This window comes from Lactuca saligna, chromosome 7 (genome assembly GCF_052625555.1).
Source record: "Lactuca saligna cultivar CGN05327 chromosome 7, ASM5262555v1, whole genome shotgun sequence".
NCBI classification, from domain to species: Eukaryota; Viridiplantae; Streptophyta; class Magnoliopsida; order Asterales; family Asteraceae; genus Lactuca; species Lactuca saligna.
In genome coordinates this window covers 7142291-7214379 of record NC_136423.1, presented here as the reverse complement: position 1 = coordinate 7214379, position 72089 = coordinate 7142291, and the positions used below count along the sequence as shown (strand labels likewise).

The 72089-nt window shown below is 32.4% G+C and overlaps 6 protein-coding genes across 8 annotated transcripts; 1 reads left to right on the top strand and 5 right to left on the bottom strand.

Annotated features, from left to right (window-relative positions):
• The first annotated feature begins 17979 nt into the window (after nucleotides 1-17979).
• Nucleotides 17980-21774, top strand: MAP1A (methionine aminopeptidase 1A). 3 transcript variants are annotated; one of them, XM_078965062.1, is made up of 17 exons: nucleotides 17980-18113; nucleotides 18204-18280; nucleotides 18653-18703; nucleotides 18908-19093; nucleotides 19177-19252; nucleotides 19391-19438; nucleotides 19528-19572; nucleotides 19665-19764; nucleotides 19882-19933; nucleotides 20018-20059; nucleotides 20361-20422; nucleotides 20498-20596; nucleotides 20709-20782; nucleotides 20866-20935; nucleotides 21171-21236; nucleotides 21327-21415; nucleotides 21498-21774. In XM_078965062.1, the coding sequence occupies exons 2-17, from the start codon at nucleotides 18213-18215 to the stop codon at nucleotides 21573-21575; spliced, it is 1206 nt and encodes a 401-aa protein (XP_078821188.1). In that variant the 5' UTR covers nucleotides 17980-18113; nucleotides 18204-18212; the 3' UTR covers nucleotides 21576-21774. The 3 variants fall into 3 exon arrangements, with proteins under 3 accessions (XP_078821188.1, XP_078821186.1, XP_078821187.1); XM_078965060.1 differs by having other exon boundaries at nucleotides 20361-20596; XM_078965061.1 differs by having other exon boundaries at nucleotides 17985-18113; nucleotides 18199-18280; nucleotides 20361-20596.
• Nucleotides 21775-23004: 1230 nt separating this feature from the next.
• On the bottom strand, nucleotides 23005-30853 carry TTN1 (ARM repeat superfamily protein). Its single transcript, XM_078963790.1, has 17 exons — nucleotides 30518-30853; nucleotides 29522-30069; nucleotides 29267-29369; nucleotides 28489-28665; nucleotides 28181-28363; nucleotides 27967-28083; nucleotides 27781-27885; nucleotides 27352-27522; nucleotides 27024-27239; nucleotides 26231-26429; nucleotides 25844-26049; nucleotides 25522-25746; nucleotides 24545-25048; nucleotides 24015-24284; nucleotides 23869-23913; nucleotides 23546-23731; nucleotides 23005-23404 (listed from the first exon to the last, which is right to left on the bottom strand). Exons 1-17 carry the CDS (start codon nucleotides 30719-30721, stop codon nucleotides 23105-23107), a joined length of 3759 nt encoding a protein of 1252 aa, XP_078819916.1. The 5' UTR covers nucleotides 30722-30853; the 3' UTR covers nucleotides 23005-23104.
• A 7104-nt stretch (nucleotides 30854-37957) lies between these two features.
• LOC145005893 (pectinesterase inhibitor 9-like) lies at nucleotides 37958-38769 on the bottom strand. The gene has a single exon (XM_078965008.1). It carries the CDS (start codon nucleotides 38731-38733, stop codon nucleotides 38113-38115), a length of 621 nt encoding a protein of 206 aa, XP_078821134.1. The 5' UTR covers nucleotides 38734-38769; the 3' UTR covers nucleotides 37958-38112.
• Nucleotides 38770-50483: 11714 nt separating this feature from the next.
• Nucleotides 50484-51247, bottom strand: LOC145006245 (pectinesterase inhibitor 9-like). The gene has a single exon (XM_078965336.1). It carries the CDS (start codon nucleotides 51244-51246, stop codon nucleotides 50623-50625), a length of 624 nt encoding a protein of 207 aa, XP_078821462.1. The 5' UTR covers nucleotide 51247; the 3' UTR covers nucleotides 50484-50622.
• Nucleotides 51248-52990: 1743 nt separating this feature from the next.
• LOC145005912 (pectinesterase inhibitor 9-like) lies at nucleotides 52991-53768 on the bottom strand. Its single transcript, XM_078965023.1, has one exon. The coding sequence runs from the start codon at nucleotides 53760-53762 to the stop codon at nucleotides 53142-53144; it is 621 nt and encodes a 206-aa protein (XP_078821149.1). The 5' UTR covers nucleotides 53763-53768; the 3' UTR covers nucleotides 52991-53141.
• An 8037-nt stretch (nucleotides 53769-61805) lies between these two features.
• On the bottom strand, nucleotides 61806-62606 carry LOC145005815 (pectinesterase inhibitor 9-like). Its single transcript, XM_078964930.1, has one exon. It carries the CDS (start codon nucleotides 62585-62587, stop codon nucleotides 61964-61966), a length of 624 nt encoding a protein of 207 aa, XP_078821056.1. The 5' UTR covers nucleotides 62588-62606; the 3' UTR covers nucleotides 61806-61963.
• Nucleotides 62607-72089: the final 9483 nt, after the last annotated feature.

The following is a 72089-nucleotide window of genomic DNA, read 5'->3' as shown; positions in this document are numbered from 1 at the left end:
CATTATCAATAGAAATGTGTTAAGAATTAGGACACGTGTACTTGAGAAGAAGAAGGAATTGATGGGAGAAAATGACAAAACCCAGAAAATGCAGCATGAAAGTCTCGTGTGGGGCCCAGAAATCGTGAAAAGCATGAGGAAAATGAGAATGCACGTCGACAGGGGGACCAATACACATTTTATATGTATGGTCCTAGTGCGCACGACACACTCGTGTGTGTGGCGTGCATCCCAAGAAATTCAAAAGTTTTTAAACCCTACGCTATTTTACATAACCTCTTTCAACCTAAAGCCCCAAATTTTTTACCTAGAATACCCATTATTTCAATTAAATGAGCTCTAGATTTACCAAAAAGCTATAAACTGGAATAAACAAACAATAAACAGATAGTGAAAGAATGAAATGACATAAGTCCACAAATCTACCCAAGAAAACTATAAGCGGACAGGTTGCTAAGAAATTAGAATAAATCAAAAGCAACCCAGAAGTGAACCACAAATCATTAATCGAAACAAAAAGAAAATGAATTTTGGAGTCAACAAAAGAGGAAAATACCTCTAGCATGGTAGTATCCATCAAAGAAGCATCTACCAGAAGTTCATGAGCAACAAGTCAGGATCCTTCCACAGAGGCAAAGAATCAGCTAGCCTAGGCCATCGGGTAAGAGAAGGAGAAACAATCCTATAAACCCGCAACTATGCTAAGAACAATTGGATTAAACTCGCCACCTATAGTGTACCACTTAACTAAGTAAAAAGCTAATATTAGAACCTCAGGAATAGATAATGCATACTCAATCCCTTAGAAGAATATGAAGAGCATAATGATAGTAAAACTCTACCCTGAGGAATACACTAAGGACTCAACCCAATACTTACTATGATTAACAAAAGCATATCCTCTTATAATAAAACATGCCATTTAGGGCAAGCTACATTATGAACCTTAAAGAAAACTCCCACTTCCCAATTCGTACCTACACCACCATACAAAGGTGTGTAGCATACTAAATTGTTAATGCTATGCTAAGAAAGGCCACATAGCTAGGACTGATGGAAGTTCGACTCTCATAATAGTTGTAGAGAACGCGAGAAACTACCCATAGACCTAGTAAGGAAGTGTATTAGATTATTCATTTCGAAACCATGAAAAATATGAAATTCACAAAAAACCACTAGGTTAAGTAAATCCACAACATTCCTATTTTTTTCAAAAACTTTTCACCATTTTGTCAAAAGTAGAACTCCGAGCAAAACTCTATGAAAGCCAAGAATAGCTAAAATATACCATGTATTCGAAAGTAACATAAACACGAGAACACCTTATATAAATACCTCCACATCTAGTATGAAAGAAACCGCAACTCGAAGTAAACTCATGATCATTCCAAAAATAGGAGCAATGAGATCGCGAAACGAAAAGGGTAGAGGCTCAATGGAACCTTAGCACAATTGACCAATAAGAACTTTAGGTTTCCTCTTAGTGTAAAAAAAAAAGGAAATAAGACTCTAAGAAAATAAACACTGAAAGAATGACAAAATTTTGAAGAATTAGAAGTAGAAGTATACATCCAAATGCCTCATGAAACAACCCTTCTTTAGTCAACAAACACCCAATAGAATTAAAAATCAAAAGAAAAGTTTAATCATTAAACAGTTATGGAAGCAACCACTAGCCTCACAAAAGAACTCAAGGCAGTTCCAAATTTCATTGCAAAAAAAAAACACTTAAGAAGAGAGAGTACTTCTATAAAACTACGCCATATGAATAATTTCAAAATTTTTAAATCCATTAAGATCCTCTCAATAAGGTTCCTACACGGCAGGCACTATAAGTTGAATTTTGGGGATGAAATTTCCTTCAATAGGGGGAGGATGTGACAACCAAAAAAATATGTCATCAACCGCCATTTGTATGTAACAGTAAACCACAAAACTATAATAAGGACGATCTAGTAACTACCTAATATGTGTCAATATATTTGACTAACACCTTAATGACATCAAACCTTAGGCTCAAAAATAAGTGTGCTAAAAGTCGTGTCATTATGCAAGCAGGTTAACATACTTAGATTCTATACGCTACCACGATCCCAAAAATATGAATTTTGTAACAATATGACTCAGTATAAGTGAGATATTACTTTATTTAGTAAATAAATATCTACCGTACCTTAGAAGTTTCCACGACGAAAAACTACAAAGAGAATAGTTGAATTTTAGAAAAAGTCTCCAACTATGCTATCGTAGTACTACATAAGGTAGAAATTATGAAATGAAGAACGCCGAAAACGGAAACCATATGAGGGAGTTATGATTTTTATAAAATCATAACGGTAATAAAAAGTAGTCGAAAACGGAAGTTAAAACGAGCCAAAACGACCAAAAGGAAAGTCGTAGAGAACAACGAGACCTAAAAAGATACATAAGAGTTGTAGAAAACTGAGTTAGTACGTGAGTGTTATGAATTTTCAAAGATAAGAAAACATCCTCGTGCGCACCCGTGCGCAACGCGTGGCACACATTCTAACACTCCGATCCTCCAGGATATGGATAATGCAGCACCATGAGAAGATGACATGTGTCAACACCAGGGTGGTTCAAGCGTGCAATGTGTAGCGTGCCTCTCAAAATCCCCTATAAATATCAGCCTCAAATTGATCCTTTCTCACACCTCAAACACACCTCACTCTCTCTCTCAAAGTTTGTGCAAGTGGCTCCCGAACGCCTCTCGCGTACTAGACCTCTCGTTTTTTCTACCCTACATCTACGGTTTCATAAATTACATGTGAGTTCACGGCCCCATCTTCCAAACCTTTTCGGGATGGAATACATGTAAAAATGCAACTATACATAGTTATTACTATCTGTAGTTAGATAATTATGCTCATAACATTAGGATGATATTATGCCTGGTAGATACTCTGCCTAAACTCTTTAGCTAGTATGATTATGTGTTGTTATATTGAATCACAATGATAGATACTATCATACCTAGTTGTCACGCTGGCGAGTTGCTAGGAAACGCTAATATTCTAATCATTATTATAGCCACCCTTTGGATAAGCTTAATATCTAGTGGTTACTCTGCCCAAATACGCGACTATGCAAAAAAAAAAAAATAGTTTTATATTTATATATATATATATATATATATATATATATATATATATATATATATATATATATATATGTAAAACCATATGAACACAACGAGATAAACAACACGACCGACCATGGGAGGCCCCCACAACAATAGTTAAATGAGACACGATTCATCAACACACTAAAAGATTTTCAGCTAGCTCTTATAAAAGTTAAATATTAAGTGAGTGGGAGAGATATGTATAGATATATATGGGATTGGCACTCCCACCTATGGTTGCGAGCTACAACATGATGACAAGTCGAAGCAGACATAACTTTCTAAACACATTTGCGATGTCTGATGAAGCGTTGTGGTTTTCAAGATCAACGGTCATAGCTCGATTATAGGAACTCATCGTAACGTTGTTAAACTAAAACTAGTTATCCAATACTACTTGTTAAATAAGCAGTGATAGTACACTCGAACTTGAGGAAACGATTTCAAAATGCTCTTATCAAACTTAAAACGTAGTAATTAAGAAAGTATTATACGCAATACGATAAAGGAATACTAACATATTGTTACCCTAGTACCAACAATAAGTTATTTTTGAGATATTAACAAGAATGAAGAAGTAATATAATAAACCTTATTATCCAAAAAAATTAGGATTAGATCTAGTTACTAAACTATCTGAATCCAACTACTAGAATATTAAGAGACACTGTAATACATACTAACATAGAATAAGAACACAACAAGAGCTGACTTAACGGACTCGAAAAAGTATTTTCAAGTATATAAAACATGTGGAATCACTAACTTTATGTTGACCTTTCAAAACTCACATGTATTCCTAGGACACCAATGAAGTCAATCGACCTTTTAGCAAACGGTCACAAACGATTCACAACCTATTGAAGTAAATGGTGGTCAAGATGATATGGCGTTATTTAACAATATATTCTAGGCCACTGTCATAATGTATTTTGATTAAAATGTTATATTTTTATATATAATACTTAATGCGCTTGAAAATGTTCAATTATAGTTAAAATTAGAGCTAGGATGCAAAAGGAGGAGAACGAAGCTGAAAAAGACACAAAAAGGATGTTGCTGGCAGCTTGACCCCTCGTAGGTGTTTTAACCATATCTCATGACTCGTAACTCTGATTGATAAGATTTAAAATGATCTGAAAACTAGACAAATTTTCGGACGACTTCCATCTTTTAATAAAATACTAATTCCTAATGACCATGACGTGGTGATCACCACGACAACGTGGTGAATGGAATCTTTGCGATTCTGGATGCTGACTTGGAGAATACGGGATAAACACGAGGACCACGACGTGGTGGTGTCCAAACACGACATGATGGCAAGAATTTGGAAATTATATATATTTTGAAATCGATTCCAAAAGGTGGAGGCCTTAGGGTTGCGATTATTCACGAGAAAAAACCCTCCAAGGGTCGATTTTGAAGCTAGAGACTCAATTGGAGCAAGGATTTGAAGATTCAAGCGCTATTGTATCAAGATTTCACTTCGGCTTTGCTTAATGATCGCATCTTGCATTCTTTTGGTGATGTTTTTCTTATTTAGTTTACTGAATATGGTGTAAAAACCTTTACTTTCACTAGACATTGATGAACCCTTGTTGATATTGTTTGATTTCGTTAGTAATATTAACTGAATTTGGATTTTACTTGTGTTCGATTGTTTGCTTTACCTTTCATGGTAAATTTATGATTTTTATTGTTTATTTTTTAGTATTAGTAGGATTAGATGATCATTCTATCTTAATGTACTTGAATCACATGAATCTATGATCATTAGGTTTGTATGACTAGGACTTTGATCATAAGCCTAGGGTTAGATAATATTAATCGATGATTTTGAGTGTGTTAGAGAGCATTAGATATCAATGCTATTCTTATATTGATTGTCATGATCATTGACAAGAAATCACTAGATCATATTGTTCATGGTTCGAATATATTTAATTAATTATGTCTTCACTAATTTCATGATCATTTAGTTAGTTGTTCATTAATTATTAGTACTAGGAAATCCGATCAAGATAACTAGTCATATTACAACTCGATAAACAATTTATTAATCCATTGCACTTCTAATAAATCAAACATAAAAACTTGGGGGATTTGTATTCTAGTGGAAGTACATCTTGTCTATTGTTTCTAATTAGTTATTTACTTTTGTTTGTTTTGGTTAAATCAAGTTTAGTTCTTTTGAACAAAAACCCCATCTTTACTTTTCATAGTTATTAATTTAATAAACATTTGAATCATTTGATCTAAACTATCACGTTCCCTGTGTTCTACAACCTTTCTTACCTTAAACTATATTACTTCACAACTAGATACACTGGCTATTTGTGTTTAAGACTAGTTGAGATTAGATAGGACTTTATAAATAAAAAACTAATGCATACAAATAAAACACATCACAAGAAAAAACTCAATATGGAAACCTCATCTACGAGCCAACATCCCAACGTTACACTGCTCGGTGTTCCCGCCACCAGGCTGAGTATCTGTGTAACACCCAAAAATTTCAAGACAAATTTGAACTTTTCAAAACATTTAAAATCAACGGTTATTACAGACCTGTTTTCAAAATAATATATATCTGAGTTTTTCCCAGAAACATAAATAAAACATGAGGAGTTGTATGATCATGCCTTCGCCTTACGGCGATCCCCCGATGTACCTGAAACAATAAACTAAAACTGTAAGCCTGAAAGCTTACTAAGTTCCCCCAAAATGTTGATACACTGCACATAACACATATACATATAACAACATATATTGGGTCCACTGCTTTACAGACTGGGTTACCCCCTGGGCCCACAGTGTGAGTCTGGATTGCCTTACAGGCCCATAACTCACATCTGGATTGCCACCGAGTCCACAGTACAAGTCTCCCTCAACTCATATCTGGAATGTTCCCAGGTTTGTTGGTTACCGCACAGAGCAGTATCACCTTAACCCATCTCACATAATATGTCAACATATAACATAACTAATGCACATACAAATAATCACACAAAATCACAGGTAGTCCTACAGATCTACAAGTCTAGCATACCACTGGCATACATTACTAGCTCAAACTCAACATGTCAATAACTACTAGGATATCAAATCCAATGGGCCAACCTTGGTGCCTTAGACCCCTTAGTATAGTTAGGGTAACTCACCTCGTAAGTAGCTCGAAAGATAGTGTCAAACTCCTCCAAATGTAACTCCAACTCCAACACCTATATTCACTGATATCCTTTACTATAATATCCAATTTTACCAAAAATTACCCTCAAAAGTCAACTGGTTAACCCTTGGTCAAAGTCAAAGTCAAAGTCAACTGCCAAGGTCAACAGTCCATGTTAACTTAACTCGTCGAGTACCCTCAGCTACTCGTCAAGGTCCTTGCATAACTTGCCAACTCGCCGAGTCACTCGTTTGACATGCCGAGCCCAAGGCAATCTTCATCGGACTCGCCGAGTCACTCTACTGACTCGTCGGGTCTACGACAATCTTCTTCGGACTCACCGAGTCGACCATGCCACTTTTCGAGTCCCTTCGGTCCTCCTTCCATACATATGCTTTATAAGCCATGCTAAGGCTCCATACTGCAGATCCAACTTCCCAAGGCATGCTTATCACGTAAAGTTGCAACCTTTACGTGCATGCAAGGCTCTAATGACTCCAAATGCCAAAACCAAACTTGAAATGGGGTCTAACTCAAATGGAAGGTTGCATACATGACAAGGCTAGAAACTTTATGAACCTAGATCCCAAGGAGGGTTCAAATATGAAGTTGCAACTTCAGATCCAACTCATACTCAACAAAAGCTTCATACTCAAGCCAAAAAGCCCTAAACTTCATCCAAATAGATATAGAAAGAAAAGAGGCTAAGATCATGAATTGATACCTCAAATGAAGCTAACATAGATAGATTTTGTAGATCCACATGATTCCCTTGCTGCTATCTACTTGACCTTCAAGTTCCCTTCACAAGTTCTACCTTCCAAAGTTCAAAAACACACTCAAAGGGATGCTAATGATTCCTTAAATAGGGTTTGTTGGACTCTCTAGAGGTTGTAAGGGACTAAGGGAGGCTAATGATTCCTTAAATAGGGTGCAAAACCCCGTAAGTTATGGTTTTATTCTCCAGCTCCAACTCGTCGAGTCACTCTTTCGACTCGGCGAGTTGGTCACTTAAACACGTGGCCCCAAACCCGCTGCTACTCGACGAGTCAGGGCATCCAACTCGTCGAGTAGACCTTGAAACTTGAAAATTAAAGCCAATATTAATACCTGAGAATCAGGGCATTACAGTCTGACACAACAATTGTCATAAAATATTGGTGTCTTTGGTAAGAATCAATATGATACGACCTCCTTATGTCACAATGTATCAAATGAAATGGTTTGCTTGGAAATTTGTTATGTGATACAAAATAATATCATTTTTCTTTGCCAAAGGAAAAATCAAACACACATGTTTATCTATCCCTTTATTTAAAGACAACTCGTTACTAAGCATTTTGAGTTTCTTATTCAAGGGATGTCAAAATCTTTGGTGTCACAGTTTTAATGAAATGGTGTTGATTGAAGCATTTACCATGTCATGATCCAAATGTTGGGTTTTGAGCATTCTAACACTTCTATGGTGTACATGCAACCCTATAAACCTTGGATCTATGTTTTTCTCTAAATACATGAAAATAAGAATTTGAAAGGTTTACATCATAACTAGCATGGCATGGGGAACTTGAATCATAAAATTACTAGTAGAATGACATATCTTTTAGTATTGGTTGATTGCTTGGAGTTTGAGAGCCTAGCACCAATAGTGTGGATGCCTCAAATGGAAATCACAAATCACCAAAAACTTTGGAAAACTCTTGAGAGAATAATACACACTCTTGAAATTGGCCACCACTCTTGCACACACACAACTAGTGCCAAATCAAGTGCCAAAGACTCCTTTATATAATGTGGAGGATTAGGGTTACATCCATGTAAACCATAATACCCATGACTCTTCCTTTCCAAAGATCCATGGGTTAAAAGATCCATGGACTATTTATGGACTCCCATGCATGCCAATCCCATTCCAAATGAGTATTAGCCCACACTTATATAAATTCAAGAGCCCAGATTTAATTAATCACGTTTTTTTATCACCAAATTAATTGTAAATTAATTTATGATCACTATTAATTAAATAATATGATTCCATATTAATATATTATAACTTATAATATATTAACAAATAATAAACATACAATTCTCAAAAGGTTATCCAAATCGTTCGGATGAAGTGCAACACAAATGGACCATGTCGGGTCGAGTCAAGTGCATCTCAAATATTGTTATGGACTTAGACACCTTATCCAATAGTCTCCCACTTGGATAAGTCTAATAACTATATTTGCAAATATGACTTTAGAAACCAACCGGCAATCGTAGCTCTCAAAACTCTGTTGAACTACGAAGCGCCATTTTAGATAAGTGATCATATAATCCTCTGTTCTAGATATCAGCCGGACAAATACATGGAACAATGTCTTACTTATTATCCAGCAATTTGTTTCTCGATTTCAAATTTGTTTGGCATAGAACTTAAGTGAACAAATCAACTTAGTTCTGACCGGGACCGATACATGGATCAACACAAAATCATCGAGGGGCCCAGATATCGCTTCTAATCCAAGAAGGAACAAATAAACTTTGAATCATATGCTTTCTCTGCTACTTGTTAAATCATACACAAATGCACGTTTTATAACATTGAGTTACCAATGAGTTTATGTACAATCAATGTATAAATAACCAACTCATAAGTAACAAGTCATATCTCTAGGTTTGAAGACTTATATGATATTACCGTCTCACGATCACTAGGGATTAATTCTATGAAGTGATACAAGTGAGCATGAGTTTATTCCAATACTCAGAACTTATGAGAACTCATGAATGTTGTAGCAACCATTGCTATGGCTAAACACCTTTAGTCATCTACAAGCCTAATTCATGACAATCTTAATTCATATTTACTTCCGACGTATGACCGACTGTGGAAGTTTGAATAACTTAGTCATTCGGAAAGAATAACCTAGTTATTATGGAAGTCAAACTACCCCTGCCAATCATCTTGGTGTTGCTCATCTGATGGATAATGGCATGATCATAATAAAGACCAACCATGATAATTTTATCCTTATTTAATGAAGTAATTTAACTCGAAATGTGGTACATATAAAACATCTTTTAAAATAAGATTTTCACTAAGTTGAACATTGCACATCAGATGCACTTGAATAACCATTTAATTTGGCAATTTAACTCTGGTATTAAAAATCTTTTGTTTGTCAACAAACAGACTTTGATCATTGCTTATATTCCTTGTTGCCCCTGAATCTATGATCCATATGTTTGATGTATATCATCCAAAACTTGAATTTAGAATATAATGGGTACCTGCTTTGAAACCGTATGAAGTAGTGACTATATTTAAAGAAGCTAATTTTCCTGAAAGCATAGCAATGAACCGTTGACATTGAGCATCAGTTTAGCTTGTGAAACCATCATTCAACTCGGATGCTTTGTTACTTTTTTCATAATTTGTACCAAGGACAGTAAGAAAATTAGCTTTATTATCATTGTTATTTGTGAATTTAAATCCTGGTGGGAAACCATGCAACCTGTAACACTTTTCTTTTGTATGCCCAACTTACTTACAATGGGTACAGACAACTTGATTCTTCTTAAAGCCTTTGTGATTATGATTACTATAAGATCTTGACTTATTGTTATCACTATTTCCATGTCTAACATTGAACGCCATAGTAACTTGTGACATTTGATTATGACTTATACTTCGTTGTCTGTCTTCTTGAATTATTAATAAAAAGACGTGGAGTACTTTTGCTACTTCCACCCCCCCCGCGGTTTGCTCCTAATGACATCCCAACTAGCTTTTGAGCTAACCACGACTTTTTTAATTAGTATGTCAAACATAGCCTTATAGTGTATCCAACTTAACTTCTACATGTTTTTTCGTATTTCCATTTCGGCCCTCCAAGTTTCTAAATTTCGCTTGTAGACCCTCGTCAACCTATCACCAACATTTATATCCTCCATGTTTACATTACCTATCCTGAAATCCATAGTACTTTCTCAATAATCCACACTCGATTTCCATAGAATTGCAATAGTATAGTGTTATGTTTAACAATAGTGCATGACTATATGACTATATAAAATAAGCATATTTTGAAATCCATAAGACCGGAGGGTGTGGAAGGGACGTTTCCCTCACTTTTTGTGGGTCACACCACTTTTTTCCTTACTTTTCTTTCTCTCACCTAAACCCATGGAATGTGTGAGAAGCTTCTCTCACTATTTTTTATATTTTTTTAAAAATATACTTCATACATATATTATATTCATTTTGTAGGAAATTAAAAACCATGGATTTTAATATATATTTAATATTTTTTTTGATAGGTATATAATTTTATAAATATTAAAAAGGATAAAAAAAAATTGTCCAATAGCATGAAGAGAAAGAGAGAGTGTGGCAACACTCCCTCCCCCAGCTCTTTCCCACGGGATGTTTCCCTCACCCAAGGAGTGGTGTTCAAGAGTTTCCTCACCCATTTTCCCTCTCCCACTTCGTGCAACCTAAATGTATATTTAGCTTTAAAAGTGCAAGAATAATTCTATAGAAAATTAGAAATTATGACGTCTTATCCTTTAGAACAATTTTACAATGTAAACTTGCTTATTCATCGATCCATTTATTTGAAAATAATCAATTTTAAACTATTTATTTTTATTTTATTATAATTATTGCAAATGAATTCTCGGAGTCCTTTTACCATAAGACGGATAAAAAAATCACTCGATAGCCGATATATAAGTTGACCTTGTTTACTTATTATATGTTTGAGTTTACGGTGAGCACGTAATGCTAAACGCGTTGGCATAAATGATAAAACTGCTTATTTTTTTCTAGAAAAGAGAAAAAAAATTAATGAATAATGTGAAAAAAACCGATTCAATTGCATGTTGTTCTTTATTTATTCAATATTTTCAAAAGATTGGTAGGTTATTAAAATATGATGCTTAAAACGCCCAATTAAATTCATAACCAACGATAAAGTTTTGTTTTAAAATCTTTTTGGTCATATCAATATTCTATGTATTTTATTTAACAAAACCTATTATCATAAACATTTCCTAGTTATTGACCATTATATAAGTTTGTTTTAAATAACTATTCTATATTTATCCATATAAATTCTTTAAAAAAAACTTTCACCTAATTTATCATTTTAAAACGCACGTTCAAATGTTTAATAAGAAACATTATTTGACAATATTATTCAATGAAATGAATATATTACAATATGGAAAATTTAGAGAATAACCATGTCGGTGTTTTTTTAATATATAAAAAATAATAATATGATGCATTTAGTTATATATATAAAAAACAATAAAAATATGATATAATTGTTATTAATTTAATATTTGATATTAGATATTTAAATGGAATATATTAATTAATCAACTAATAAAAAATTAAAGTTGAAAATATAAAAAAGATGGGAAACAAATTATTACTAAAAGAAGATGTTAATTGTAGGAAACTCGAAATATATAAAGACATCTAATAGAATTTAAATGGTTAATAAAAATTGACTTTAAAAAGCCTATCAACTACAATAATAAAACACGTTTTATGTGAGAAATAAGTATGGTCAAAAGTCAAGGGGTGGTGGCATCATCTAGATCCTTTTCCAACAAAATTTTAAGACCTTCGGGTGAATATTCATAAATTTATTTGGCCTAAAAAATTAGCCATGTACACAAACTAATTTTCTGAGTTTTTATATAGAGGTTTTATGTGTATTCAATTCATTTTGGTTTCAAAATACACACAATATTAACACAAATAAAAGAAAAGTAAAGAAACGAAAAGAAAAGAGATGATCAAGTATCTCATTGATTTTCAGTTTGGGGTGGGAGGAGTATCTGGTGGCGCTGATGTCGTATTACATAGCGTCAACAGAGTGTTGAGTGAGCGTCACGACGACGAGTCTCTTTCAATCTTACCGTGGATTTATCCAATGTCTTTAACCTTCTAGACAAATCTGCATTTTTCATGAGGTCAGATTGAAATGATCTTCTATATCCTTGTTGGTCGAATTTCTATATGGTCAAACAGTAAAGTTTTATCTTAGAGGCACACTTTAACTTTGTGTTTGAAATGAAATAATTAAATAATAAACCATGAACCCCAAGATGTAATTTATATTTTATATTATTTTATAGTAACCCTAAAATTCATTATAATTTAGCAGGGTGTTGGTTTCAGGGAGTTAAATGATATAATTTGGACTTTTAGGGGTTAAAAGTGTAATTCCAAGATTTATTTTGTAAAATTTTATGAAGGCTAAGGGTTGTTTGGTAATTATTGGATTTAAAATGAATGGATTTTTGGAAGCAGGGGCTAAAGAGTAAAATATGGACTTGGATTGAAAAGAATTGAGGGGGGAGGGGCCGGAAGTGTCAAAACGTTAAGAAGTTCAATTGAGATGGGTTAAAACCCATCACCCTACTCATCCATGTTAACCCTAACCCTAGCCACACTTTTTCAGTCGCCACCACCTTCGGATCCTTCTCAGCCGTCGTTGCCACGTCTAGTCCGACTTCCGCCTTACCCTTTGTTACCTTGTCTTCGAACACCACTGTCACATCCCTTGCTGCTACTAGTGACGTCATGAATGGCCGGAGAAACCCCACCAAGAACGAAGACGAAGCTGTGACCGACGAAACACGGGCCGTGTGCGATCGGAAAGCTCTCGGTAAGGCTAACTGTATCTATTCTCTCATCTCCTTCGTTCCTTTTTGGTTTGTATTGTAACGTCCCGAATCTTGCAGCTATATCTTAAAATCCCTTCTTCTTTTTATTAGTTATCATTATTGGTCCCTGGAGTTGGTTGTGATGGGTCACAAGAAGTATAAGGACTAAAGTTGCATCTTTGGGACTGGAAGTAGTACGTTGAGCGTACATAAGGGTACACTAAGCGTACTAGGCGCGCCCTAGTACGTTGGGCGTACACTCATGTACGATGGGCATACTTATGTCCAATGAAAACCCTAATATTTGGGGTTGAGGACTATATAATCACCTTTATGGCTCATTCCTTTGCTCATCCTCAGCTTCCATACCTCAGAAAACGTCCCTAACCCTACAGTGTGTGAAGAAGTGTGAGTTAATGTGCATTTTGGACCTTGGAAGTGAAGACATTACTTTAAGGAGCAAGAAGAGGAGAGCAAGGTTGTAGATCTGAAGTTGTGTCGTGTCATTAAAGCTCCAGAAGGTAAAAAGATTGAAACATTGTGCTTGCTTGTTTATAGATCTAGACATTTAACTTTATGGAGGTCTTATGGTCCCAAGAGTCCCAAGAAGATGCATGTGATGTTTAGGCGATGTAAGTTGTCCTTTCAGACCTTAGGAGAGGTCCTAAGTGATAAAAAATAAGTTCCCAAAGGCTAGATTTGTCCCATGCATGAAGTAAGAAGGTCTTAATGGGTTAAGACCATGAGTTAAGGACTTTCAGGACGTCCAAAGTGATAAAGTCCTGAACATTATGGTTCCAAGGCGTATTTGGTTGATGGATTTGGGATATGGGCTTAAGTGCTTAAGCCATTAAGCACTTATTAAGATTTTAGTAAAATCCCGCGTACGCTTGGCATAAGTTATGTACGCCCAACGTACAGGGTCAACTATCCCGATGGCAGTCAGTGTAGAATGACATTACGCCCAACGTAACCAAGGAGGTACACCCCGCGTACGCTCTTTGATTGGGCTCTTGTCATTTGGGCTTAGGGTTTGTGGGCTAAATAGATTTGGGCCATGTTGGACTTTGCAAAAAGCATATTTTGGGCCAAGTTATGTTAGTGGATCATGAAGATAGGCCCAATGAGGAGGTTGGGCCTAATTTGGTAAATTGGGTCAATAAAGGACTTTAGTGTATGAACCATCAAGATAAGGACTTGGTGTTGGGCCTTGGCCCAACAAAAAGGAATGGACTTTATGAATAATATGGACACTTATTCAAGGGAGTAATGTCGAGTAATAACCTAGTATTTATTATGGTGTGTCAGCTCGGGATTTCCCGTGAGGCAGCAGTTAGAAGTTCAACATTTCGGCACAACTAGTTAGGCGAGTTTACTTCACTATACTCAAGGGTCTAAGGCACCAAGGCGGCCCTTTGAATTGTTATTGGTTATGTTATGCTAGTATGATATGTTAGATCGGTATCTTAGAGTGTAGGATGATAGTATGTGATATGTGGTGTGACCTGTTGGTCAGATATCCTAGAGAGTAGGATAATATTATATGTTATGTGGTATATCAGTTTGTTGTCTATAGACTATTATGTGATTATTTGTTACATGTACACATGTTCGTTTATTGGTTGAGGCTTATCTGCTTTGTGCGAAAGCCAATAGACCTGGGCATTCCAACCTGTTGGTTGAGGGCCTGGAGTATTCCATCCAGAGGATGACTGGACTCATATATAGTATATTAGCATTCCAACCGAGAGGTTGAGGGCCTGGGGTATTCCATCCCGAGGAGGATTGAACCCACAGTATATTGACATTCCAACCGGAAGGTTGAGGGCCTGGGGTATTCCAACTCGATGGTTGATTGGACCCATAGTATGTTGTTTATGGTTATATTTGTGTTGTGTGAGTATGGGTGTTTTGGGGGAACTCACTAAGCTTTCGGGCTTACAGTTTTAGTTTATTGTTTCAGGTACATTAGGGGATCGCAGCAAGGCAAATGTGTGATCGTACAACTCCTCACATTTTGTTTAGAGTTACTGGGAAACTCTGATAAAGAGTATTTTGAAAACAAAATTGTAATAACTCTTGGATTCAAATGTTTTGAAAAGTTTAAAATTTGGTTTAAATTTGATGGGTGTTACATGTATTGGGTTATAATCGCCGTTTGCGCCACCGCCACCTGTTGGTCGCAATTTCTGTTGCATTTCGGCGACGTTCTACCGCCTTGTAGGTGGCTGAGTGCGTTAAGAGACCCTTCACATTTCGGCGACGTTCTGTCGTATTTGTGAAATAACTCCGATGAGAAGAAAAAAGAAGGTGTTAAGAGACCCTCCTGACCCAACCCTAGACACTTTACGATATATTTTTAGGACCTTTTTGCACTATGGTTGCTTTTTTGCCTTTCATTTTTCTAGATTTAGTTATTCGGTTTGTTGGGTTTCGATACACTTTTCTTCTTCGGAAGACTAACCGTGTCTTTGTGGAGAACCTTCTAGTAAGCTCGTGAAAGTATAATTTGATGAATTTACAAAATGTTGATTGTATCACCAAACCCAAAGGTGTTGTGTTTATAAACCTTCATAAATCCTTTAAATAACGTACGACGTTCATGTGAGGTATGTTTTATTGTCGAGCTATAGCTCTCCAATTATAGGTTGAGTGTAGTTTCATTCACACAAGCAACAAGATTTGTTCACCATATAATTAATCCGAAATGTGGAGGGACTATACATTCTTTGCTTTAAGTGTTGGTAGAATGGTTCTTAACCAGTTACAGATGCGAATGCATGACAAAATCTGTGGGGCAGCATACATAATTTTAAATGTAGCACGCTAGATTATGACGGAAAAAATTCTCAAATATTTTTTACATCGTGTCGGAAAATTTGAAAGACACCACTGACTATCTAGAAACCCCAGGTCAGCCTCTGAGGTGCCAAATGTGGACTACGTCACCGCTTTACCTCTTAATATAATAAAATATACATAATGGAATTTTGTATACATTAATATAATTCGTTAGCCAGTATATATAATCTTATTGTTAACCCTTAGACCATCTCCAACCTATCTCCATCCCCCCACCCATAAATGAAGCAAAAAATGGAGTAATTAGTGTTTCATCTCCAACCCTACTCCAATTCTACCCCATTTTTACCCCAAAAAGTATATTCTTAGAATATTCAATTTTTATAACTTATATATATATATATATATATATATATATATATATATATATATATATATATATATATATATATATATATACCCCTCTACTAGTTAAACTTTATATTTATGATTAATTAATATAAATTAGTATATAACATGATATTATAAATATTAAATATTGCCTTTAAATTGTAATTAGTGGATAAAATAAACTAGAAATGTATAAAATAAAAACTAGAGGGACTAAAATTAGCAACCAAACTTCACCTTCATTTTTGGAGATATGAATAGTATTCCCCCGTATATGGAGAAATACTATTCATATCTCTAAAAATTAGAGGTGACAATTTATGACACGACACGACAAAAATACATGACACAAAACGAAATTGGGACGAAACTGAAATTTGAATTCGTGTTCGTGTTAACTGTAAAAAATACGATCGTGTTCGTGTTAAAAATTTGACACGAAATTGACACGGTTTAGTAGTTATTTATCGTGTTTTTCGTGTTTGTCATGTTATATTTGATAAAATATTCATTAAATAAACTAGTTTTTAGTATATGTTATGTTTTTCGTGTCATGTTTGTCGTTTTTTAATTCGTTCGTTTTCGTGTTAGTTAAAAAAAACACGACATCGTGTCGTGTCGTGTTCGTGTTACATAAAATATTGTTGTGTCGTGTCGTGTCAAACATAAACACGAAACGATAGCACGATTTGCCACCCCTACAAAAAATAGATGTGAAAATGGGGTAGAGTTGGAAAAGGACGAGGGAAGAAATGGAGTTTGGGGGTGGGTTGGAGATGCCCTTAACACCCCGTTCCCGAGTTCAACTTAACGAGAGAAAGGAAAGAAAATGGGTGGAAAAGAGAAGAAAATAAAAGAAATTGGTGTTCCCGAGTTTCATTAAAGGAAGGAAGTGGAGGGAAATGGAAGGATCATTTTCCCTCTCATCTTTCCTTCCGATTTGGGAGGATTTCGAAGGAAAGAAGAAATGATTATTTTTTTTTTCCACTTTTTTCCAACTCGGAAATACAAAAGGAAATTTTGTTTTCCTTTTCTTTCTCTTCTTTTCTCTTATGACTTTCTTTTCTATTCTTTTCTTTTCTTTTGATAAACTCGGGAACGGGGTGTAAAAAAACTGCAATTGCAAAGAACATTTAAAAATACAAGCTTATCAAAGCGGATAGAGTTAGGCCTGATAATCGTATCGTGGGTTGACGGGTTGGTGGGTCAAAATATGCCAACCCAAACACGACCCTTTTAAATATATAGGTCACGGGTTGGCGAGTTTAGAACATAAACCCATATATGACCCGCCAACCCATTTATTTATACAGGTTCACAGGTTGGCGGGTTTGTGGGTCAAATTTGGGTTTTGGGTCCGAATTTTAGACATTTAAGTTTTAAACATCCAAATGAAAATTAAAAATATTCATAGAAACATGTTACAGACTTAACCTTATAGGTTGCGACTTACGACCTTAGACCATCCACCACGAGTCAAAATATCAAAATAGTCAAATGATTTTTGAATCAATGGATTATATAATACTTATTAAATATTAATACTTGATACATAAATTCATTTAAAACTAATTTTTTTTTTTTTTATTGAGAATATAAATGGGTTGGCCGGTCAACCCGTTTATTTTTTGAGAAACTAATATATGACCCGTTTAATAAACGGGTTGACGGGTTAGCGGGTTGAAAAACTCAACCTAAATCCATTTATTTCGTGTCGTGTTCCGGGTCATGTTGCAGGTCGTGTCGAAAATTGCCACTAGATAGAGTTTACATAATTACAAAAAGCACCCCAAGCAAAAGTTGAAGCTCAACAAAACCCCTCGGCTGTATTACATCGGGCCGCCGCTAACAAATCACCAACTCTCGGTTATTGTCTGCAAACCCTAGTCTCTCTCTACTCTACTAAATTATCATTCAAATTCGTTTCATAAGGCAAGTTTAATTTTCGATTTGTGAATTCATCTCATAACAATCTGGGTTGTCGTTACTTACACTGGAATTAATTCAATTCTTGAAGCTCAGCTGATAGTCATGGCAGGGACAGATGTTACGGAGAGTGGTTTATCATGTGTTAAATGTGGCAAGCCTGCTCATCTTCAGTACGTATTTATGTATTTGCGTACGATTTTGAAATTTAGTTGCTTCAAGTCACGTGAATTCGTTCGATAGTCTCAGGAAAAAAGATGCACTTCGATTTGGATGTTAATGATATCACTTTTAAACTTCAAGAGTGTTGTTGCTGAAAAAACTGCGAGAATGATTTGATAATTGTATTACAAATTGGTCGAAGCACTACGTATATGAAATCCGTAACTACCAATTTTGCGTTAGGAAGTTGTTAGGGTTTATATAAAAGGATGAAACTGTACCGAATCAATCAAGTAACATAGGAGCTCATGAATTGATTGTTCCAGTTGCTTTTGCTTACATTATTCGTATGCTAACTTCATTCCCCTTTCAACTTATTTCAGGTGTCCAAAATGTGTTGAATTGAAGCTTCCACGTGAAGGCGCTGCTTTCTGGTTTGTTACTCTCGTGCCCTATTTTTATCATTAGTACTGGCCATTTACCTTTACCATTTAAGTACCTCAAGTACACTTTAGTCGTCATCAAACTTTATTATCACTGCAAGTTTATATAATAGAATTCACATGAAACATATTTTTGTGCTATGTAGTTGAAGATATGTCCATGTTAAATATTAACATAATTGTTACTCTTATCAGCACTCAAGACTGTTTCAAGGCATCATGGAGCTCTCATAAATCAGTTCATTTGAAAGCAAAGTTATCATCAGTTGGAGCAAGCAATCCATGGGAACTTAATATAGCCTCACCAAGTGATGGTTGGCTTTATTGTATTAGGAAAGGACAGTCTCGAACAGCACAAATTCCTCATTTTGATTGGACAGGGTATTGTTTTAGACAAAGCTTCATATTCTTTTTATCACGTTTTATCTGAACTATCTTTTTCATATTTCCTAATATTTTTGCAGACCATTAAGGCCTTATCCCATATCAAAAAAACGTGTAATACCTGCAGGAATTGAGCTTCCTGATTGGGCAGTTGATGTAAGTCATTAACATCATGATTCATGACTAAATTTTTGTAATAAGCTTCTACTTTATGTATATTCTTTGATATGTTTGCAGACATTTTATATTCATTAGATGTATTTTTCTGTTGATATCAAATGTGTAACTTTGTAGGGAACTCCAAAAATCGAGCCCATTAGTGATCTGCAACATGTTGTTGAGGTAATCTATTTTTTCTATTCATGTTGGAGAGATTTTTTCTTTATTTATGGTGATGTAATGGTCTTTTCAAATGCTTTTGTTTTCTGAAGATAAAAACTCCAGAGCAAATTGAGAGAATGAGAGAAACTAGCCGAGTAAGTTTATTACAAATCTTGAGCAAGTAGTAAAATCATCAGTTATAGTTGAGAGGGCATAAGTTATTAAAATTTTATTTATTATTTCACAGATTGCAAGAGAAGTTTTAGATGCAGCTGCTCGTGTTGTGCGTCCTGGTGTGACTACTGATGAAATTGATGCTGTTGTCCATGAAGCCACCATTGCTGCTGGTATGTGGATATGTAATTCATCATTCTTTTTTTTTGTTGAAAAAAAAATGAAATGTATTCTTATTATTAACTTATAATTGAAATTACACTGATGAAATTTACAATTGCTCACTGCAGGAGCATATCCATCTCCATTAAATTATCATTTCTTCCCAAAATCTTGCTGCACGTAGGTACTTCTGTGTACTTGATTTTCCAATCCCATGTAACCTACCTTCTTTTCATTAAACATGAATCCTTGTTGTGTCCACAGGTCTGTTAATGAAGTAATCTGCCATGGGATTCCAGATGGAAGGTATATCCCTTCTTTTTTTTTTATAATGTTATTAATTCACATCATCATATTTTAAAGTGCAAAAAATAGCAATGTATTTTCATTGATATGTTTTTGTTATAATATCCTATTGTCATTTTTTCATAATCACATTATTGTACTTAGAAAAATCTTCCTGATTATAGCAATGGCATCCAAATACAGAACAATGTTTATTGCTATAATTAGATAGATTTTTTCAAGATACAATGTTTCAGTAATTTAAATCTTTGATTAATTACTTCTGATCTTCATTCATGAATCATGATATAATGGAATGCAGGAAATTGGAAGACGGAGATATTGTGAATATTGATGTAACTGTTTATTATAAAGGAGTGCATGGTGAGGAACTTTATTTCATTCCATTGTTGAAAGGTTTATATGCAGTTGACAACATTGATTACATTTATGTTTTAGGTGACCTGAATGAAACTTATTTTGTTGGTAATGTTGATGAGGCATCTCTACAGTTGGTGAAATGCACTTATGAGTGCTTGGAAAAAGCAATAGCTATCGGTAAGTATTACTCATCATTGTTTTGGTTGGATTGAATGGAATCAACAGTTCCATTCCTTCATACCAAACACTTGACCTCCTAATATCTCTTATCTATTGCTTGTTATCTTAGTGAAACCTGGAGTACGCTTTCGTGAAATTGGAGAAATTATAAATCGACATGCTACCATGGCAGGCTTATCTGTGGTAATAATTTATACAACTTTATTTATTTATTCCCCTCTTCTGTTTGCATTGATTCAGAAGATGTCTATTCTTCTATATTTCAGGTGAAATCCTATTGTGGGCATGGTATTGGAGAACTCTTCCATTGTGCACCAAACATACCCCATTATGCCAGTATCCTAAAATTAGCATTCTAGTGTTTAGTATAGTGGCATCAAGGAAGGAATGGAATGATTCATTCCATCGGAATGAAAGAATCTATTTGTTAACCATTCTAGAAGGAATGTAATTCCTACATGCCTTAATGCCAGTCAAACATGATCATGGAATGTAATGACTTATTCCATTCCGTTGCCTTGTTTATTCCATTCCTTTGGTTTATTGGTTTTGTGACCTTAACATGAAGTAGGAAATAAAACTGTTGGTGTGATGAAAGCTGGACAAACCTTCACTATCGAGCCTATGATAAATACTGGTAATTTTCTTAAAAAAAATACTTTTACTATTTTTTCAATTTCTATTTACTAAAAATATAATATAATTAATATATATTATTTTTTTATAGGTGTCTGGCGTGACAGAATGTGGCCCGATGGTTGGACAGCTGTCACCGCCGATGGCAAGCGCAGCGCTCAGTTTGAGCATACTCTCTTGGTATATGGCTGCTACACTTATTATAAATCAATATGTTAAATTATTATTATTTTATTTATTTAAAAAATAATTATGTTTTCAGGTAACTGAGACTGGAGTGGAAGTTCTTACAGGGCGATTGCCCACATCTCCCAAGGTTTTCCCATGGCTAAGCTCGTAGTGGGATGGGATGGGCCGGGTCCACCTTGTAATATTAAAGAGATTGATAAGATTAAAATTTAAAAGTGAGGGAGAGAGGTTTTAAATTATTTGTGACGTTACGTTGGTATGAATAATGATAGAATTGATTGAGAATTTTGGCTTCCAATTTGTACACATTTTCACATGGTTTGATATTATTTTCTCACGTTTTAATGATATATTATATAGTTTGGGTTTTTGGACCATATGCTTTTCTTGGTGTGTTTGGTTCTAAAAAGTGTGCCATGGCGCAAGGTTTAGTGTAGCTGTTACAAAAACGTTTAAGATGGGTTTGATAAGTGTGACGTTCAAATAACATGTCAAGATGTGTTTTATAGTTTTTTTCAAGGCGTGTTTTATAGTTTTTTTCAAGGTGAAGTTTAAAATAATTGAGTTTTTGTTAACTATTGTATGTTAATAAAACATTTTTAAAGACTTATATATTTGATAAAATTTAATGATTATATAATTTATCATTTTTAATGTATATAAAATAGTCACGTTTTTTTAAAACGTTATGGTTTGTTAAGATTTGTCATGGTGTAATTTTGACATTGTCGTTGTCGTTATTTAGAATCTTGGTTTATCATATATGATTATAATCGGATATGTGTGATTTCCTTTTATGCTTCTTTTGATGTTTGTAAACTTGTTTATTTATTTATTTTGAAAATGGTGATAAGATGTGGTCAAAATTCAAATGATTAAGGAATAAAACTAAAAAATGGTGATAAGATGCGGTCAAAACTGGATAAAGCCGGCCCAATAAATTACTACAATTCGGTTGGTTTAAGGAATAAAACTAAAAAATAAAAATTGAGATAGTTCATGCTTCATGGTTTGGTTTGTGGTTTGAAGATTCTAACGTTGACCAGATCAGAAGTGTATTTTATACATATTTATATTTGAATACATGAGCATGTATATTCGAAAGTCAGCTGGTTGATATTAATATTCTGGTTTAGGGATAATCACAAACTGACAAAATTTTCAACGGGCATTTATCGTTTTGATCATCTTTTAGATAGAGACAAGATAACCACCTAACAAACAATTTGCTGTTGTATGATTAGTAAAATCGGAAATTTTCATTAATTTAAACTAAAAAGATTAAAAACTACATAATAATAATTAAAACCAACGCATTACATTCGGTTTGCTATGTCTTCCATTAACGCTAAAGCCATTTGAAGGGCGTGTCCATATAGATGATCGGTGTTGGCCATTTTTAATTTTCTTTTTATGCTTGAAAGCTTGTATATATAAACTAGCATAAACTATGGTATTTTAACACTATAAAATAGTTGTTTAAAAAAAAAAAATAGCCGTTTGACAGAAGAACCGAGATTCTTGGCCGGTTTGTTAAATAAAATTAAATGAAAAAAAATATTAAAAGGAGCAAAAGCAAATAAGTAATGATATCACTCATTAAATTCAAATATAATTTCTAAAAAAAAAAAAAAAACTTTTTCAAAAAGGTTTGACATACATTATGAAATTAAAAAGCTTTCAAAATCCAGCAGATCCTACTAACGACGAGTATGATGCATTTTCATCATTAGTTTTAGGCTTCTGCTGAGATGATGATGATGATGTACCTGATGTCCTTGAGGTATGCATAAGAATTTGTCCCATTTCTATATTCGCAATTTCACATAGTTTTAATCTTTGTCGTTTTGCTTCCTCCACGTCACCTTCCCAACAACATTCAGAAACTATTTCCATTGCATTCTCTAAATTTTCCTCACCCACAACCTCCCCATTTTGTATAAGTACAAGATAAACTTGCTCAGCACAAGCCTTTCGAATCTGTCAACAGAAATTACCAAAAGGAATAAAAGATTCCAATTTACTTTTAACTGATTCGGTTATTATTTATAGCATCCATTTCTTCCAATTACACGCATTGTAGAATGTCTCAATAAGAAAAAAAAAAAAAAAAACACATACCTTGGGATATCGATGGGTAAGAAAAGACAGAAGATGAGCAAAAGCCTGGGTATTAGGAGGCTCTGAAATCGAAGCAATGTATCCAAGAATAGCAATCCCAGCATATAACTTGGAGAAGTCCTTTGTTCCTTTCAACTCAGTAGCAAGACACTCCAGAACACCCCCACAAAATACTCCCGTCTGACCCTGCAAATCATTATCCACACCTCACTTTAATACCAACATGTAGGCCCACATCATTTGACTTGTATGAATGGGACAATAATTTCAGTTTTTTGTTCCACCCAAAAAACTGAAAGGAAGTGATACACTAGCAGACTAACCTCCATGTGTAAGAAGATCCTTTTGCTGAAAAGAATCTCTATAGTCTGAAAACAGCACCACATGATTTTAGTAAACATCCTTTTGGGTTTTTGTTGTGTTGATACAATATATAAAGTTAGAAGTTTATGGTGTGAAACAATAATACCTTCAAGGTGGGAATTATGACTCTGTCGCGTCTTTTGTACTTGTGAAGAACCCAGAGAATGTTATTTGACAAACTCGATTCTCTGGTGTTTGTTTCACTCTTGTCTTTAGCTTTAATAGCTTCAAGATAATCTAACAAAGAACCAAGTGAAACCTTTTTCAACGAATCTTCTAATCCACCCATGGAAATTACTAACCCTGACGCAACATATTTACTGTAACAATCAAACTCAAGCAACTTAACGAACCGAGGGAAAGAACAACTTGGTACCTGCAGGAAAGTAGATGATGCTTTTCTTGTTAAAATAAGACACAAATACATCAATAGGGTCCCATGTGTCTCACATTTTGTATTGTGTTTGGTGTGCAATGGAGTAGGACTGAGACTGATGTAAATGGGACAAAAAAATACACTTTTTCTAGTTTTGTCTCATTGACACCACTCTCAGTCTCAGGCATGTCAAATACAGTACAACGTGTTCTATCATGTCATGTTGAAAAATAAAAAAATAAAATAATCCACTAGCTTACCCCCCACTTCAAATCACCATCCTTGGGGACAAGTTTTTCTAGTTTTTCTCTATATGGTATTAGAGGAACAAAAACAACATCATTATATAAAATCCTTTGAAGAACTTTTGCAGCCACTTCTCTTAACCTATCCATCTTTTCTAATGCTTGTTTAACAATTCCTCCAACTAATTTGGTTGCAATATCAGCATCAAAAAGTGGAACTGGGGTCTCATTTCCAACTGATTTATCTCTCTTGCATAAAATATATGTGCATTTCTCAAGCCCATTCATTGCAGCTGTACGAACCCAAGACCCAACATCACCTCTGTTATCAACAGAGTAATCTTCAAGTGCATTCAACAAACTTTGCATCACTTGGGTTTTTATTGTTGTAAAAAGAGAGGTGTACTCATCTTGTTGGAATCCGGAAGATTCTTTAGTATTGGTGAGTGTTTCACATACTAATACAAGTCCTTTAACAGAATTTACCCGTGTTTCAGCATCCCTATCTTCTGGGTTATCCTAGTCATGCAAATAAGATATTCATCAATTGGATTCTAGGCATAACTACAAGAAATAACAACATACTTCTATTTATTTATTTATAATAGCATTATACTTCTTCCTATTACAATATTGTAATTTGTAGAATAAAGTAATCAACCCAATTATAGCAATGACATCCAAATAAAAAGAAACTTTCACTGCTATAATTGGATAGATTTTTTAGAGTACAATGTCTTAATAAGAAAACAAAATTGTTTTCAAAGTACAATGTCTTTATAAGAAGGGCTAAATACATTAAAATAGCAATGTACTTGCATTTATTTCTTTATTATAGAAGTGAAAATGCTTTGTAGTTGGACAAAATTGCTAAAACAGGTTAAAACTTTTCTAAAAACAATGCTACAATAAACAAACAATAGAAGTACCTTGTTTTTCTAGCATCTAACCCTAGTTTCAATTAACAGGGAATTTCATCAAAAAAAAGTTACCTCAATTTCACAAGATCTACAAAGCTTTTGAAGCACAATCTTCCACCTTGTGGCAAGAAACTCAAAGGGTAAAACCCCAATTGCCAAGGCAGATCCCCTTCTCACAGCTACATTTGCATCAGTCAACTGTTCCAGATACCTTAGGGTAATGTCAAATGTCCCTTTATCTTTTGTTTTTGCAAAATACGTTGGAACAAAATGTTTGAAAGCTTCATTGGCAGCATTCTGTACATATTAGAAAGAAAGGAAGGATATTAGGAGTTGAAGACTTGAAATTATAAAAAGCTAGTTGGTAAATAAAAAATTTGGTAGACAGAATTACCTGTATTTGAGCATTAGGATGCCTCAAATTCTCATTAAGAGTATCAAGCAGACTTTTTTTTATTTTTTCTGTTAAAGTTATGTTCACAATAGAAATACACTCGATAAACCTGGAAACTGCAGCTCGCATTATCTCTCCACCTTTTCCCCTATACAATCTTGCTTTCTCAATTGCAGGGACTACACCAGCAACAACTTTCTGCTTATCTGTAATCACAGATTTGAACAGAAAATATCAATGAAAGTGCATTGCTATTATGATTTATGGGTAAAGATAAAGTACATTGTCTATACTGGGAAAAAAAGAGTAAAGCACGTTGCTATTTGCTGCATGTTCTTATTTGATGTTTTTTGGATTCAATTATTCAAATGTGCAAAGGCTACAAACCTAATGGAAGAGCATAACCACAGTTATGTAGAGCTAATACAAGCTCTCCAACAGCCAATGTCGCTCCATGTCGCATGCATAAATCAGATGCCAAAGTGCATGGGATTAACTTCTCAAGTGCAAAATTTGCAGAATATTCTGGATCATACTTCACAAGAACGGATAAAGCATTTGAGGCAAGTTCTCTCAATCCTTTTTCCTGAAATATTACTTGTGAGTTAGTTGAATGCTTAGAAGTACCAACAATAGGAGGAAAACATACAAACATTAAAAAACAAATGAATGAGACTACATGACCATTTAACCCTGTTTCTTTCTTTTCCTATTAGCGGCTAAACGGGTATCGATGTTTGTCGGGATAACATGTTGTATACATAAGATCTGTTTCTTTTCTAGATTGAGACTAAATGGACATTTAACCCTTTCATTCCAAAAATCAAATTTCACAATATTCATCAACTTTATCGTGGGAGAAAAAGAGAAGAAGGGAAAATGAGTAAAGGGTTAGTGTCTTAATACATTAAGCCAAGTTTTTTGGCTAAACCTATTTAACCATTCAGTCTAGATTAAGTTAAAAAGAAACAGTCATCAGCCATGTATAGCTTTCCTGATCAAGACCCATTAAGGTAAAAAAGAAACAGCCCTAAGTGCTATTTGGATAATGTGTTTTATGAATATATTATCTTTAAAATATAACTGAAAAAACGAAGGTAAGAATTTACAGTATGTGCAAAATGGTCTAATTTCTTCACATTCAGCAAGCTACAAAAAGTTAATGGAGAAACGAACATACCCAGTGACAAATCTTGTTAAAAAGAAGTTCCTCCATGAATGGATAAAGGTAGCCATCATATTCAGCTATGATGACAGCAACATGAAGGTAAGAATTGACACGTGAAGAAAGTGCAAAATAATCAGCCGTATTCACAATGTCAATTCCATGAGGATAATTCCCTTGTCTCCCAACATTTTCCTGAAAAGCAGCTGCAGCTGCCCTTCTACAGTTAACCTGCAAAATTCATTACATACAATACAACAATTATTCCATTAAGTGGACTAAACATGCAACAAATAACAACATGATATAAAATTATAAATCATGAAAAAGTGTTAGTTGGCACCTCACGATCATAACATGCAATTATTAAAAGATGTGGTGCAAGTTGATCCAGTATGCCCTTCATGTCAGTGTGACTATATGCACGACCAAATGCCCAGCAAACATAAGCAGCAGCATCACGGATATGTGATCCAATACTATGTGGACCTCTTCTTACATCATAATGCAATGCCTGCAACAAAGATAATCATATATATAGCTTATGGGTTTAATGCAAGAAATAGCAATGTACTTTCATTGATTGTATATTTTAAGATCCTACTTGCATTTCTTCCGATTACAGCATAAAATCTACCCACTTGTAGCAATGCCATCCAAATACAAAGTGATTTTCACTGCTATAATTGGATGGATTTTTAAAGTTAATTTCCTAATAAGATTTTTTTTAAAAAGTATAATGCTATAACTAGGTACTTGACAAGTAGAGAACCTTAATGACAACAGGTACAACTTTAGGAAGGCTAACAGGTAAGAGTAGCCCTCTACGTGCCAGCTCAGCCAATGCTAAGCATCCACCATGCCATGATCCATCACCCTGAAGAATAAATGAAAAAGATAACATGACATGACTTATAAGTACACAGTAATTAAAAAGCAAGAGTGTGTTTTTCCATACCTCACCAGGTGAAAATAGTTCTAATACAGACAAAAGGACTTCCTCTGCTAGGGTATATGTAAGACGTGAAGTTATACGCCCAATACCTTTAGCAGCAGACCAACGAACAACAGTATCCTGAAAGTCAATGATAAGAAATACAAATAATTATTTCATTTAACATAGAGAACGGATTACCATTTTTAACACCTCTAAAAACAATTTATAAACCTACCGTATCTTTTAATCCAGACAATAGCAACTCAATGATCTCTTCAATAATATCAGGAACATCCATCTCTTCATTTTGAGGGTAGGAATTTTGTTCTGAATTGGATGAACCAAAATTGGATGCATGACTGTGATCAGTTAGTGATGTATTTTGTAGTATATTCTTTCCAAGTGTAGTGTGTTTGCCCTACATTGAAAGAAAAGAAAGCAATATCAAAATATAAGTCCCTCTTCTTCCTAAGTCCATTGAGTAGATTATGATGTCATGCATGTTATTAAGATTAATAACTGAAGATAATTCAAATCTCTTACCACATAACGCCAGGTTGATGGACGATGGGGTAGACTAGTAAGCCCCATTCGTTGTGTTAACTTTATTAAATATTTGCGAAGTAAAGGACTACGAGCTGCAGGGGTAGACTTGATCAAGACTGATGTGTCATTCCAAACAACAGGAACAATATCAAGTAATGCTTTCCGGCTTCCACTCTAACATAGAAAGATTATAAGGCAAGCTCAAAAAACCATATAATAAACAAAATGAAACAAGCAGCAGAATAGGGAGTAAGGTATATAAGACATTAGATTTAGCTTGATATATTTCATGATTCATATTACTAGGCTACACTACATTTAATTATTTATATTAGGGCTTAATGCAACAAATCACAACATACTTAGATTTATTTGTGTATTATAGCAACCCACTTTCATTTCTTTCTGTTCCAACATTGTGCATTCGATTTTTTTTCCTTATTTAGGCATTGTACTTTGAAAAATCTACCTAATAATCGCATTGTAATTTCATTTTTTTTTCTTATCAGGATTCAGGACATTATACTTTGAAAACTAGTGAAAATTGCTTAGTATTTGGATGAAATTGATATAAGTGGGTACTTTTTGAAAGTACAATGCTGTAATAAGAATAAACGATAGTAGGATGCTATAACAAACAAATCAATGAAAGTACATTGCTATTTCTTGCATTTAACCCTTTATGTTATGTAGTTTCTTACAGAAACTAATAGCAACATCTTACAAATGAATAGCTATTAAAGGGATTGATGTGCTAATGGATATAAAAACAGACCTTGAAAATAGCAGCAAGGGATTCTACAGCACCAAGTAAACGGAAATGATGGATTACATCTTCTGTCGCAGAAGATAGAACTTCATGAGTCCATTCAATAAAGCTGAAAAGAAACAGAAATTGTATTAAATATAAGCTTAGCACGACAACTGGAAAATCTCTTCATTTCAGTGGCTGCAACTTCTATTCAGAATTGTTTCACAACACACGATAAAGTTAAAACTTAAGTAATATCTGAATCTTGATGAGAAAAACCTGGTATAAGCAGGCAACATATCTGGACGTGTTAGAAGCTTTGAAAGAAGCAATCCAGCTATAGTTTGCATGGGACCCGCATTTGAAAGGTACTCCTTTGAGATCTCTAGTATCCTACTCACTAAAGGGGGTGGTTCATTTGCCTCAAGAGAACGAGTATCTGTAATACTTGTATCAACAGATGAGATATCAAAAGGAACCAATACAAGTATTGATAGCCATAATAGTATAACACATTTCGTCTCCATCTCGCCAGTACTTTCTTGCCTCAATGTTGTCCCTGTAGTTGTCCCATGACATTTCTCCAAAAGAGACACTGCTGGTTCTAGATCAGAAACTTGATGAGGAAAGAACCTGATCACAGCCTTGTACCCACAAACTGTCACTAATGAATAAATTATGATACATAGAGGCTTGATTACTTCAAGAAGTTCATTGGACTTTACACCTTGTTCAAGTGTCCTTGAACGAACAATAAGCATCAGGGGAGATATTATGGTCTCCAGGTATGGTTCTAATAGCTGTCCTTGTTCCTGATATTTGTCCACCTGTATGAAAAGCAACATAGATATGAAATGCTAATGAGTAACAGAAGAAACAATGCGTTTTTTCACAAACAGTGACGAAATTTATAATAAACATCAAAACATTATCACGAACAACTAACATTTAAACTAAGGTGCTACAAATTTCACTTCAAATTCGAACTAAGCAGCTCCAGTTCTAATAGCGAACACTACCTAATAGGAATTTGAATTGTGAATGAGTAACTGAACATATAAAATGCAGCTCATTTTCACCCAATGTGAAAAGTTCTCCAATAAAGCATCAAAAACCAACGATATAACCAAAAATGCTATCAGCATAACGTAAGTTCTAATAATGTTACGGAATTTTTCCAGAGCATAAAGAGCTGATAAGATCAGTTTAATGCGAATCCCAATTTCGAAACTACGTAATAGAAATCTGAAATGCTAATTAGTAACTAGAACATACAATTGATCGGATCTTGTGGACCGAGGAGAGATCTACAACTCGGCCATTGGAAACGATGTCGTCGAGGATAGACTTGACGACCTTCCATTCTAGTAGAAAGTATCTCTGAAACACCGCCTCTTTTGAATCGTGTTCATCGTCCTCTTCCAATTCTTCACCCGCCACCGAAGGTTTTGCTGCATCTTCTACTTCTCTTGCCGCCATGAGACAGAGTAAACGATGATCTTCTTCTTCCCGCGCTGTTATGCTTTGATTTGCTGGTTCGTTTTGAAGAACTCCCTGCAAACCTTCGGAAAAACCTTATGTTTTAATTATTTGGGTCTAAGTGTTAATCTCAAAATTATCTAGGATCAAATTCGATAAACAGGAAACTTTGAGATCTTTATTGAAATTTGAAATTTATCTAAGAATGCATCCCACCTTTATTTTAAAAAAATTCAAAATTTTCATTTTATTACGAGTTTGATCCAATTTATTTTGAATCAGTATTACAGTTTCAAAATTTTTATTTCGTTGTAAGTTTGGTCCAATTTATTTTAAATTTTTTTGTAATGATGATTTTACCTTTTTTTTTTTCCAGTTTTATTTATTTATTTAATTAATTTTATAATTAAATCTCTCTCTTTCTCTCTCATCTGAATTTTTCTTGATAATTGGTTACCACCATTGTTCAGGAACTCAAGAACATGTCATAAACTCAAGAACATCTTCCCGACCACCATCGTTGAACAACCATCTGTTACCACCACCGTCTGCCACCACCACCATCTACTACCTCCATCTCCGACTACATTTTTTCTACTTTATCTTCGCCTAAAAATCATCACAGAAACAAAAACCATACACAAAATATGGGTTTGTTCATGAGTTCACTCCCTCTCCATCTATAGATTGAAAAACCCTTCTCGAATTTGTTCATCTCCGCCACACACCCAAAAATATCCCAAGAATGGATGATTCCATTTCCGATGTTAATGGTGAAGAATGTCTAGGGTTTGTCAAGCTCGTAAAAGGTTTCGGGTTTAAACCACTAGTAACTCATTTTGATTCTTGTAAAAAGCATAAGATCGACGAAACCAATGATTTGAAACTTAGATCTTCACCAGATTCATCGTTTCTAACCTTATCGACATTCGAATCAAGCAAAAATAGCGTATCTCTGAGTTTAAATGTCAAATCAATCAATTTTCTCAACTCATCCAGATCTTACACTAAGCATCTTCCGAGTCGGTGTTGAGGAACTTTAAAACGAGTTGCAAAAATGTGAATTCATCTGCACATGATTTGAATCGAGAAGTCGAGACTAGTGATTCGCAAAATGTGAAGCAAAATACGGATTTGTGGGTTCGTAAATATCAACCGTCGTTCGTAAATCTAACTTGAACCAGATGACATGCTCAATTTCTCCACCATTTGAACGTCTGGTTTCTCCACATTAAACCAGATATTGTTTGCAGATCTGACCGGCGAGTAAGAATTTACAGATCGGTGATAATAGTGGTTGATGATGGTTTCGTTAGGAGTTAATGATAAAGATGATGATGATGGGGAACTCGAGTTTTTAGGTTCCACAAATCATTGTTTCAATCAATACTATACTTATGGCAATTTCATTTCTGTCACACCCCTGAACCAGACGGCGGAAACGTCCGGGGGATTGTGCGTAACTTCATCTTGAAATATCATTACAGTGAATATAATTGAAACATAACATCATCATCATCACACATGTAATATAACAACATTCATTGTTTACATCGAGTATTGTATCTGAATATTACATGCCAAAATAGTAAGAGTATGATGAAACAAACTATAAGACAATATCCATTAGTTTGTTTCGTTAATCCTGTTTCAACGGTTTCCTGAGAAAACAAGTTATTTTGAAAAACGATCAACATAAAAATGTTGGTGAGTTCATAAGCATGTTTGTGAAAATGATTTGTATAACTTTGAAAACCACCAGAAAATCCGATATTTTCTGAAAACTGTTTAGTGTGTTTGTGTTAGATCTTGTATTAATGCATGTATGTTATTGTATATTTGACTAAAAAGGTAAAGAAAATGTAGAGAGAATGTAAGAGCATGTAAAGAGAATGTTCCCAGACAACCCGACGTTGCCTATAAAAAAATGGTCTTCCGTAAACTTCATAACGTTAATTCCTCTAAGTGAGCCGTCATAACCATACTAAATAATGATAATTTCACCTGTCTTGGCGTCGTTGGATGCCGGTTTTGACTTTGATTATAAGGTTTTCGTCACCCTAGACTGAGTTAGTCTAACTGTAGCGAACAGCTCAGGTGTGGGGTGTTATCCCCGTATAGATCTATACATAAATCCCCGTTCTTCCTCCAAGAGACTTTGGTTATAACTACATGCTACGATCGTATACTTAATAGGTGCCAACCGACAAAACTCACTAGATCCTTAATCGAATTTACGCGAAGAAAAAGGTATAAACTCCTTCCAGGCCCAATGATCCATGTAAGTGAACCACTAAGGCATCGCTAAACATGTAAATCATTTCAAGACCCAATCGGAATGAGATTATATAACATGGGCCCGAAATATATATGAAATGATAAGTAAGGCCCATTTCACATGTAAAGTATTTACAGGCCCAAAAAGCATGCAAATAGTATCCCACGTCCGTCGCACATGTTAATGGGTCAATGAGGCCCAATAAACATATAAATAGTATACAAGACCTCTCACACATAAAAATGGGCCACTCAGGCCCAATAACCTAGAAGATGATCAAATTAATCTATTTGTTAGTTTATCGTTGGTTTCGGTTCAAGTATTCACTAAAATATCAAAAGAAAGAAGAACACATATAAAACTCATTCCTAGGCCCAAGAAACATGTAAGTGAACCACTAAGGTCCACTATACGTGTCTATTATTTCCAGGCTCAAAAGAAATATGAATGTCTATCCTGAGCCCAATATACATGTAAAAGGATACTAAGGCCCACTAAACATGTATATTATTTTCACTCCCAATAAGAATATGAATATCGTTTTAACCCGTTTGTTATTACTTTGTTTATTTTAGCTTGATTATTTACAAAATTGATGTATAAAGGCCACTTTTTGTAAAAATGATGTTCTTGGCCCAATATGCCAAAAATTTAGAATTTAAGGCCCAATTTTTGTAAGAATAACACTCTAGTCTCCATTTTGTTCAAAACTCGTGTTGATGACTAGTTTGTGGTGAAAATAACATTTTAAACCCATTTTTGTCAAAATATCATTTTTGGCTTGATTTTTGTGGAAATACACATTTTTCTGGTTTTGGGCCTTTCCGACCTAGTTTTTGGAAATTTTGTAGAAAAATCATCGTAAGTTGAAATTTGGATCCGTAAATTATGGAATTTTGGAAATTTTGTCTACTTGGTTCACAAGTTTTCTCATAATTTTTAATGGCTTCTAACAAGTGTGAAGTTGCTCACCTTCACAGGCTGGTTTGAAAGTATTTCAAATTTGATAAGTAGTTTTGTAAAATTCGCCAAAAATTGTAGAAAAACCGTATGAAAACGTGAGAGTAGTCATTTTAAAGTATAAATCTGAACTTTATCCATCTAAAACAGTTTTGAAAAATACTTCCATTAAGAGGGTCAAAACAGTCCGAGATTGGACCCAAACTTTCCTGTCAAGGGCTGTTTTATGAGTTTAATTTATAGATCTTACAACACAACACTCATTTTTTGCTATTTAAAGTGTATAAATCTCAGATCTACTAGTTTAAATGTATTATATGTGATAAAACATACTTTTCTCAAGGTTCTTATGAAGATCCAAGTGATAAACTTCAAGTTCTTAACATATTTTTAGATTAATGAAGAAATAAACACATAATCACCAAATAATTCATGGAAAACACACATAGTCATGCATATACACATAGATCTACACAAATCAACTTGTATTCTCCCCCAAAAACAAGTAAAAACCAAAAACAAGGGGGTATGAACTCACCTTGGGGTGATGGATCGGTTTTGATGAAGAAGTGGAAGAAGATTTTTGATCCTAGAAATTCTCTTGAGTAGATCTTGAACTTAGATGGTTCTAAGAACATGATCCACAAATATATGGATGTAAGAGGAGATTTTTGAAGAGATCAAGAAGTTAAATCATAGATTTAAGAGAGAACTTACCAAAGTTGATGATCTAGATGAAGATCCTCTTGAAACTACACACCAAACTCGAAAATTTAGAGGAATATGAGGGGAGTTCGTGAGAGAGTTTGAAAGAAAGAAATGGAGGTGGTGTTGTGGGGTGTTTGGCCGAGAGGTAAATAAGGGGAGAGAGAGAGACCTAGTTGGTTATTACTTGATGGTTTAAGATGCTTAATTGTGGAAATATGTGAGATAACCAACTTGGAAGACCTCTAGTAAATAATGAGGTGTCTTCATTAGGATTTTCCCATCTTTTTTTTTGTTTAATTGATGTTGGGCCGAGATCTTTGGGCCAAGGAGTAGGAATGGAGTATTTTGAGCCCATTAACATTTAGTTAGGATTTTTGGAACCTAAACATAAAAAATTTCAGCCCATTGGGCCCTCATTAGTGGTCACGACCCAATGAAGTCCAATTGAAAAAAGGTTTACGGCCCATTAGGAAATTTAAAATCACTTATGGCCGAATTTGGCCCATTAGGAATAGAATGAACCATTCTAAGTCCACATGGCCCAAAATGTTAAGGCTGATTAATGTGGGTCTAATCAGAGCCCAATTAAGGTTTCTAGGCCCAAGATAGTCAACTTGAAGGTTTATTGGTCCATTAGGCCCAATAAGAGAATCCTAGTCCATAGTGAACTTGAAACAGGATATCTAGGGTTTCCAACCCTTATTTGAGCATATGAGATATATTTGAATGAGAATGGAGTATAGTATTCACTTAGAGTACCATTTATTACACTAGGTGAATGATTGCATGAGAGTAGAATTTCCTAGCAAAAATGCTAGTTGTGATAATTTCCTTCTAAGATTATGTTGGAAAAAATCAAAAATTTTGGTTGTAAAACTTACAGAGGCAAAACAGGTTATATGCTTAGATAATGGTTCGTAAGCATCAAGCTATAATATTAAGTTCGAGATATTTACTAATATTCCTTATTACAAACTGTCAGTTCAAATTTTGGTGTTTAGGATTGCATGAGGTTTGAAGAACGTCATTTGAGTTTCCAAGAAACAAAACAGGGGAAAGTGAATGTTGGAAGTCTGGAACCCGAGAGAGAGAGAGAGAGGGGGAGAAAGAGAGAGAGAGAGAGAGAGAGAGAGAGATTTTCTTTTAATCATAAAAATATTTAAATAAATAAATAAACTGAAAAAACAAAAAACAAGGGTAAAATCATCATTACAAAAAAATTTATAGTAAATTGGACCAAACTCACAACAAAATAAAAACTTTAGGCTTGTGGTGCTAGACCAAAACTTTTTGGATCAAAATGATAATTTTCAGCAAACCGCAGGGACTATTTGTGCAATTTTGTCTAATATTAATATGAAGATCTATATTTACATCTAACTTAGTGCAAATTGTTCACTTAAAATCAAATATTATAACAAGTTTGGTGTAATACCAGATATATGATTAGACAAACTCCAATTATAACATTAAAATCTATATTATTTTGGATAATCTAACTCCAGAAAAACCTATTGTTTATTAAGTTTGAACTTTTAGTATATATTTAAGTTTGTTAACAAGATTGAATTAGCTTAACTTTTTCATTCTATTGTATCATAAATCATAATAATTATAAAATATAATACAATAGAACAACTTAAAACTACATTGACAAAATTGTAAAAATGTCCATGTGGTATGTATTTTTTCTAAAGTTTAGTCTAAACCCTGACTGTTTTGGATTGACGATCATTTTGGCCATGTTTGTACGTAGATTTGGTCTCTCGTAAAATTCAACTGACTAAATTGCCCTTATTAGATTTATTTTCCATTTTCTTTTTTTATAAGTATGTTTATATATTAAATAAAGATAGTCTTTAGTCTCTCCCTCTCTCTCTCTCACACACACACACCATACCAACTTTGCCCCCACCTTCTTCTTCATTTACAATCAGGAACACCCCACCGGAGGTGGAGCTGTTTTCCAGCCACCAAGAAACACCGCTACCACCATCCATCTTTCCACTTCTTTGAATCACATTCTTAACCCCAAATTGAAACTCGAAGGAATGGTAGGTTGTAGGTTTGGGATTTAAAAAAAATAGAGACCCACCGTAGGTCTCTTGGTCTTGACTAGTCATACCGACGATGAAGAATACAAGAAAGAGGTGGCAATGAATAAGCAACAGTAGTAGGCGGTGGTAGCGGACTGCAACGACGGTGGAAGGGCACGGGCGACGGTGGATGGCAACAGTTGGTGGCCGTGGGAGGACTTGCTGCTTCGTTTCTATTGATGGATGCTCGACGAAGGACGAAGAGGAAGCAACAGCGGCGATGGAGTTTGGTGGTGATGGGTTACGACAAGATGGAGGCAGAGGGACTGCCACTGTTGGCTGTGGTGGTCCTCTTCCTCGGTGAAGTGAGAAACATGGTAGAGTGACGAGGGGATGTAGTGATAGGTTGTGTCTGGCAACCTTCTCCGGTTAGTGGCATAAAAGGGAGAACCACCGTGGTTCTCGGTGGTTACACAACAACACCAACCTTGGTGGTGGTGTTTCTCGATAATGCAGGAAGAAGCTGCAGGTGGTAGAGGAAAGAGCTCCGACAGAAGCAGTAGGGTGGGGATAGTGGTTTTCGGTGGGGAAGGAGGTGGTGGAAGTGGTGATGCTATGGTGGAGTAATAGTGGTTAAAGGTGGAGAGAATGGGAGGAGGGTAAAGGAGTTTTTATGGATTTTTGGAGAGAGAGAGAGAGAGAGAGAGAGAGAGAGAGAGAGAGAGATGTGGATCACATAATTTTTATTAATAAAACCTTATATTAAATAGAAAAAAAAACATATAAAATGTATCAAAATAATATTTTTGTCTTTTTAATTTTACGAGGGACCAAAACCACAAACAAAGTAGTTTAAAAAGATCGTCAATCTAAAAAAATCGGGAGAACAAAACTCAAAAAAAATACATACCATAGAGACAATTTTTGTAGTTTTGTCAACTACATATAATAAGTAATTAGATAGTAATTATGATAATTGTTAGTAATCAGATAGTAACTATGGCGGCCTAGTTCGTGTACATGTTTGAGGTCTTATATGAAACACGGTCTCTCTTCGAGGCATGACAATTGATATCTACGTCTGCTATCCAATGTTAATAAGATTCCCGGTGTCTGTTGCGGTAAAGTTTTATAAGATTTCTTTATTTCTCATAACTTCATGTTCACACTTACCATAGAGGATACACAATTACATATACACTTTGAATAAAAGTTTTATAAGATTTCTTTATTTCTCATAACTTCATATTCACACTTACCATCGAGGGTACACAATTACATATACACTTTGAATAACATATAATACAAAACGGCAGAACATATGAACTAATTTAAATACATTATGAATATAACTTTATATATAACTTTGTGTGTATGTCTATATATATGTGTGTGTGCATTGATCAAATTTAGGGATTCTTGACGATATGAGAGGCACGGTGTCTTAAAGTATACCGGTTCAACATCGCAAGCGAATTACTAGCGAGTTGCTTCACGTTCATGATCTTTGCCTTCATAATCGCCTTCTCCCTCCCCCCGATCACATCCCCAAGTATTCCATCAATGCACATATCAATATCCGTTAGAGCAGCGCTAACCCAACTTTGCATGTTATCCTCATGAAGTGGGAAATTTTCCTCAGCATCCTTTCCAATTTGTTGGAACTCCTTCACTGATAGCGTTATTTGGTTAACTCCATTGTTGATTTGTCGTGAACACTCTTGCACAGCTTGGCTATCTTTATAATTCTTCGTTTTGTTGAACTGTTTTGCCACCATATCTACATACTCCTTCGTCTGCCTAGCTTTCGACAGGCACACTGCTAATGAAATCTTAGCTAATTGTTGTGGGCCTGGTACGGTTTTCACTGTATAAGGTAAAAGAGTTTGGACGCATAGATCATGATATACTGCTGTTCGACACTGTTGCTGAAGATACATCCTTGCAGAAGAACGAGATTCTATCGTCCCAAAAAACCCAATAAAGATTGTGAGAGAGAAAATCAAGGAAGAAAAAAGTATTTGAGCCATTTTTGTAAAGAAACGTGTGAGATATATTGGTGTATTTCTTTGTGTTGGTGATATGAAATTTAGAAAGAAAGGATGGGAGCTTATATAGAGGCGTTATCACATGCTTCCGAATGAACATTATTACTTTAAACATATTCAATATTTCACTTCCTTTACGTACGTAAGAAAGTTTCTGTCACGTTCCACGTTCAACTTGCTTAAATACGTACTTTTGTATAGAGTTTAATTAGTAGATTAAGAAACCTTGTTTAAATAATACCCGCCTCTTTAATTACGTTTGCTAATCACCGAATAATGGTGGAATCCAAGTTTGACCAAACGCTAGCTAAGGGTTTAAGTTTTATTTTAAGACAAAAAATAATGATTAAATGAAGATTTATGAGGAGATGGTTTTGTTATGGTACTTAATATTTCTATACACGGTATAAAAATTTTAGATTTGAGATTTTAAATTTTATGTGCAATCCTACAATGAAATCATGCATATGTCCATACGGATTTCTAATTCTCCAAAGGATTTAGATTTTTCCAAAATCCATCTATGATGGATTTTAACTTATGTGAGAGAAGAATTTAAATTTCATTTTTATCAATAAATTTTATTGACATTGTCATCTGCAGTAAATTAGATTTGCTATTTGGTTTTTTATAGAGTTAATTTGATATTTGATTTTTTAGTTTCCTAATCTTAATCAGATTGGTTTTAACTTTTTTTTTTTTTTTTTTCTAAATCAAACAAAAAGATCATCCATAATATAAAAAAAAAAAAATCAAAAGTTTTTTGGTGTCAAATCATTACTAATGTTAAACTTCAACAGCTTATTATGAAACTTATAAATTTGCTTTTATAACATTTTATTATTTCTTATATAAATTGGTTACTTCATGTTACCAATCAAAATGGTTATCTCTACAAGAGCTTGTAATTGACAATATGAAGATTTTTTAAAAAAAAGCTCTCACAATAGGTTTCGAGCATTTTCACTAAAGAAAAACTTTAAAAACTTTATGGAAGATGCCTAATTATAGCTACCGGTATTCTACGACTAAAGAATGTTTTTATAGTATTTTGTACATATTACTAATAAAGTTATAAGATAAGACAAAAACGTTATCATTTTATGATTAATAAATATAAGAAATATATCTCGGTATTGTTTCTTTTTTAAAATTGTGTCTGTGTGTGTGTGTTTTTTTTTTTTTTTTTTTTTTTTTGTAAATTTAAAAGAAATAAATTCTAAACTTGTAATTTATAGACTGTTAGAAAATTAAAAAACAAGAACCAATAAGATGTGGACATATGGCGTGAACAAATTTGGGAGAGGATACGTTACATGCACCTGTTAATGGTCGGTTGGCATATCATATTATTATTTTTTTATTTTTTATTTTTTAAATATTGGTTTTGTCTTATTGATGATGGATAGGATACGAGGCAAAATTTGTTTATTTAGAAGATAATTCCAAATTAAAAACCATGGTAGGTGTATATAATTTAAGTATGTATGTTTGTGTGTGTGTGTGCACGCTTGAACTTGTCGAATCTCGTACTGAGGTGGGGGCAATCACGTAGCTTGTTTTGAAGACTTGAAAAGAGCCAAGAACAAGAAACTAGTGACGTACGATTATTAATTTATTCGATACTACACAAATATGAGATTCAAACTTGCTATTTCTATTTTCTAAGTAAGTTTTATTCTTTTAAGTAAATGCAAAAAGATTACGATATATATAAAAAGCGTTATTTATGGGAAATTGTCTTAGTCAAATGAAACATAAAGCTTGCTTAACAAACATAATGCTGTGATATAACTTAAAAGGTAACTAACTTTAATTGTTTAATGGTTTAATTAGTACACGTTTCATTGCAAAATATGAGAAACATGAGAGGGCTGCCCAGACTTATTTTAGGCCCTATGGAAACATGAGAAAAAACCTTTTAAAAAAATAATGTATACAATGTTATATAAATGAAATGGAAAAAATTAAAATCCAAAAGCTTAGTAGGAATAGAAGAGGCTAGCCTACCCATTCGATGCATATGCACATTTACCATTTCAACTAGACTAATAGATGTATAGCAAAAAAGTATATATATATATATATATATATATATATATATATATATATATATATATATATATATATATATATATATATATATATATATATATATATATTAGGACTGACAAAAATATACTACAGAGAACCAACCAACATGTTAGCAACCCAACCAATAAAATCGGTAGCCAATATGTTTGGCCGGTAATACAATACCAATTAAGTAGTCTTGGTACGGTAACGGTACAAAATTTTAAATATCATGGTTGTACCATACCAACCAATATATATATATATATATATATATATATATATATATATATATATATATATATATATATATACATATATATATATACATATATATATATATATATATACACACACACACACACACACACACATATATATATATATATATATATATATATATATATATATATATATATATATATATATATATATACTAGCCGTTTACCCGCACAAAGCGGCGGACGGCGAATAAAAAATATGTTAAAACATTTTCAACGATGGTATGTAATTCAAGGATTCATATTGATTTAGGTTCTCGAAACCTTAAAATATTGAACAAAATCTATATAGAACGTTATAATAAGGACAATAATCACCGTAATCAAGAAGTTCATGTGATGAAACTTGATATTATAAGGACCAATGATAAAAAAAATGTTTCATTTTTAGACTAAACAAGATGAAAAATATACAAACTAACTTAATCATGTCAAATCTTGTGTTTAACCGTTATTTATTGAAAAAGTAAGATACCAAAATATACAAACTGATGATAATACAATGCTCTAACTGGCCCTTTTGGTTGAGTTATTTGAACCTGTAAAGCCAACACATTAAAGAAACATAGTAAAAACCTTTTTAGGAACAAACCTGACATAATTTTAGCCTTCACCCAATATATTTATAAGATAAAAATACAAAAAATTAAAATTATGAAATCAATTACAAATCAGGATTAAAATAGAAACCTGTTAAGAAAGAGCCATCTGCAGGAGGGATATTTGAATCAACATGTATTTTCTGATGGTTTCAAATTTTGAATTATCCGAAACTCAGGGAAGGAGATAGAATTTGTTGAGAAATATAAGGATTCAAAACACAGGTTAAAATTTAATATTATTTTATTGATGACTACTTGTACTATTAGCTTAATGATTTAAATGTCTTAAAAAAATAATATTATTATATTCAATCTATTTTTAGAAATAGTGGGATTTCTTTTATAAGATAGTAAATATATATATATATATATATATATATATATATATATATATATATATATATATATATATATATATATATATATATATATATATCAATCGTTACATTTTCAAGTTTTAGTTAGGAGTAACAACTCAAAAGTAATAGTCGGAGTTACTAATATAATTTAATTGATATTGATTCTTTTTTGAACGAAACATTATACTAAATGAAATTACTAACACAATGTTATGGAAGGTACATGACACTAAAATGATTTACTAAAACAAGCGACGACCACAACTTCAACTCACGTTCATATTTGGAAAATTTTCTAACCATTCAGTGATGATTATAATGTGAAGTCTTATATATATTAGAGTCTTAAACTCTTAAGTATATATATTATTTAAATATTTTGGTATGTACCAATACCAATATGTACCAACCAAATTTGTTGGTAACCAACTAAGTTGGTACCAAGTATCATTAGTACGGTATTGGTAGGTAAAACATTGTGCCAATTATAATTGGTACGATACATGGTTTGGAGGAAAAAAACTTGGTACCATACCAATTCCACCACTAGTATGTATGTATTAATAATAATAATAAAAAACGCTTAATAATAATAAAAACGCTTAAGAAGAATCAAACCCGGGTTTATAGTTTATAAGGGGCGCGCCCTCAACCATGTGGACTAAATAAACTTTGGCAAAATATGGCTATAACATTATATATAATATAACGTTACTATGTTAATAAGATGATTTTCGGGCCCTATTTTTTTTTTCGGGGCCCTGTACAATCGAACATTTTGAACTCCCCTAGGGTCGGCCCTGTACATCAAATAGCTAAAGCTTATTGTCTTGTGTGTGAAGTAAATTAAGTACTTGGTGATCTTCTAGGGTCTGAGAACATTTTTTTTTGAAACCACTGAATTTTCAAAACTAACATGAAAGTACAGAAAAAAAAAAAACAAAACAATTACAAAAAGACAAACAATGAGTATGGTAACCAAGAAAACTTATTTGACTTTAAGTTTGCCATTTTTGTGAAAGAAATCAAAAAATAGAAATATGAAAGTATTCTATCAAGAATCAAAAAATCAAACATTTTGAACTCCCCTAGGGTCGGCCCTGCACATGTTCAAAGAATCAACCCACATAGACAATTAAGTCTCTAACGCAATCTAAATTAGGAATCACAAGATCCAACCAATGATCAATACAATACAAGCCTATGTCTGCACCTCGCAACTAAAGAATGAGAATATGGTTTGAACAACCCTGACACAAAACCAAATCTAGATCAACGCCAATATTAACCAAATTTAATCTAGTTGGCACTCGATTCAATATAATCTTTTTGGACTAAAATGTTATTTTTTTTTTCAAGGACATATCTATTACACCTGGTTGGAACATTCCATGATTCCAAAGTCACATCATCAATATAAAGCTTAATGGAAGTTAATGTAAATTTCTTATATTGATCAAGGTTACAAGCTCCTTTGTCGCCTCCATTGTCGCCTCCATGATGAGATGAGAACCTAATGATTGGGTAGTGAAATTGAATAATATAAAAGGAATCAGATATAATCAGAATAATCATTTTTTGATTATCAGATTATGATCCAACTATTTTCTAATCAAAGCAATAGAAAAAATATTAGGAAACAAATCAATTACCTCTTATGACACCAAAACCAATACAGATAGACCCTAAGCCGAAAGAATACCACATGAATGAGCCCTTGCTCTACAACAAGTATAATCAAACTGGAACTTTCCCTACAAATTATGTTACTATAAACAAATCCGAACATGTCATCAATGATTATCGAATACCCAAATATTCAGCTCGAGTTGAATACAAAGATTCTTGATCCAACTCCTTGTTATGCACACATTTAGAGACATTTTATTCAGTTGTTAACTCCATTACACTAATCCTATTAGTCAACTTCTTTAATCTTTTTTACACCCATGCATTTCATGCCCAACAAATTTTCGATCTCAATATTATAAAGCATATATCCAATTAACGAAAAAACTTTGTTTTCTATTATTTTTAATTCTAAAAGAAATTGAAGTACCACTTATTGATGATCTTGGATAATGATAATTCCCATGACCATTAGCACCGTAAGGCTTGGGAATCACGCCTATATTGGTTGTCGAAGAAGCGTGAGAAGCTTGAGGGTTGTGGAACCTAGTGGTTACAACAGAGCTGTGCGAGATGATATGAACTACAACCAAGTAAAACCCCATATTGTCTTTGCCAAGACTCGAAATGGGGTCAGTTATTTCATTCAAAACCCAAATCAACGATTTTAGAACCAACTGAGTTACGACATTGATGTTTATATTGGCTAAAACATATATATCCAATGAATTTAGGAATCATACAATGTGTCTATATATATATATATATATATATATATATATATATATATATATATATATATATATATATATATATATATATATATATATATATATATATATAAAGAAATCTAACTATTTCAATAAATAGATTGAATAAAATAATAATATTTTTTTAAGACGTTCAAATCATTAAACTATAGGTACAAGTAGCCATTAATAAAATAATAATATTTTTTAAATAGTACAAAACATGAAAAACAAAGTACAATTAACCTATGCATCATGTTTGACCTAGTTCCTTACTCCAAACGATGAATTGTTGTTTGGGTGTCAAACCAACAAATGATGGGATAAAATAATATTAATATAACTCAAATCACTGCTATTTCTAATACTAAAGATAGTATAGAGTAAGCAGGGTCGGTCCACAGAGATACGGGACTTTTCATCTTACCATATTTTCACACATAATACAAGTAATATTGAAATGGGGGTTTGTATTTAAACTTGAATTAAACTTCATAAATAAGAAAGATTGAAAACAAACACAGTAAAAGAAGTACATTTCCGATTCTGACTCTTATATATGTATTATGTTGAAAGATGTAATATGATTATAACTCATGTTCAATCTAGGTTGGTAAGTTGGATATTAATAAACTCTAATATCCAAATTGGCAAAAGTATTCTATTCAAAATAAGCTCTTTAAATAAAATTTCATTTATTTGATTCAACCCAAATAAGCTCTTGCATTAAATCATTAAATGACATTAAGTTCTTGCACTAATTACCAACAATGTTTAACATTCCTCTTAAGCTTGGGAATATAAACATTTAATCTTTGATTGCACTAATTTTGATCTAATTACAACCAAGTAAGTGAGTGTTACTAACATCAAATCATAAAACATATACGAATTTCATGATTTGATTAACTAGATTGAATAGAACCCTAGTTCATTGATCAAGTGAAAAAGAGAACTAATCAAACACATGATTAAGATCAAATCAAAGATTACTAGATGTTAAACATAAGTCAAATTCAAGTTACAGTCTAACAACACATACTTAAGAATTCAGATTCGGAAATGATAATAAAATCAACCACACATATCTAGGTTGGACTACAAATCAAACAAGTTTAAACTTCAAATTGACTTACAAAAAGAAATTAAAGTGTTTTCCAAGTGTTAATCTACTTGCAAAAGCTCTGAAAATCGTCTCTTCTCCTCCCAAAATCCGACCTAACCTTCATAAAAACTGATTGTCTGAATTATAAGAAGACAAAACCACTTTAAAACTGCCGAGACGTTTACACGGCCCGTGTAAACCAAAGGGTTCCATTTACACGGCCGTGTAAACAAGAAAAGTAGAATGCTTAAGTCTTCCAGGTCTTCGAAGTAGAATGTCCTTGCATATACGTTTACACGGCCCGTGTAAATCAAAGGCATAAATTTACACGGCCGTGTAAACTCCTGTGAAACCAAATTCTTCATTTCTTCATTCTCTCTCTTCAAAGCTCCAAAACTTCTACAACTTTGTATCCAGCTCTTGATAACTTCCTCTAACAAGATCCAACCTAAAAGCGTGTGAATGGAATTGCATCATGAAAAATCCCGAAATTATACAAAATGCATGAGTCTAAACCTAAATGTAATGCACTTTTATGAACTAAAACTATAAAAAATGAATGCATGAAATGCACCTAACAGTTGTGAAAAAGCTAAGATCCCAGATAAAATCTTTTCAGTTCGTGCCCCCTTCCCTTATATCCGTTCTTCTTCTCCTCGCATCGCCGCAGCTATTGAAAATGGGATCGTATGGGACAGCGTGTACTTCGTCAGGATCGCTCAATGCAGTTACGAATATGAACAAACATTTTCTTTCTTGCCTCTTCTTCCGTTGTGCATTTCGTTGTTGTCTTGAACAGGTTAGTCTCTTCAATTTTGCTTTTTACATAATGGTATTTCGTTAAATTAAATCTGAATGGTATAATCATTGTTAAATTAATTCACTTAAATTTGAATCTTTCATCTATTATCGATCTGATTAGATTGATCTTCCGACCTAATATGGAACCTTTTCATTTGTACTTGAGTTCAATATTTGAATTTGAATATCTTTTTGATACAGGTACTCCCTTTTCTCTTTATCTCCTTGAAACCATATCCCACAGCTGTGAAAGTATATGCACACAGCGATAGAAAATATGAAGGCATATATGGGTGGTTTTCTTTCACATACGAAGGCATATCTGGGTTTTGCTCTCTTTTAATTCAAAATTCCTTTCACACTCGACGTTATCACTCTTGATTTTACATAAGAAACAAGTCTTAACCATACGTTTGTATCATTATTGGAGATTTTTTTGTTCTTTTTTGCAAGAGCAAATAGAGTTTCCAGGAGAGTGAAACCCTTCCTAGATGTGCAATATGATTGAACAAGCAGGGTGGATCATTTTATGGATGTTTTTCATAGTTGCAACTCGAGTCGTAGGAATGAGAAAAGGTTGCACACCAAGTGTTTGATAATAATCCCCAATCAAATTGCATATCAAATGGCAAGTTCAGTGTTGCTTGGTCTTACTTTTACCCATATAAATTCAGGACCTCTTTAGGACCAAAGTTAGCCTCACCATCCAACATAATATTTGATGTGCATGAAAGCAGAAAACAACAAACAACCACATTTCTTTTTTAGGTGATGATTCAATGTAAATCTTCAAGATATTAGGAAGATTTTAGCCAATTTTTTGTGTTAAAAAGAGTTTTTTTTTCTCTCGTAAAAATGGTTATTAAACTGGAAGTTGGAATGAAAATGCAGGTCCTGAATAGATTGTTGATTTTTTTAATAAAATAATAATATTTTTTTAAGACGTCTAAATCATTAAGCTAATTGTACAACTAATCACTAATAAAATAATATTAAAATTTAAACAAACTCCTATAAATCTTCTCTTCCAAGGTTTTGACCATATCTTTTTAAATCCAAATAAATACTCAACACCCTATAATTTGATCATTTCATGAATTTTCTTTATTTTTAATATGACATGTTTCCTAAAACAAACTAATGATTAAATTGAAAATAATCATTCTCCATCGAAAAGGAATTAATTGTCGAAACAAACTATTTGTCGTCCGCAGCTTTGCGCGGGTAAACGGCTAGTATATATATATATATATATATATATATATATATATATATATATATATATATATATATATATATATATATATATATATATATATGACAACTCTATTTTTGGGAAAGTTAAATAAAAATAATAAAGAATACTTTCTTCAACCTAGTGAGACTGATGACGACATCCTAATTCCATGCAACTTATATGGAGAATGAAATAAAATAAACTCAAAAAATATAGAAATTATAGAAGGATTGAAATACGAAACCCACAAATGATGGGATTTGGGCTCAACAGATGGGCCAGACCTTTTCCTGCTCCTAATGCTAGTTAAATTATTTGGCTTTTCCTTAGCCCCTGTATTTTTTTTCCGTGAACCATTGTTCATTAATGACATATAAATACAAGATAACAAGAGATTATATGTACTATACAAAATGGAACAAACTGCACCTAACTATACATTGTTATCTATATACCTTACATATACAAGCTAAAGAGAGCATTTCGAGATCGACCACTTCGACCAACTTATGTTTTTGTCTTCTATTGATCCAAAGAAACGATGTCGTACACCTCATCTACAATAAACATATGAGATATAACTCTACCAGGATACATAAAATAACTCTACTAGGATAAGTTTTTTTGTTCCCACAGTTCCATTTTGATTTCCAAATAAACACAAGGGACTATAAGTTTTGAATTCCAAATGAACCAAAATTCCACCATTCCAAGATGGAGACCCATGTTAGGATGGGATATCAAGAAAGACCATTACAAAAGTGATATCACCCAATAAGCTAATGCACAACAAAAAAAAAAAAAAAAAAAAAAAAAAAAAAAACTTCAACATAGTAATTAAACAAGTAAATCAAGCTCCAAAAAAGAAAAAACAAACACAAAAGATTTACATGGTTCCACTATCGATGTAATTAATGTACATCATACAATGACACAAAATAGATTAGACATGACAAACATATCGTGTTGTGTCGAAACATTAAACATATTGAGATGGTTTGACCATAACCTGAACCATTTAATTATCGTGTTGTGTTAACAATTTATTTTCGTATCGATTTCATATCGGTTTCGGGTTAAGGTTCAGACCTTGTAAATATGTTGTGTTGAAAATTCAAACTTAATATTTAAACAATTCGATAATTAGTATTATAAACTAATCACAAAATTATTTAGAATTGACAAAAAAACGAAGGACATGTAATATTTATGATTAAATATCCAGAAACGTTTTCACAAACTACTAACAATTAATATAGAAGATTAAACGTTGAGATGTCGCAAGATAATAAATCAAATTATATTATTATTGTTACCAAGTTTCATCCAAAAATCAAATTGATCATTCGCGATCATATCTAATTAAAAAAAATAGTAGAAGCAGAATGTCCTATTATTGAACAAATTTAAATGTGAAACAATATAGTAAAACTGAGTTGTTGATAAATGATCTTGATTGAAAGTAAAACTGCATAGATCGAACTCTTATCCTTAACGGTTTTTACTTAGTTTCTATTGGCTGTAAGCAACATAGTAAAACCGTAAGATTTAATGCAAATTTATCGGTTTTCCAACGACAATGGAAAACAATAAATGTAAAGTGAATACTCAGAAACTAGAAGAAATCGTCAAAATAGAAGAATCAGTTAAGCTTCTATTGGAAGTAAGCAAGATAGTAAAACCGTAAGATTTAATGCAAACTTATCGGTTTTCCAACGATAATGGAAAATAATAAACGTGTCAAGTGCATCTAAATCACGCCATTTCGTGCGTCGGCTAGTATTAGGCTAGGCTAGGCGTGCATGTGGGAGCTTAGTCCATCCTTTGATTCACTAAAACCTTTAAAGGTCTATCAAAGAAAAAACATTATAAACTAAATGTTTCTTCCCCCCATCAATATAGGATAACGGAAACTAATCAACTTGTTTATTCCATTAAAATTTCCAACATGGTGTGCCATGTCCTCTTGAAACATTTTACATGTAGGAAAGTAAGACACGTGGAGGCGAAGAGGAGAAAATGAAACACTGAAGTTAAGAGGTGGAATGATAAAATTCATAGTAAATTTAAAGGAAAAAATGAAGAGAGTAAAAGTTGGGGATGCAAAGAGTCTAGGTTGTGAGGATGATTAATTTAAGTCACTTTGAAAGCTTGAAACAATTTCATACTTATTGTTTCCCCGAATTTGATTGAGCTTGACTCATTCCAAAATTTCATTTTAATTTTAATTCATTAGTTTGTCCGACTATAAGTCTACAATATATAATATATTAATAAAAATATATATATAATCTATACAAATTTATATATAATTAAACGGGTCATATTCAAGTTGAAATTTTTTATTATAATCCAACTCGTTTAATTTTCATGTTGTGTCATGTTAACCCATATATTTAGACGTGTTGAAATCACTCACTCAAACCCGTTTATTTCGCGTCAGTATCATGTTTTGCTAGGTATAAAAATTACGATGAGATTGTATTTTACTAAAACAAAATAGAGAGTATATATGCAACTTTGAGTGCTGCCTTACAATTAAATGAACATCTTCATTGAATTGACAAAGTGATACTCTCTCACCTACCATAACGCTATAAATATGTCTAATAGATGGTCAAATCAAATGGACAAATGGAATGGTATGTAATTTATAGGCACAAATATGAACATGATTCAATTCTCAAGAGTTAGTCGTTTAGGACTCTATACCACTAATTCGTGGGTAAATAAATAACAACCCAAATCCTTGCGTTCGAAATGTTGTGAAGTTTTGATATCAGAATAAGTGAATAACTCATAACCTCTTAAGGTTTTTTTTTTTTTTTTTGTGTGTGTGTGTGTGTGTGAGGAATATTTGTTATTTGCGCAAAGATCTAAAATACCACAACATAGAATAAGACTTCGATTAAAAATAAGTACACTCATGAACGAATTACACTGTCTACATATAAGCTTTAAATTTATCTGGTATAACTAGTTTATAACCTATAGATCGACTTGGTATCCTTACATTTCTATCTAGAAATAAGACCTTACGGATTCTTGATGCCACGAGAGGCACGGTATCTTACTGTGAAACGATTGAACATCGCAAGAGAGTTGCTAGCGAGTTGCTTTACATTCAAGAACCTTGCTCTGATCATAGCCTGTTCCCTACGACTGATAATGCCATCCCCCAACATTTCTTCAATGCATGTGGTGGCATCTGTTAATGCAGCGCTGATCCACGATAGCACATTACTCTCGTGCCACATAAACTTTTCATCTCCATCTTTTCCCATTTGTTCTAACTCCTTATAGGATTGCGTAATTTGGTTCACTCCATCATTGATCTGATGAACACAGTCGTCTATAGCTAGGTAGTTTGCAGAATTCTTTGTTTCGTTCAGTTTCTTTGCTACCATGTTCAGATAGATCTTGGTATACCGAGCTTTCGATAGACATGAAGCTAATGAAATTTGAGCTAATAGTTGAGGGCTTAGTAGTCCGGTTTTAGCTACGTAAGGCAAAAGAGTTTGAGCACACAGTTGAGGATATATCGCAGATCGACACTGTAACTCAACATACATTCTTGCACGAGAACGAGACTCAACAATGGTTGAAAGCTGAAAGATTGTGAGAGAGATAACCAAGAAAGAGAGAAAAGTTTGCGCCATGTTTGTGTGTGTTTGAGATATGAAAACAGGAAGAAGGGAGACGGATTATATATATACAGGAGTTGTGACCTGCGGTTTTGAACAAGCTCTGAACCAAGTATACCCAAATTGCTTTACGTGTAAAATCTGTTTCATTTTACACATGCAACTTGCTTGTGAAAGTGATTGCATTACTTACACTTTCCAAAATATAACGCGCGATTGAGTACTGGAAAATTAAGTAACCTAGTGCTAATAATGTCACCGAGAGATTTGTTAGAATATAAAATATCAATGTCCGAAGTGTACAATTTCTTGCTTTTTTAATAATTTTTAGACCATGCATTGATGCACATCTAACAGAAAATTGATAAGGTAACGTAATTTGCTAGGTTGATTTAGTTATTGTTGTAACATCTTAATTTCACAAATCAGATTCAACCGTGTAAGCTCGTCATGAAAAGAGATATACTACGAATATGATATGAACAGGAATATTAGAATAAATGAAAGCAAGAGTAACGAATATCATGGAAACTTGTCTCAAGAAAAAGAAACATATAGAGATTACTTAAAAGCAAAATCCTATCATTAAGGTAATTCCTAACCTAATAAGTAATAACCTTTGCTAGACTTGATTTTTCACCAACATTGGTGATATAGCTGGACTCCTGGAGTAATGGAGTGATTATTGCGGATGGAAGTTAACTTAGTTCAACTCAAATTGTTTAATGATAGTATTGGCAAAAAGCATGTACACGTGTTTAAATTTATATAGCAGAAAACAATCAATAAACATATTTCACTCTTCTCTCTGTCTTGTCGTAGTTGTGTTTATTTTTGGCTTGCAACAATCATCATGGCTTGTTTTTTCTTTTTATAAACTTTGTATACCCTTCTGCTGGCTTTTATTTCAATGCAATCACAGCGTGTTTACAATGATATTAAAGTTGAAAAATAACTAAAATAATGACAAATTTGTATAAATGGTCCCTGATGTTGGTAAAAGAATACCACAAATGGTCGTTATGATAATTTATTGACACAATGGTCCCTTTGGTTTTAAAAACCTAAGCATATCTAGTCCTTTTGGCTAACCCCTATTTTTTAGCCTATTAATATAGATAAAAACATTTTTACCCTTCTTCTCATTCTTCTTATTTTCTATTTACTCTTTTTATATTAGGTTATTGGGTCCCCCTTCCTCCCGTTTTGTCTCCCTGATATTCTACGATGTTTGTGGGGGAGGGATTGCCTATATCAGTTTTTAACGGTGCCGACGTGTTGAAGGAGACAATGACACACGATGAGGGAGGAATTCGAGCTCTGACAATTTCATAACTAAAAGAAAGATAAAGGTTAGAGAGACATGTGAAGAAGGGGGTGGGGTATCTTTTTCTTTTTTTCTTTTACTTAAAATCAGCTTAAATATATAACAATAACATGGAAAGCAAATTAAAAGGGCATTAAAGTTATTTTATATTGGTCAATGAGCAATGATGTAAGAAATTAAATAGAATTAAATCCACATGCACCATCTTCATCAAAAAGACAACCTATGAATTTTATAGAATACAAGGACCATTTACATAATTTTGTCTATGAAATTTAACTTAGATTTATAATGAAGCTACTAACATACAATAAAATGAAACCACCATATCATTTGTGTCAAAAAAAAATCTCATAAGGACTATATGTGATACTTTTCGCTATCCGGAGAGACCATGTAATTTTGTCTAAAACAATTTATATATCATGAAAACAATACAAAAAAAAATGCACACCCATACTTACAATTAAACTGCCATCGATATACATCAACAAGCCACTAGTTTATAACAGAATCCTTTGTATCAATCATTACGATGAAAAAAAAAAAAAAAAATTGAATGTAATACGCTTTGTGACTCAATTTAGGGAATTTTGATGTCATGTGAGGCACGATATCTGGACGTGAAGCGAGTAAACAATGCAAGAGAATTGCTAGCGAGTTGCTTCACCTTCAAGATCCTCGCTCGAATCATAGCTTTTTCTCTATCACTGATTCCATCCCCCAAGATTCCATCAACACATGTCGTCGCATCCGTCAAGGCAGCACTGACCCAAGTTTGCACATTACTCTCATGCCACAAAAACTTTTGATACCCATCTTTTCCCATTTGTTGTAATTCCTTAAACGACTGGGTAATTAGCGTCACTCCATCATTCATTTGATGCATGCATTCTTCCATTGCTTGGTAGTCTCCTGAATTACTCGTTTCATTCAATTTATCTGCTACCATGTTCATATAAACCTTTGTGAAGCGAGCTGTGGATAGACATGTTGCTAATGAAAGTTGAGCTTGTAGTTGTGAGCTTGGTAATCCTCTTTTGCTTACGTAGGGTAAAAGGGTTTGAACACATAGATCAGGATATCTCGTTGATTTACACTGTGATTCAGCATACGTTCTTGCAAGAGAACGAGATTCGACAGTGATTGAAAAACTGCAGATTGTGAATGAGATAACCAAGAAAGAGAGAAAAAGCTGTGCCATTTTTGAATTCCGTTTTGTGTTTGATGTAAAAAATGGAAGACGCGAGAGGGATTATAAAGGGGGTTGTCACATGTACTTTAGAATAAATTGTCGATTAATATAAGTCGGTGCAAATTTCTTTAAATACAAAATATCACACATGCAACTTGCTTATGACGAAAATAATTGCATTAAATTAATCTTTGAAACTTAGAATACATATCACCGTCCATTTCTTAAAACATGCATGAAACAAGCTAAATAATTCGCAACATTTACGTCTTCAATATGTAATTTTGAACTAATTAATTAAGAAGTTATGTAATAGATACGAATGACATTTACGTTTTCAATATGTAATTTTGAACAAACTGAACAAACTATGTTGCTTTGCCCAGTGTCGTCGGACCCAAAAGATCGGGTACACAAGCACTTTAATGGGCCTGGTTTCCCCTGAATTACCGATTGAAGTTTAAATAAACTTAAATTGTGTTCTAATCACCTATTGCATTCCCGAAAAACCAAGTCTATATTTTTATATAGACAACGACTGACCCAATAATTTAAATATAAGGTACAAATATAACTGAAATTTAAAATACTATTCAGACAAATTTGCTTAATATTTAATATTTAAACATGTACATTCAAAACCATGATATAAACAAAAATTACAATTAAATCTGAACAGTCAAAAGAAGTCAGACGAAGAAGATGAAGTCTTTTAGAATTTCATTTTCTTAGCACGAATTGTCAAAATATATGATTGTTTTACATTAGATAGATTTTTATGTTGTATGAAACTCTAAGTTCATAGTTATACAATATGAAAATGAAATATATAAAAGGCAAGTGGTTTGAATTCGCCAATTGGGCCTCATGTCCACATCAAATTGAATTCGCCATAAAAGAAAAACTGAAATGGACCGTAGGCGGTAGGGTTGTAAACGAACCAAACGAACACGAACTGGGGCTTGTTCATGTTTGTTCATTTAAGTTATCCGAACAAATGAACAAATACGAACGGATAAACGAACAAGTTTTTTGTTTATATTCGTTCGTTTAATAAATTACATTGTTTATGTTCGTTCATTTATGTTCGTAAACAAGTTAAACGAACAAAGATAAAAAAATACATATTAAACATAAATGAATATATAATATAATAATGTAATCAAACACGATTAAACATATATGAATATAAAATAAACTTATATTAACAAATATAAACGAACTCAAATCAACAACATAAACGAACGTTCACGAAGATACAGTGACGGAACTCCTAAGGGACCAAGGGCCCATGACCCCCCAACTTTTTTATCTTTTAAGCTATAAGGTATATAAATAAAAATTGTAGAATTATAAATAATTATAAATAAGCAAGTTACATGTGAAGGTTGTTGACGAAGAAGATGTATTTTGTTGCTTTTTTTTGGTTGAGTTAATGCTAGGGACAAATTCATTAAAACGATAGAGGTTATGAAAATCTTAAATCGATGGCAACCAAATTTTTATATTAAATTTTATGGAAGAATTAAGCAAAAAAGATAACATCTCTCAAAGTAATCGAGGGAAATCAGGACAAAAAAAATCAATCAAGATTTTAAAATATTTGAAATCCTTTAATCAAAAGGAAGGAAAGAAAGTTTAAAAAAAATTTAAATATCCAAACCATATCAACAATTATGTTGAGAACTAAATCCAACAAAAAGAAATTTAAAAATCTTGATGAAAAACCAATCATCATAGATCCTCATTTTAGTTTTACACACACGAAGCAAAAGACATTGAATCGCCGCTAATGTGGCTCTCTTCTCTGTCACTTATCTCGTCGTTTCCTCCCGATCTAGCTGTGTTTCTATAATCGGAGTCCTGTACAGTGCAGAGCAGCCGTCGTTCTCCGCTTGGACTATGGTTCTCTGTTTCAACCACCATCTCCGTATTCATGTATTAACCCTAGACTGATTTCAGGTAAATTTCTATTTTTCAAATTTCCCTTTTTGTTTTCTTCTTAGTTAATACAAGTTGCAAACCTAGAGTATCATATCACCTTATCTATGTTATCATGGCTCTATTGTAGTGTCTTTTAATTGTCTTTTATTTCTTGAAGGCTTAATATTGATATAACTATAATAGAAAAACTACAAAATGAACCATGAAAGCTATAATATATTATTCAATTTAACAAAATTCTATTTTTAATATATTATTATTAAAATAAGTCATTATTTTTTATTTGGGAATGAATATATTATTTTCTATTTTGCTATTGTGTAGATTTTTTAAGAAAAACGAGTAGGATCGCAACACCATAATAAGTCTCGATTTCGGCTCCCCTAGTTTTTGTATTTGTGTTCCACCCCTCTGAACATAATTGAACGAACGAGACAATCGTACATGTTCGTTCGTTTAACTAAACGAACATTAATTTATGTTTATGTTCATTTATTTATTAAATAAATAAACATAAATGAACTTCCCGCCTAACAACTCATGAACTGTTTGCTGAACGTTCAATTCGTTTACAGCCCTAGTAGGTGGACCTAAGGATGCATATTGGCAAATCCGGACTAGTCTTGGGCCAGTCTTGAAATAGTCTGATATTTTTGGGACTGGTCTTAGACCACCTTTTATTTTCGGTTTGGTCTTTGGCCTGATCTTACGGGTCTTTGCATACATCTTGTTCGATTCAGTTTCAGGGTTTTTTGGTTCAGATTTAATACTTTTTTTGTTTTTTTGGTTTTTGATTTTGAGTTTTTCCGTTAACAAATTTATGATTAAAACTTAAATGAATTATTAATATGTACTAAAAATAATACACTAAAATTTATAAAATAAAAGGAGGAAGAAATTAGGTAATGTGTGATTAACAAATAGATAATTAACACAAAAATGATATGTATATACACTTTGGCGTCCAATCTTTTTTGAGACTAAGTCGGTCCGATATTTTTTGGGATCGGTCTTGGAACAATATGTTATTTTCTGGACACTCTTGAGTTGATCTTTTTCAGTCTGGTCTCATTTCTTTTTCGAGCACGATCTTTTTGATCGTGTTTAGATGGGCCTTCCGCCCATGTCACCATGTAGGTTTCTCTCGCCTTAGACTTGTGAATAAAGAAAGAATGCACTAACGAAACTACACAATAGTTAGCTCGAGGTACAAGACCATGTACCACATTCATAATTTAGGTTGTGATGTTTGACAACCAATGAGTAGTTTATAAACTAGTTTTTTAAATATAATAAGACTAACACATTGTATTCCACCCCTCATCCATAACAGTTTAGTTAGTGGTTAATAGCTTGTAATTCGGAGTTGTTGACCCGTCATTTCCAAGTCAAGTAAAGGGCATCTCCCTTCATCATAGTTGCATCGATAGAGTGACATTTGTCGTACCTTATTTAATTTTTTTTTTCTAAATATACATTTTTTAAATATTAAAAAACTCAATCTCCTACATGATTTTTATATCATTTTATATATTTTAGTTAACTTATTAGCTAATGTACCAAATGTCATTTTATTATAAGCTAAAGTAGTCTTTAGGTATCAACTAACTTTTCACTATTAACTTGTCCGTCAAACATAGTTTTTAGACAAAACTACAAAAATGGCCCATGTGGTATGTATTTTTTCAAAATTTTAGTCCAAACAATGATTTTTTTGGATCGATGGTCATTTTCAGCTAGTTTCATTGTGAAATTGGTTCATGTTAAATTTGAAAAGACTAATATGACATTTTAATTTGTTCTTTTTCTATTTTCTTAAACATTTTTTTCTTTTATTTAAATATCAATGTTAAAACAAATGAAAAGGGGGCCCTCTCTCCCACTCTCTTTCTCAACTAAATCATCATCTGGGTTCTCTAACTTCTTTTCTTTACACTAGTGAGTGTCATTTTTAGTAAAATTATCCAAGACATCGAAGTGAATTTCAATATGACAGCTCGGCATAAAGCAGTTTTCCAGTGTTTACGTGCACCACATGCTCAATATTTTCTTCTAGCTATCCCTATAGATAGGCTTGACCAATATATGTCTCCGGTGGAGTATCATACCATCTTCAAATATCGAATCATGATTCCAATATTCTCAGTCGATGAGATATGTCCGGTGTGTCGCAATGCATGTTTGGACTCTTTCGGCGAGCATGTAGTTCATTGCAAAGAACTCTCGGGGTTCAAATACAAGCACGGTATAGTTAGGGATGTTTTGGTCGACATATGTAAGCGTGTCAGGGTTTCCGCCAAGAAAGAGACTCTTGTGAATTTCCTGACTGACGCGATAAAAGGAAGGTCAACCCTTAGGCCGGCTGACGTTTTGATTTTTGGATGGGTTGGAGGGAAACACACATGTGTGGACCTTACAGGGGTATCCCATCTCGTAAGCTTGAGGGTCGGGGGTTTCACGGCGGGAAAGGATGCATTAAAAGTTGCTACATGCAAGGTTACCAAACATGAGAAACCGTGCATGGAAAATCAACACGCGTTCATACCATTTGTATTTGATACGTTTGGTTTCCTTACGCCGAATGCGGTGGAGCTTCTTAGTAGACTACAACGGATCATGCATAACAATGTTATATCCCCTAGATCTATGTATATAGTTTTCAAAAGAATCGACTTTACTATACAAAAGGGTTTAGCAGTGCAAGTTGTTGCCCGTTTGTCTTTTCATTCGTTGTATAATGATAACTAAAAATTGCTATTTGCACACTTAAAAAAAAGATATATTCATTGATGTATCAAAACTTAGAAACTAGAAACAAATTTCCTTATCATGTCTTTAATTCACACAAAGGGATTAAATTGCTACATCTAAAGTATACTACATAACCGTTGTTATTCCCAATCAGCCCCATCATGATTACCAATCTTATGCTCACCACCGATCAAGAAAACCCAACACCGACTGATAAGGTATAACTCCGACAAATTAGAAATTAGACCTAATGTAAAACTCCAGAGGCAACTTTAGACCTAGATGCAGATTTCTGATGCTGTCGATTTAAACCTATATGCATGTTTCTGATGATGTGGAGCTTTATATACATTCACGACTTCTTTAGGTGAATCAAATGTCCCAAGCCAAACTTGTTTCCTTCGATTTAGAGCATGAATCTTTTCCACCCATTGTCCCTATGACCTCCAACGAACATCTCTGAACTTCTATTCTGTAGATCCACCAAACCGCCATCCTAAAACTACCCCACCACCATGGCTGAAATGGGATAGAAATTGATTATTAATTAGTTTTATGCTAAAAAGAATTTTGTTAGGTGAAAGATGCATTCTATTAATCAACATTTTCTTGAATTCTCATCATTTTAGAGAGAAAGATTGTTGTCCTGCAAAAAATCGGTCAACGAAATTTACACATCAAGGATAGTAGCAGAGGGTTTCAAGGTAACTAGTTACACGAACACATGACCATGTTTTTAATTATGAATGTTAGAAAATTACTTTAATTAATATTAAATTTTTCTCTACAAAGGGAAGTAAACATTCTTCATAGAAGAATAGCTAAATTGGAAAACCAACTCAAGCCCAAGAACTTTGAGAATCTACAAAGTGAGATTATGAACCTCAAAATGGTTTACAGGCTATAGAAGAAAATGATAGTATTGACCTTGAGGAAGAGTTGGAAAAGATACAAAGGAAGGTGATAGAAAAGGATGAACAAGTTCAAGAGGAGAAAAACATATCAAAAGCTTTAAGTTTAAGGAATGATAAAAACAAAGTTGAGTTACAAGATGCTCGTCAAGTGCTTATTGATGTAAGTATCGTTTCACATGAATGTTTATAATGAAGATAATCCTACTTTTTAGAGTAAATTACAAAATGGTCCCTCGGTTTAGCTGATGTTTTCAATATTGGTTCTTATTTGAGTTAGTTGTAATGTTTTTGGTCTCTATTTCAAGTAAAATACTATGTTTGGTACTTGAGTATAGATGATTTTTGCATTTGGTCCCAAAATTTTAGTTTTTGTTTTTGTTTTTTTTAACAGGGACCAAAACACTACGAAAACCTCAAATAAGTACCAAATTGCAAAAGAAAAATGTCTCAGACCAAAACTGAAAAAACAGATATACTTTGGGACTAAAATTCAATTTCCTTTTATTTTAATTAATATAGATACAAGATTGTTAAAGAAAACTATTTAGGACCAAAATTGAAAAAATGAGCTACGTTTAGAACCAAAAATGTAATATACTTTTGATTATAATAATAATATAAATATAAACATTTTTAGAGAAATTCGATAAATGGAAATATGGTCATTTACTTGGAAGCCAAAATCGTTGAAATATATTAAACTTAGGACCACAACCAACTTCAAGTTGGTATGCAGTTATCTTAATGATCAAAACTGCCATCCCTTCAAAGTTGGAATGGATAAGAAGGTATATATAAAATTTATTAATCCAACTATTCGACCATTATTTAATAATGAATTTTAATAGGAGATTATTGATGAAAAAGATGAGAAGATGGTTAGTTTGAAGGCCAAGTGTAGTGAGGAACAATATCTTGCTGCTGTGAAAGCAGTGAATGAGTATGACATAAGTGGAAAGGATCATGTGCAAGAGCTGTGGAACTGTAAGGAGGAAAGGAAAGCGAGTTTGAAAGAAAGCATACGTTATATCTTGAAAGAAATCAATAATTGAACATGTGTTATAGGTAATAATAGAAAACATATATAAAGGCTTGATATTTTTGCATATATTACGTGTATATGGAGCTAGCACACCTACATTAATGCTATTTCATTTGTGTAATGATCATATGATTGGACGTACGTTTAGGTTGTTTTACATGGTATTAATCCATTTAACTGGTTTTGTTATCCTTACATTGTTACTTAAGTAGTTATTTTGGTTATCACCTTAATTAATAAAATTGCAAAGAAAGCTTTTGCAGATGAACTTGAAACTTGGACATTTAGGTTGCAATACATGGTGTTCACCACTCAACTAATGCATCATTTTGATTTTGCTATCCTTGCATCCATAGGTAGAGGGGCTTTTTTTTTTAAATGTAAAGTGAAATTTAATAAAAAAAAACATATTAAAATTAAAAATTATATAACGTATCACCTTAATATATAGATGAATTGTTAAATAATATTTTGATTAGAAAATAACTTTTAACACGTTTTTAAGTTTATGCTAGATATATAACCAAAACAAAACTTTATAAAGTGATAACCTTCTTAATCAAATTTTTATATAATGATATACATTTCTACTCATTTTTCGTCTATATTGCCCACCAATCCTAATTTTTAAGATAATCAAATTTGGATCATACTATTTAAATTAAAATACAAAAGAAATATATATTATTGTTTTAGACATATATCGAAGCCATCCATATTACTGCACTAAGCATATATATCTAGATTGACATTAACAATATTCGAGATATATTTTTCTAGCGACTTTCATTTTCGTCATGTCATTATTCTTAATTACTTCTTAATTAGGATGTTAATATCTTCACTGCTTGCCTACCTACATCATTGTTTCAAGATATATTTGTCATTCATATCCTGATAAAAATGCCAATCTCGACACATGGCATGTTAGGTTACACCTCTTTGTATCTTGTACTCCTATATATTTCCATCAATACAGATTGAGTATCAGAACACACTCTACCTACTAAAAATGCCAAATCAAATTGTAACCCTAGAGCTACGGTTTATTGAAAGGAAAATTTAACGTAAGAGTTTCTTGTAATTAACATATTGTTGTTTAATAATATTACAAGTTATAACGCATTGTAACTCATTATATAGTATTAGACAGGTTGACTTGATAACCCATTTGACATGTCTATTTTACCCCCTATAATTTGAAATAGAGTGTCTATACTTTCAAAATATGTCACCAGATAAAAATACTCTAGAAAGTACACACACGATCGAAAGTCCAGGGAGTTGACTTTCATGTATTTAATTTCAGATTGAGCATGGTTTCGGTATACATGGTCCTGAATCTCAGTTACTCGGGGGCTTGAATATTCTACAAAACTCGTGGGTCGTAAAGTTCAGATCTGAAATTCAAAATTCATATTCACTTTAATGATATTAACTCGATCGATCATCAAAAAACATGTAGCCATGTCAACAAGAAAAATACAACAAAAGGAGACAACTATTATTCATCATAACATAAAAAAAGGCTTTTAAATTAACGTATATATAGATCTTAACTAAGGAGTCTTGATCACACGAGATCCACGGTGTCGTGTTGTAAACTTATTAAACAACGCAAGAGCATTGCTAGCAAGATGCTTAACATTCAACACTCTCGCTTTGATCATCCCCTTTTCCTTACCTCCAATGGCTTTATCTGATATCCGATCAAGACATGCTGTCACATCCGTCAACGCAGTGCTAACCCATGATTGCACGTTACTTTCATGCCATGAAAAATTCTTCTCCCCATCATGCACCATTCTTTGTTGCTCTTTAACCGATTGTGTAATCTGATTCACACCATCATTGATCTGATGTAAGCAATCTGTCACTGCTTCATGGTATCTAGCATTCTTCGTTTTGTTGAAATACTCTTTTGCTACCATGTTCACGTAGGCCTTTGTGATCCGAGCTTTGACTAGGCATGTGGTTAAAGAAATCCTGGCTAGTTGTTCGGGTGGAGGTGCATTTGTTTTGCTAGCAAAGGGTAGAAGGGTTCGGACGCATAGTTCAGTGTACAAGGTAGAACGACATTGTTGCTCGATATATGCCCTAGCTCGAGAATGGCACTCGACTGTGGGGTTTAAACTGAATATGGCAAGAAAGAGAGTTAGCAAAGAGAGAATTGTGTGTGCCATTTTGAAATGTACTTCAAATCGATGTAGATGTTATGAATTTGTGCAAGGTGTTATATAAAGGGTTGTCACGATTGTTGCAATATGATTATATATTCCAACGAAATATGATGATTTCATGTATTTAATTTACTAATACGACGTTTCAAATCTAATCTAATACTATATAATACTTTTACATAATAAGAATAAGAATTCTATAATATCGACGGGATCCATGGTTGATTATACCTAAGAATTATAGATATTCATAAAATATTGATTAATATAAACTTTCAAATAATCATTTTATAAGTTTATAACTTAATTATAGATCCGATGAACCACAACTTGTATTTTAGTTTTAGACAAATAAAGAAGTCTATTGTTTTAATCATAACAACTTATAGTTAACAATTTGATAGTAATATATATCTTAGACTTGGAAATATAATTAATTATAGAAAACTTTTAATTAAAGCCAACAACAAAGTATAACAGAAACATAATCCCTAACTAACCAAAACTTAATGATTGAAACTACAAAACACCTCTAAACGAAATATTACAGTTACCGATCACTGAAAATTTTTGTTTCAGTTAATTTAAAACAATTATCAATTTATTAATGTTTTTTTTATCAACGTTTATTTCTACTTTTCAAATAAATCAATGGACTAACCATGTTTCTCTCTATCTCTATGATGAAACATCACAATCTTTTACCATTAATGCTTAGCATACCACGCGCAAGAAATTTAGGATTGAAAATATATATATATATATATATATATATATATATATATATATATATATATATATATATATATATATATATATATATATATATATATATATATATATATATATATATATATGCATATTTTAATAGATAGTTTTTAATTTTAATATATGCTTTGTAAAATAATGAGTGATTAAAGATGTCTTGAATCTGGTACAACTAATTCCCCACCGTTATTAATTATCATCCAATGTTTACTAATTTATTGAGCCTCGTCAATTTTTACATTACTAATTAAGAAAAAAAAACATCATACATCAAGCGGAAAAAACCAAAGAAAATGGAACCAAAACAAAATCAGCACATGATACTAATAAGGAAAATGAAATTCTTTAGAATAATCATAGCATTGGACATCTCACAACTATAAATTGAAGGACTCTTTGAATCAATTACGATTTTTTCAACGGTAACAAAAAAAAGTTTGTTCACATGACGTTTTGGTTTTCGATTCCAATTTTGTTTGCTAGTTTTTTATTTCGGTATTCCTTAATATATCAATTATGATAATTTGATTTCACGCATCATTCAAAAATCAATCTTGTATTCATGTTAATCAAACTTCAAGTTACCTCACCAATCTGATTTCTAATTTATGATTCTTATATATTGCAAGGTTTCATTATTGTTCTTCATTTCTTTCATTTAGTTTTATGATAAAAACTTAATTTATGTGCTTTTTCTTATATATTTGTTGATAATTTGAAACGTCAATATCAAAAGTTTTCACATTCTAGTTACTAGATTCTAGAAAACGATTAAAAAATTGTTATCCTTTTTAAAAGATTCAATATCAAAAGTTCATAACTAGGTGTTCCCTTTACTAACTTTTTTCTTATTGTTTTATAAGCTTAAAATAATAATATGTTGTCTACAAAACATTTATCTAATAGTGAAAAAAAAAACGAACAACTAGTACCATTACAAAAACCATCTAAAGATAAATTTATAACAACACATTTAAAAAAAATAAAACAAAAACAAAAACAAAAAGCCATAACTTTTAATAATTTCTTTTTATTGTAAGCTTCTTATTTTATTATATTATCCGAGGTCTTAAATCGGTTCGGACCAACCATGGTTATCAGCAACAACGACTTGATCAATGAATACGGTTAAATCAAATATTACAATTTTATAACATATGACTGTAAAGTCACTGTTACAGTATCGGTGCCCTTTGTCACAATTAAAAATATGTTTAAAGAATCCTGGATTTTGTTTGACAACTCCAATTTAGGATTTTATGTATAATATTAATTCAATATGGTATAATAAATTATTATAGTCGAAGTATCATGCATCGGAGTGTAGTATATGAAAATATTTGCTTCTTAAATTTGGGCGTAAATGGGTTGACCAAACAAAGAGATCGAGATCGACCAGCATATAATCTTTTATTTAAACTGATAATATTTTCATACCTTTATCAATTATTTGTGTGTTCGATCTTTATTTTCAAAAATTCAATCGGATCGTCCCTGATATATGTACATATTTTACATTTAGTCCCTATCAAGCGTTAGCCGTTTGTTTTATTTGTTTGAGGGGAATATAACTTATCAAGGTAATTAACTTTTCGGTATGTTCACATCTGGGTAACTATCTTTTTTTTGTATATATGTAGGTAACAAACTTTTTGGAAGTGTTCACATATGACCATTATGACCTGCTATAGCAGGTTAAATCCTAGATGTGAACTCTTTCAACAAGTTTGTTACCTAGATGTGTACAAAAAAAATAGTTACCCAAATATGAACAAAATGAAAATTAAAAATTAAATTACATGAATGGTCCCTGTGGTTTGGGGGAATTTGTGGTTTTTGTCCCTAATTTATTTTTTTAACTTAAATGGTCCCTACTATTTATTTTTGTTGCGCGTTTGGTCCCCGTCTTACCTAAAAATACTATTGTGCCCTTATTAATTTATTTTTTTAATTAATTTTCTTATCTATTTGTTTATTTTATACATATTTAAAAAAATTAATAGACCACACATATTTGTATCTCATCGGATGATCTCTACTGTTTATTTTGAATTAATTTTTATTTTTAACTTGGATGATCCTTACTGTTTATTTTTGTTACGCGTTTGGTCTTTATCTTATCTAAAAATACTATTTTTCCCTTATTAATTTTTTAAATTAATTTTCTTATTTATGTATTTATTTTTTATAAAAAAATTAATATACCCCAAATATATGTATCTTATCACCGTAAACCTGAAACCACATTTGAGAAATTTAATTTGAGTCTTACCATTCACCATCTCATCTCTGATCCTCCTCATCTTCTATTTCTTTTCCATCTTTAGTAACATTAACGTCTTCACCGTCCTTTTTTTTTTTGGTACTTCAACTCTGGAGAACCAACACCATAACCTACTGTCTCTTCATATTTAGTGGGTTGTAGTGTTGTTTCGACGGAGTTGAAGGACCGAAAAAAGAAGTGATGATGAAGACGTCGATATCACTAAAGATGAAAAATAAATAGAAGTTGAGAATGATGAAAGATGGGATGATGAGGAGATACAGATATGTGAGGTCTACTAATTTTTCTTAAACATATAAAGCATAAGTACACAAACAAGAAAATTAATTAAAAAAATTAATAAGGGCACAATAGTCTTTTTAGGTAAGACAGGGACCAAGTTCGTAACAAAATTAAATAGTAGGGACCATCCGAGTTAAAAAATTAAATTAATTAAAAAATAGATAGTAGGGATCATCCGATGAGATACAAATATGTGTGGTATATTAATTTTTATAAATATGTAAAAAATAAACATAGATAAGAAAATTAATTAAAAAAATAAATTAACAAGGACACAATAGTATTTTTAGGTAATATGGGGACCAAATGCGCAACAAAAATAAACAATATGAACCATTTAAGTTTAAAAAAATAACTTAGAGATCAAAACCACAAATTCCCTCAAACTACAGGGACCATTCATGTAATTTAATTTTTACTTTTCGTTTTGTTCATATTTGGGTAACTATTTTTTTGTATACATCTAGGTAACAAACTTGTTGAAAGCGTTCACATTTAGGATTTAACCTGCTATAGCAGGTCATAATGGTCATATGTGAACACTCCCAAAAAGTTTGTTACCTACATATGTACAAAAAAAAGATAGTTACCCAGATGTGAACATACCGAAAAGTTAATTACCTTGATAAGTCATATTCCCTTTGTTTGAGTGCCCCACACGCCTAGTATTTTCGTCATTTTAGGTTTTGTACTTATAAACAAGTACTTACGGCAGCATATCAGAAACACAATATTTTCATCAAATGGAGACGATGATTGAGTGGCGCATACAAATAAAAATGAAGGCAATCGATTTACAAATCTCTTACAATAAGAAAACTTGTCTTTCTTTCGATTTAGAAACCTCTTAATGGATTTAAAAACTTTTAGGATAAGAAAATTTGTTTTTTTATGCTCTGTTTTTCATTAATGCAACCGGATGTTGATTTTTTTATTTTATTTTTTGTTCTGAAGCCGGAAACAGGGGCGGATTTGGGGGGGTTCCGGGGTGGCACCGGTAATCCCAAAATTTTCCGACTGCAGTGGAAAAATTTTCGAAATTTTTAAAATTTTTATTTTTTCTACTATCGTGCAACCCCTAATCTTCCCGTGCAACCTCTACTATGAAATCCTGCGTCCGCCCCTGATCGGAAACCCAACCATTTTCAATATACTATTGTAGTATGAATTAAGGAGAGTTTACTAACTTTTTTGAGAGAAAACACATGAAGAGTAAGCATCGAGTAAATGTGTATGTTTAGTTAACATTTACTTCACTGCTTTAATTTCAAGAGATTAAACGATTAATGGTTCAAGTTCCGGATATATGTGAATTTAACTAAAGTTTAAAATGTTGATAGTTCTTCAAAGAAATGATTTTGTTTATTTGAACTTTTTAATGGAAGGCTTAACTTCATAATATAAAAGTTATCCAGCTCAATTTGTTATTTAGTTTAGATCGAATTGTTTAGGATATAGTTGAGACCTACACCAAATGATACTGAATATCAATTTGTATAGAAAAAATATTTTTAACGCAAGCATCCACCACTAAATATGCTTGAAATTAATGTAAAGCTCGTGGAATTAAGACCGACCAGATTAAACAATTAAATGTTTGTCTACTAAATCATGTGATAAAACTAAAAACTTTCGCTCCAAAATTCTGGTCCTTCAAACATGGATCATGAAGCCAATATTGGTTAACCATAGGAACTTTCCTAGGCGACTTAAGGTCAAATTTTTGCAACATAAAAGCTAGGGTTGACTTTCATATTGTTTTAATATTAAATTTTTATTTATTGATCTTTATCATCATATAATATTTGTTAAATGTCTACGAGTTATTATATATATATATATATATATATATATATATATATATATATATATATATATATATATATATAGAGAGAGAGAGAGAGGTAGGTTCAATTGAGAGGAAATCATTCTCAAACACTCATTTAATTAGCATCTAAACATAAAGGACACGGTGATAAACTTGTAAATATGATATAATAGCCTTCAATCACAAATACGTAAGTGTAGAGAATTAGATAACAATTAAAATTCATTCTAATCGATCATTTATCATCCACGTTTCTCTTCCAACCTTCAACAACCATCCAGATTTCTTCAATTAAATCATCGATCAACGTCATCATGTGTTAATCAATCATCGATATTCGTCAATAATACGTGTTGACAACAAAATTCGTTTTTTGTTCTTTCAATTTAACATTCAATTATGCTTGAATACGAATATATCTTCAACATCTACGATTAATTATACTCTCAGCATCAGTAGAACAACATCATCGATAATCAACAAAAAAATCAATCCGTATCATTCATTCAACATCGATCATCAAATAAAACATCGAAATTAAGGTTAGAAAAAGATCAAATCATTTTTTGTTTGAAAATTTTCATATATTTCTCTACCAATCTACTATTTTTTAAGATTTAACTAGTCAAAGTATCATATTTATCATATTTTTTAAAAAGTTAACTTTTATGCACTCCAACTGCTTGATGAAATGTATAAACTAAATTACTACGTTATATTCACATATGAATATGTTTTCTCACCTGAATCGATATGTGATTATTAAAACACAAAACAAATATGCAAGTCTGTATGTTATTCATATGTGAATAACATATAAAAATTATATATATTTCTGAAAACACCTTGTAATATTCATATATGAATATACTGTGCAATATTCACATATGAATATACCAGCTATTATTCATAAGTGAATATACGATCTAATATTCATTTGTGAATATACTATGTACTATTCTCATTTGATATATCATATAATACTATATACTATTCACATATGAAAATATCATTTAATATTCATAAGTGAAGTATATCATGTAACATTCATAATTGAATATACTATATAATATTCACAAGTGAATGAATCGTTTAATATTTAAATATGAATATACTACGTTTATTATATGTTATATTCACATATGAATGATACTAAACTGTAAAAAAATTAATCATACTTTTTATTCATAAGTGAATAACGATGTACTGTAGTAAAAAACTGATTTGTTTTTATTCACTTATGAATAAAGAAAGCTGAAACTATATAAAAAAAATTATTTTATCTTAAAACTATATCAATATAGATGTCTATTTATAGATAATAAAAAATTATGAATTTTGATATATATTTAAAATTATTTTTCGAAAAAAATAATTCGTTAAAAAAAAAAAAAAAAAAAAAAACTATGTTTTTGTACATATTAAGTTAATGATTAGCATAGTTTAAGGAAACATGTACGTTGGAAAATACATGTGCATTCATTTCCCATTTCCGACGGTTCGTTGGAGGTTTTTGCGTCAAAAATAAATGATTGGCTGAAAATGATTCTCCTATTGTCAACTTTTTTTTCTCAATTGAACCCTCCTCTCTCTCTCTCTCTCTCTCTCTCTCTCTCTATATATATATATATATATATATATATATATATATATATATATATATATATATATATATATATAGTTATGTTCATGTGAGACGGCCTATTTTTTGTGGTGAGACGCAATCCTAGCCACTCATTTATTAGATAAAATAAAAACATTTTTAAAACGCAAAATAATTGAAATTTTTCAAAAAAAAAATCCCAATATTATTTTCGGAATATATATTTTCCAAAAAAAATAAAAAATAAATACAAAAAAAATACATTTTTTTTTCATATTTTAGTAAAATATTTAGAATATTCTACATATCTGGTAAATCTTGTAGAATATTCTAAACATTCTAAAAATCATATTAGAATATATATATAATGTAATATTCTATTAGAATATTTCACGTATTTAAAAAAACGGTAATTTATTTATTTATTTAGTTCAATAAAGTTCCGAAAATAATAATTAAAAAAAGAATTTTCGGATTTTTCCTTTTATTTTGCATTTTAAAATTATTTTTAGATTTGGTCTCACGGTCTCACAAAATTAGTATGGTCTCAAATGAACCTGAACATATATATATATATATATATATATATATATATATATATATATATATATATATATATACACACACACACACACACACACTCACACACACACAGAGAAAGAGTGAGAGAATTTAAATTTTATAAGACATATGTACACCATCCTAACCACTCATCTTGGAGATCAAAAAAATTATATATATATATATATATATATATATATATATATATATATATATATATATATAGATACATACATATATATATATATATATATATATATATATATATATATATATATATTGCAAAATAAAAGGAAAAATCCAAAAAAAAATTTAAATACTATTTTCATTATTTAATTTATCCAAAAAATAAAAAATAAAAAAATCACTTTTTTTAAAATGTGCGTGAAATATTCTAAGACCGGAGAGTGTGGATAGGAAACTCCTCTCACTTTTTGTGGGCCACAACACAATTTTCTTCATTTTCCTTTCATTCACCTAAACCCAATAAATGGGTGGGAAACATTCTTCACTATTTTTTTATTTTATTTTTTAATATATATATTTCCTACAAATATTATACTCGTTTTGTAGGGAATTAAAAACCATGAGTTATGATATTATTTTTTATAATTTTTACTAGGTATATAATTTAATAAATATTAAAAAGATTAAAAAAAAAGTTGGTCAATGGGAATAGGAGAGAAAGTGCGGCAATGGGCTCTCTCACCACCTTTCCCTCAGTCAAGAAGCGGTGTTTAGGTGAGAGGGAAAGCTTATTGCATCATTTCCTTCACTCACACCGTAATGTATGGCCTAATAAAATATGACACTGTAAATAATCAAATCGAATTTTAAATTTGTTAAATATGACACTGTAGTATTCTACTAAAATTGATAGATATGTTAAAATATTCTAATATTCTACTTGAATTGTTAGATTTGTTAGAATATTCTAATATTATATTAGAATTTTTTGAATATTTATAGTTTAATATTCTAGTAGAATATTCTAACATTCTAAATATTCGATTTATATATTTACAATATAATATTATATTAGAATATTTCACATATATTTTGAAAAAAACGGAAAAAAATTTATATTTTAAATTTTTAAATTTTTTTTTTTGTATAACATAAATGACGAAAATAATATTTAAAAAAATCAAAATTTTTCATTTATTTTGCATTTAATTTTTTTATCTCTAAAATTAATGGCTATGATTGCATCCCTATGTCTCACAAAATATGATGGTCTCATATTAACCTAACCCTATATATATATATATATATAGACACACACACACACATAGATACACACACACTAGGAAAGTTAAAGAGTCGTGCTAAGCAAGATCCCACGGTATTCATGATTAAGTATAATAGAAGTTATTAATATCTTTCGTAAAAAATTCAAAATACAATATCTAAACATGTCAAAATGAAAGTAGGTTGCCATTATTGACAAACAATAGAAATATATAATCACTTCTTGTCGGTTATTAGTGTAGAACCCACAAAAATGCTACTCACAATGTAGTACATGTTGCATTAGTCTCTAAGTCCATAACCATTTTGGTATGTACTTGACCCGATGGTGCATGGTCCTTTTGGGTTGCCTTCACCAAAGCAACTTGATAGGATGAATTATGGAGAGAAATGATTAAATATGATTTATTAATATATTATGGGAATAATATATTAAAGGGGAAATCATATTGTTTAATTAATATTAGTCAAGAATTAATAAGAATTAAGTTTGTGACTAAAAGAGATTAATTAAACTTAAGGGACTGGAATTGTAATTATAAGATAATTGCAATTGGGTTATGGATTACCTTATATTATAAGGTTGGACGAATTCTATGGGGGAAACCCATTAGAAATCGTCCAAGGCCTTTAAGAAAGGAGTCCATGGGTTGCTTAGGGCTTAAGCATCCATATTAGGGCTTCCTAGTTTAAAACCTTAATAGCCTACATGTATATATAGTACCCTTAATCCCCAAAAACGTGGTGATGAGATCCTCTGGGGTTTTGGATGATTTTGGGCAGCCTCCTTCTCTTCTCCTCTTCATCCTCTTGCTCTTGGTGTTTGTGAACCATTAGAGGAGTGATATTTGTGACTCTAAGCTTTCTAAAGTCATTACAAGGAGGATTTGAGATTGTTATTGCTACATAACAATTAAGGTATGATCTA

Coding starts and splice junctions, on each gene's coding strand:
- MAP1A (XM_078965060.1), top strand. CDS start 18,213: ATGGCAGGGACAGATGTTACGGAGAGTGGTTTATCATGTGTTAAATGT. Junction 19,765..19,881: donor TGAAGCCACCATTGCTGCTG/GTATGTGGATAT, acceptor TGCTCACTGCAG/GAGCATATCCATCTCCATTA. Junction 21,237..21,326: donor CGAGCCTATGATAAATACTG/GTAATTTTCTTA, acceptor ATTTTTTTATAG/GTGTCTGGCGTGACAGAATG.
- TTN1 (XM_078963790.1), bottom strand. CDS start 30,721: ATGGCGGCAAGAGAAGTAGAAGATGCAGCAAAACCTTCGGTGGCGGGT. Junction 28,084..28,180: donor TGTCTGGATTAAAAGATACG/GTAGGTTTATAA, acceptor ATTGACTTTCAG/GATACTGTTGTTCGTTGGTC. Junction 25,747..25,843: donor ATCCTAATGCTCAAATACAG/GTAATTCTGTCT, acceptor TAATATGTACAG/AATGCTGCCAATGAAGCTTT.
- LOC145005893 (XM_078965008.1), bottom strand. CDS start 38,733: ATGGCTCAAATACTTTTTTCTTCCTTGATTTTCTCTCTCACAATCTTT.
- LOC145006245 (XM_078965336.1), bottom strand. CDS start 51,246: ATGGCGCAAACTTTTCTCTCTTTCTTGGTTATCTCTCTCACAATCTTT.
- LOC145005912 (XM_078965023.1), bottom strand. CDS start 53,762: ATGGCACAGCTTTTTCTCTCTTTCTTGGTTATCTCATTCACAATCTGC.
- LOC145005815 (XM_078964930.1), bottom strand. CDS start 62,587: ATGGCACACACAATTCTCTCTTTGCTAACTCTCTTTCTTGCCATATTC.